At 37.6% G+C, this 72,089-nt stretch overlaps 1 protein-coding gene across 1 annotated transcript; it reads left to right on the top strand.

Annotated features, from left to right (window-relative positions):
* Positions 1-22,191: 22,191 nt before the first annotated feature.
* On the top strand, positions 22,192-26,168 carry LOC135157986 (uncharacterized). Its single transcript, XM_064115194.1, has one exon. The coding sequence runs from the start codon at positions 22,292-22,294 to the stop codon at positions 25,073-25,075; it is 2,784 nt and encodes a 927-aa protein (XP_063971264.1). The 5' UTR covers positions 22,192-22,291; the 3' UTR covers positions 25,076-26,168.
* Positions 26,169-72,089: the final 45,921 nt, after the last annotated feature.

Here is a 72,089-nt window from a genome sequence, read left to right on the forward strand (position 1 = left end):
GTGGTTCAAATATTTTGGTTTAATCAATACGTTATGCCCTAGGTCAGTATACATCTGCTGTGTTCAGATATTTAGTTTACATAACATCCTATGTTATGAAAAGACTCATCAAAATATAGGCCAAATGTTTGAAAATTATCACTTGATAAGCTTAGATGAGAGACTTAGTTTGATGGCAAAATGCATCCCAAGAGCACCAAATGCACTGGTATTGAAAATAACCCAAAAAAGCACATATTTAGGCCAACTTACGAACCATAGATATTTGAAGTTAGGATTCATATCAGTAAATTGGCAAAGAGTCATGACAGAGCAAAGAAAATGCCACCATGGTATAGTTTATGCTCGGTAAGCATGGTAAGTAATATTAATACATTCTTTGTAAAGAGTCATATGGAATATGAAAGAAGAGTAAAATACGTTACTCGGAGAGAAAGCGTTGACTTCTCACCAGTTGCTATCATAAAGCATAGACAATTGCCATCATGAAATATTTTTGTACTGTAACTTATAGTTTATACATTTGTAGATGGACTGCACACACGGCATAATGGTGAGTAAAATGCATAAGTGATTGAAGGCATATATTTCTCACCAGTTTCACGGAGTTTACTCTGTGTAATTGTTCCACGGAGCTGCGACTTTACCCTTGTCCCGTGTTTCTAGTTGAAGCTTTGTACCGATGAGGCGAACTTTGGTAGATTTACCCTTGTCTTTGCGCAGTGAATAAGCCAATTTCTCAAGTTGAAATCGCTTGGCCTTGAGATGTGGGGGGAGATCCGTGCGGATAGTGAAACCAGGGCGAGAATTTTTGTTGCGAACCTTGCTCTCGAAAGCTTGTAGGACTTCGTCGCGGTCAAACGTTGATCCAAACCTAGCAATTATCGGGTCCGGCGTTTGGCGTTCTTGGCTGCTTTGTGGGTAGGGCCTGCGTGGGAGTTAATGCGCGTTCACAAAATACATTGCATTCACCTTCTCTTGAGAGAATCCTAGCGTAGTAATGGCGACGCGAACATCATGCAAAGCATTATTTGATGTCTTGGGCGCTCCGGGCGTTGATTTGATTCCGTAGAACAGCAAGTTGAGTTTCCGCTCATGTATTTCAAGACTAGTAATTGCATCTGTTAGCTTGGTCTCCGACTCATGGGCGTTCTCCAAATGCGAAATTTGCGCCGACGTATCCTCTGCAAATTTTTGAAGATCCGTGGTAGTTTTTCGCACAGCTCCTATTTCTGCTCTCAAGTTAGAAATTCCGTCATTCATAACATTCAATTTGTCCGTTATTTTATTCAATGACCCGTCAAAGTCGTTACGTAGCTTATCAATGGACTCCTCTGCTGCATACTCACGACGGCCACTTTGTTCGTTGGTTTCATCGTCGGAAGAAGGCTTATTCCGCAAGGAATATGCCTTAGTATTGGTAGATTTGGTGTTATTATATACTTTGCTCATGATTCTGTTGTGAAAAAGCATTATTTGAAGAAGATGCAGACGGATTTTGTTGTGTATTTTCTAAGCTCCTAAAAATGTCGTGCTCCATGCTCAGTGCGCCCTCTCTCTCGCATTAGTCAATCAAGGTATTGTAGATGGTGATTGCTCTGGTGTTTCAAAATTGTGTAAGTAAGGTGATATAAAGGAATCAATGAACATTGTTATGATGAAGAATGAGGTTTCAAACCATTGGGACAAGGTAGCTGTCTTCAGTCAGTCAAACATTCATAATGAATGAATTTAATTTGGCAAAGATGAAAGAATTGTAACATGTGGAAATGGCAATCATTAAAACATACATTCGAATGAGAGCAGTTATGTAAATAAATGCCTTACAAAATAATACATTGCCAAAAGATCTTATTTGTAATATTGAAACCAATATTATCACAGATCAAGTTGGCCAAGTCGATTTACAAAATGATCTTGAAACAAAAGAGGATAGTTGCAGAGAAATTGACACAACTGTGAAATGCCCTCGTCGAAATTGTTTATAGACTCTGATACAGTATCAAGTCTTAATAATGATTTACTTATACCAAGTGGTTTGTTGGAAAGTAAAAGGTCATATGAGAATATAAGTATGCAAGTTGTAAGCAATGAAATATACATGTCAAACTGGAATTGTTCCAGAAATCATATTGAACGAAAATACCAACAATGCAATCTCGAATGAACCAAAAAAAAAACATATTGATCATTCTGATTTTAAAAAATCCATGGTAACTTTTTTTTCAGAAGCAAGCCTCAAAGATGCTGTTGTTGAAGCCACAAAAGAAAATACGTTGTATACTAGTTTCAAAGAATCAGACAAGGAAGTACAGTTCATAGCGAATCTTGGAATGTACGATAGACCAGACATTTTTTTACAAATCTTTACCACTTGAAGTAAATGACATGCAGAGCATTTGTAAACAAAAAAATAATAGTACCTATACATACAGACATTGTGATTCAAGACTGCGTGGAGAAAGGTATATGTAGTCTGCAGGCACAGACCCTGATTGAAACTTTGATCAACAAGTGTGTCTCCATGCGAAGACTAGCTCATGCAAAACCTGCTGTTACAATTTAGAGGGCCTTCAGTTCACAAGGCATGAGTAGGCTGCAATTCAGACCCGTTACTCGAGTGAATGGTTTGCACAGCAGACTAGGGTCTATGGGAGTTCCTTCATGTATAAAAAACAGGGATGGGAACTGCTTCTTTCGTGCAATTTCTTTTGTGATATCAGGTACTTAATCTAATCATGTACCTTTAAGATGTGCCACAGTGGGTCATTCATTGCAAACTAAAGATAGGTTTCGTAATACTTTGAGAAAAGGGTTTAAAACTGTCAATGAATATGTTTTAGAAAAAAAATAATGGAAGATAGAACATGGGCTACAAATACTGAAATTAGTGCGTTGGCAAATTTGATTGATACCGATATTTACTCTTACAATGATCAAGTACTATGTTGGCAGTTATACTCTGCAAAAAAACCTGGAAGTAACAATGTCAAAACAACTAATAAGAACATTTACATACTCTAAACAAACAATGTTCATTTAAATGTTGTTGAATTCGTTATTGCCGCTAATTAGGATTAATCAGAAAATAGTAAATACAAAAATGGTAAAAATATAACAGTCTCTTCACAAACAAAACAGATATTACAAGGAACGTTCAATCAAGGCCATTGCAGAATTGGTTATTCAGCTGGAAAACAATGTGTTGCTAATTCATTATCTGCCTTGTAGTATAACAAGATGAAAGCTGATGATTGGAACAGTAGTGATTTGGACAGGATTTTTATTAATGGTAATGAATTATATTGTTACATAAGACAGTATGTGTTACGTCAGGAAGAGTATTTATTGATGTCTGACTTGCCCAATCACTTGGATGCATACAAATAACTGTTTGAGATAGAATTTAACGAATCAATTCATGGGTTGTTGAAAGATGAGGAATAAACATTGTTAGATTCTGTTTCAATTCCATTGAAGCTTGCTCTGGAACAAGAACTTAGTAGAGATGTCGATGCACGTTTTATGACATTTTCTAGTAATACTTTCATTGTACTTTCTGGTTTTGTTTTTCATACGTGATTCACATTCAAGGAACACTTTAGCTTGGTCATTGTTAATGGTTGTAGTATTGTACTAAAAACTCCAAGTTGGCAAGGTGTATACAAGCATTGTATGAGGTTGGCAAGAACAATGGGATGCTCAAACAACTGAATATTAAATTAATTGAGTTTGTGCAAAAGCATTTTCAAGCAAGAATGAAACCTTGAATGACTGTCTTCAAATATATTTTACTTCTGATGACCAACTTTTATCATCAAACAACTGTGCAACTTCAGCTGAATGTGAAAGCTACAATGAAACATTGGATCAATGTATTTCTTCCAAACAATCAATTGATTATTATCATCCCCTTATAAGTCAAAATGAGGCAATCATATGTAATGAAGAGGCTGTGTCAGTTGAGATTGAACAACAAAAAATGTTCACAATCAAAAAACTAAAATAATACTTCTAAATATCACATCAATGATAGTGAATTTGGTCAAAACTTCCATGAAATGAAAGAAAGTAAAATACATAATGATAATTTTGTGACAATGATGAATTTTTGAAGAAAATTATCCTGGCAGTGACATTGATATTCTAGTGAAAGGTACTAGTGGAAGAAATTATGTGAAATCTGACTGAGATACGGGTCGGGAATATGATATTCTACTTTTCCTGAAAGTAACACGATACATGTAGATCAATGTCATTCATTCGAGAGATATTAAAATAAGAGTTAAACAATAATCATTCAGATACAGTGAAAGAGCACAACGGTTATCATTCAAAAAAATGATCAGAATCTCTTTCAAATTCAATTATCAAATATGAAAATCTTGAAATTATAAAAGATGATGATGTGAGCATAATTATGTTCTGATGGGTCAGGAGATGAAGGTGAATTTCGAGCAAATCTAGCTCCACGTGACAGGCCAGACAAATATTTGTGGTTTATAATTATATGTTTACGGGGTCAGGTAATTACCATGGTAACACTGATCTTTTACTTTTATGTAACTGAGCCCAGAATAGCTACAGTGTAAATGCCATCATGTAGGGTGACAATAATCAATTTATTGTTAAATGATATTTGCCTCTCACATCCCTGCGAATTGGCATATTTGACGAAACAAATCTCTATTTTCCGAGGCATCAACTTCTAAACCTCAGGAGCTCACTTCTATGACACTTTGTTTTAGTTTATACAGACCTAATATAATGGTGGTCAATACATTGAAATACATGCAGTGCATGAATTACAGTACATTGTACACCGAATACATCTAGCCCCGATATAATTTTTTTTTTCATTTGAAATCGATAAGATAATTTTTTTCGCAAATATCTATAGGCCCTAAATTAGAGGAATAAACACAATATAGCAACAAGAAGCTGCTTGCTACTGTTCAACTCGTACCATCTATACCAAAGAGCCACAAGACGATGAAACAGCTACTTTTTGGCTGTAAAAAGGGTTTAAAAAAATAAAATTTAAAGGGGAATCCAGCCTTAGTGATAAATGATGTGTCGGAAACCAGAAAAATAAAGAAAACAGAATGGTGAAAATTTTAAAGAAATTGGACAAGCGATAAGAAAGTTATGGCTGCTTTAAAACTGAGATCCCTTTAAAGACTTGTAGAGTTCAAATTGGCAACTTTCCCATAGGCCATGTACTTAATTATCAGGGATTTGTTGTTTTCTCATAAGTACCCATTTAAATTGTATATTGTTTTATGTCCTCAAGAAAGAAGAATAAAATTTGAAGTATAACTTTTGAAGAAAAAAATAGACATTTTAACAATGTTTTGTATCGGAGTACATGGAAGAGTAGCCCTTGTCTTACATCAATATGGCATCACATATGCGGTCAATTTGCAGTCTCATGGGTATAGTGATTACCAATTTTTATACCTTTTAACAATTCATAACTTTCTAATTGTTTGTCCAATGTTGTGCAAACGTTCATCCGATGTTGTCAAACGATCATCTATCAACTTTTCTGATTTTTCTTTTTCACTAAAAACAGGTTTTTATTTGGGTTTGATTCCCCTTTAAGTAAAATCACGTTTTAACTCTGCAAATAATGGTTTAAAAGTACTAATTTTCGGAAAGACATATTGCCTGCCGACGAAAACATGTGAATAGACACAAGTTATTATTTTCAAGTGATAAGTGATTTTTTACAACATACCAGTGATACCGCTAGTTCCACACATCACAGCATTTTTTCCTTCAAAACCTTGGATTTTAGATAATCGGCTTCGGAAACAAAGTTTCTGATTTTCGACATGTCTAAAACTTCTGCATATTAAGATTTTTTTTATATATCTGTATATAGGTCACCACATTTACCAATATGATGTTTCTTTGCCAGGAGTCCGAGCCAAAAGCATGGCTTGTCAGGTATAAGACTGTCAAGTTACGGATTTATTGTCATCATTTCAAATGCTGCATCTGAACAATTCCATCCATTTTTAATGTATAATCTGGAAATGCAAAATTACTAGTCGTATAAATAGTTGAAAACGTGATAGATATCCGACGAACTTGTGATTACTTGTGACCATAAAGATAATGTGTATACCTCTATCGTGATTCACATACTATAGATAGTTATTATTATTATTATTATTGTTGTTATTTATTCGGCATTTCAATATACATACATTCCAGTACAATACAAATTACATAAACAATAGGACATACGTGAAATAGTACAAAGGACCTGGAATAGAGATGAAGGGGCTGCCTTGGTTTGGAAAAGGTTTACTAAAATACCATGACCCACAGGTCTTCATTTCGACACCCCTTTACCTCCATCCAGGTCAGTATAAAAAGAAACATATGAATTAAAAGTATACAACTGGCAATAGTTAATTTGGCGAAACAAATGTACCATGGGTCCATCAGCAATTATCAATTCAATTGATTCATTGCAATATAAATAATAAAAGAAAATAAAAATATAATAATGCAGTAATTGGACTTGATTATGTACATATCCAAACAGTCTCGATTCTTAATTGACTATTTTATTATTGGAGGACACTCTGCAAGAGCTTCTCTACGATTATATAAAAAATAAGCTACAATGAAGAATTTGACAAATAACTGAATTAATTTGATTATGATCGATTGAACCTAATAATAAATACCAGATGACATCAGACATATTCAAAATTATTATCAGTTAATATTATGGACTAGTATAAATAACATTTCAATTATACAATTTATGAGTCAACAATATTTAGAATATCATATTTACAAATGTTCATTAATAAAATTCAGAGTAACGGCAACAGCAAGAACCGAATGTCATATCCAGTAATGATCAATAATTGTATAATAACTGCAATTATTGCATTATAGATAAATTCGACTTGTTAGCTTGTACCAGTACAGGAATATAATTTAAAGAACAGTTAAGATGTCATGACGAGAAAAGACGGAAGATGGCGCTGTAGAGCAGAAGAACGTGTTTTGCAACTAGTGAAAAAGACCGAGGAATTTTACCCAAATGAAAAGGATCTAAAAAAATCAAAACATCTATAAATATCTAGAACAGATTGGAGACGACCCAGGAGGCACAAGAGAAGTAAAAAACAAAGAAGGACAAGGCAATATGGAGATGGAAACAGAGACCGTTGTCGACCATGCCGACGGATCGCGTGCTGAAGGGGCTAAAGGACTAGCCACTGAGGAGCCGAGGCGCGGACCGGGGAGGATGGACATGTTGAGAAAAAACGTCGAACGAACGTGCATGACAGCAAGGTAGGTAACCCGAGTGATATGAAAGAAATGCTTCTTACGATCATCACTAAAGTAGATTGTACCAATAATAAAGTTGACAAGATGAATGTGAACTTAGATATGGCCCTTCAGAAAATTAATTAAAACAGAAAAGACATTAACAAACTGAAAGAAAAGGAACAACACTATGATTTTTAGCTGAAGGAAATGAAGGGCAGAGTTAGAGAGCTTGAGAAAGAGAATGCAAGAATGAAGGGTAAATTTGTTGATCTTGCAGCCAGAGAAATGAGATGCACTGCTGTATTCTTTGGCTTTCTTGAAGGCTGTGAGAAAAAACAAATGCGAGAAGCTGATTCAGGCCTTTGAAGAGTCTCATTTGGATCTACGAGGGCAGGACTTATGCATAGAGAGGGCACGCTGTTCTGGTCAGCGATCTAAAAGATTATGGTGGCATTCAAAAGGTATATCACAAGAAGCTCCGTACTCGCAAGTGCTCGAAAACTACTCAAAGACAAGCCATTCGTCTACGAGGGGAAGGGGAACCCCATATTCATTGATGAAATGCTGCCAAAGGAGATAAGAGACCAGCGAAAGAAGATGTCGCATACTCGACAGAAGCTGAAGAAAGAGCATGGTAAGGCCTACTTCAAGTATCCGGCTAGGCTGTTTTACAGGGACAAACAAACACAGAAGGAAGAAGAGTATAAGAAAGACTGAGAATGTATAGACACATTCAGCATTGAACAGAGTGAAAATTTAAACAACATTGGCGGAAAAGTGCAAGAAAAAAAAATTAAAATTATAAAATACTGAATCCTATTAAAATACAAATGATGATAAGCGTATAGGCTTATTAGATCATTTTGTTCACTACGCAAAGCGTCACTCCAAGTATGAAGCAAGTGGTTGGGAAAGCCGAAGTCATTCTGTTTTTTTGTTTGTCTTTATATTGTAATTGTTTGCGTTTTTTAGTGGGACCATCGTCTGATTTTTTTAAAACAATGGATTCAAAATTAATGGCGCATAATGTAAATTGATTAGGGGATTTTGTCAGGAAAGAAATTTAATTATAAAATGTTTCAGTTTAAAGCTCGTGGATAGTGTTGGTAAAGGATACAAAAATTCCAGTTGAATGAATCTTTTTTGTTGAATAACAATTGCTGATAATAAATCAATGTGAAATTGACAAAATTTCATCTTGGAAATATCAAACTTTTAAATAAACTCTGAGAAATAAAATCTATTTCCTCGGCTGAATTCACTGACAATTAGCTGAATTTATGCGCACCGATATAGCGCCCACTTTCGTCCACGACTGATTTTTCCCCCTGTTCGTCGATCGCTATTCCGTTCCACTTTTAGCAAACCGAAATATCCCTGCGAGCGTAGTCTGCTAATTCCGTATATGCTCGTCGGTCATTGTTATAGCATGACTTCCGTCGAGTTTCTCCCCCGGCGAGTTCTGCGAGGAGCGCAGGCGACCACAACGTTGCGTTAGATTGGTTAGAGAATAAAAAAAAAAACATGGGGACTGACTTACCCTTATGCTGTCCCTCTAACCTGTAGTTCACATGTTACTCTAGTTTTTGTTTTAGGTTCACGAAAGCGTACTGGAGATATGTTTTTGTCAAAATTTTGGCTACAAATTTCCACGTGCGACAAGATTAGTTCGGGTTGAACTATGGAGAGGATTGATTGAAATTACGGTATACAACTGCTGCATGCTGCATGCACTGCGCGATGCGATGGACAGTGGCCACGCTCGCTCAGCTCGGCCTCCTGACATTCCCATCATACACATTTTTTGCGTGTACAACGATTGTGTTCATGTCTTTCATGTCATATTTCAGCGCATGCATTGGGGAAGGGAAATTTGTAAATGGGGAAAAGGGATAAAAGAAAGAGAGGGAAAGATAAAGAAAAAGAGTAATGTTTTGATCCTGGGCAAGATTCGTATATCTAATTGCTACTGCAAATGCGAAGCGCGAGTATAATTTTTTAAACATATGTTTGGCCCATTAGCGTATACCTACGGGGGCCCGGGGCAGAGGCCAGAGGGGGGCAGACTGCCCCCCCTGACGAGTCACAACCCATGCAAGGAACGTATCCCCCCCCCCGCAAGTGGCCTGTTCCTGTGAACTTGAAGACCTTTTTTTTCTTCTTTCTTTTATGCTTGTCAATTTTTTTTCTGGTTCAAATTCCTTTATTTGTGTTTGAACTCCTTTTTTTTGCTTGTCAAATTTTTGGGCGGACGAATTTGCCCCCCCCCCCCCCCCTTGGCAAATCCTAGGTAAGCCACTGTTCTGGGGCCCGTTGCAGAAAGAGTTGCCATTAATCGCAACTAAAAAAAAAATCACGCGCAATTTGATTTTCGACCAATCAACAACGCGCATTTGGGACTTGCGCATGATTTTTAGAGTTGCGATTGATTGCAACTCTTTCTGCAACGGGCCCCTGGCCTGATAAACAAGGGACCTGCTTGTAGTTTCCATGAAGCCGATACATTCTTGTTGGCCTATTTCAACAATCGAATAATGTGAGCACGAAGTGCGAGCTGAGCTTTTGAAATTCCAACCAAGAAAATTGATATTCTAAGCAATTTTTGTAATCCTGAACTACTAAACACAAAAAAAATACGAGCGCGAAGCGAAATGGGGAAAATTTTGAGATTTAGAGCTAAAAACGGGACTGGACACTATTCATGTTTTGTAATTCGTGAAGATGGGTAATTATAATGCGAGTGCGAAGTGCGAGCAGAATATTGTTTATATTATAATCTCAATTAATATAAGCACTATTTCAATCACTAAAAATGAAAATTGGATGTGGATTGCATTTAATAAAATGATTCGAGCCTGTGAGCGCGAGCTGATATTTTTTAAAAATTATTTTGACCTAGGACGGGGATATTCTAAGGACATTTTGTCATCAAAATGAAAATGGTAATTATCTACCTATTAAAGCGCGAGATGAAACTTGTCGACATTCTATTCTGAAAAAAATACAATATAGTTATTAGCAATTCATGAAAATGTTCTTATCTTATTTGTTACTCTAGTAACTAATAAGCCCGATGAAAGCGATAAATTTGTTAATATCAAGTTCTGACAACTGGATATTGTAAGCATTGTATTTATGAATAGAAGACATTGGTTGATATAATCTTTAACAATTAATGCGAGCGCAAATCACGAACCGATTTTTTTTTTATTGTCTTTTGACAATCATGTGATAGGTTTTGACAATCAGACCTGAATATGAATATTTTTGAGAATTTAGTATACGAAGACTAGGGTACTTGACAAATAATGCGAGCGTGTAGCGGGAGCTGCATTGATACTTAGACCATAAAACGGACTATGGCTGCACATAATAAGAATCAATTTATAAATCAAACAATAATGACAGCTCGCCTTGTTTTATTCACTTGTCTTCTTCACCATTTTCTCCTCTCTTTTCCCTTTTCCTTTTTTTTTCCTTTTCTTTTTTTTTGCTCCGCCACTACGGGGACCCGGGAACTTCGCCCCCTGGATCCGCCTATGAGATAGCGATAAAGCTGAATTTAAAAAAAAGGAAGAGAAGGGATTAAGGAAAAGTGGAATTAGGCATATAAGAACACGTCCAGGTTGACGATCGAGGATTAAAAAAAAAAACGAACGGGAGGAAAAAATGTGATGCCGTACATGTATGTGCCACGAAGTCTAAATCAGCTTGCTAATTTTTAATGTAAAAACGATCGTAAAACCCTGCTGAATTTCGAAGAGGTTTCGCGGAGATACCATACAAGCATCAACATATCCTAGATAATGTTAAATTCTAGCCAAAGAATTTGGGGGCACGCCCCCCCCCCCCAATTTTCGCTTTCATCGCGGTGTATGTAAAATAACATGGGTGTCCAGTGTCGGTCTTTACGGGGTTGGAGGAGATTGGATAACTGACACAATTAAGTTTGGTCCCTGAAAGTTTTTTTTTGTTACATTTAGGCCTATTTTTACTTGTAATTTATTATTATTATTATCATTACTTTTTTTGAGGGGGTGGTCAGTAGCACTACCAGTCTAAAATTTCAAGGGGGGACAGAATTGCATAAAGGATAAAATTATTACTAGAAAAGCTGCAGGCGAGCAATTTTTTTATCACCCTTCAATACAAAAATCTAACTTTGTGATAGATTTTGACGTGATACATATCTCTTTATCAGTCTTTTCTCTTCAATGGGGAGGGGGTTCCAAGTCACCAGGAGGGGGGGGGGGGGGAGTGAGCTATGCTCACAAGGACGGCATAAGTTTATGCAAGCGCGACGAGCGAGTTTAGATGCTACCATTAGATTGCCATTATGATTCATTAAAAAGTATGATGATCAAAGGGAGATCGACACCCCCCCCCCCCCTTCCCCGAACCCTGAGCAATTCCTGGAGGGTATTGAAGGAGCAGGAGAAAGAAAATGGGGAAAGGGGGAGTAAGGCGTGTGCATGTGCGTAAATGGATCTCAATTTATTTGAAAGGGGGGAAAATGGGTTATTCATAGTTTGTTCTAGGTGCTGTTTTTTTTCGTACAGTAGTGTAATTTTAGTGTGAACAGATGTATATGGAAATTCATAAAATATGTTATTATGAAAAATGAAATTTAAATATATCGTGTTGTGTATGTTTTGTATATATTGTCGTTGTTATAACAGATTCTAACTCGTGCTCCTTTTTTCTATTCTGCGGTGCTATATTTTTATTCAGTACCATCGGCATTCTCGCCTCGCTTGCTTAATTTCATTCTCTTAAAAAAAGTTAGTGCAATATTGTTATTTTTCAGATTACTTTTCAACCTTCAGCTACCTTCAACCAATTACTTACTAAATTTGTGAACGCAAAGCGCGAGCTAATATTTTTGCAATATGAATTTAGAACTTTTCTTGTAATCATGAAGAGAATGTGTATCGCTGAATAAAAAGAAGATAATTAATATTCGAGTGGCGAGAATAATTTGTGCATATTGACTAGACTTGAAAATTAATATTTTAGGGCAGTTGATATCCTCTTGAACATGTTGAACATATTATTATCCCGCTCAACTCAATGCGAGCGCGAAGTGTAAGCAACGTTGTTAAACGTTTTCTTTTTTTTTACATTATGGCCTGATTTCCTTCTTTATTTTCTTATCATCCCCACCCCAGTTTTATTACACTTTTTTCCTTCTTTTATCATTTTCTTCCCTTACTCCTCTTTTCATTCCTCGTTCTTTTCTCTTTTACCTCCTTTTCCGCCGCCAACAGAGGTAGGGGGTTGCCAGCGGAGCAAAAAAAAAACTGAAGAAAAAGGTTGAAAGAAAGAAAATTGAAAAATAAGGGGGAAAATAGAGAAGAAAAAGAAATAAAAGGAGGAGGCGAAAGAATAAAATAAGATGAGTGGACGACTTTGAAAATAAAACAAAATATCAGCTTTTTATTAAGTGCGATCAATATCCACCTAGCAATTTTCCACCAAAGTACTTGAAACACAGAGCTTAGATGGACCCTTATTTTCATTTCAGATTTCCAAAAGTTTTCTGCTCGCGTTTGGCGCGCTCGCATTATTCATGTAGAAAGATTCCCAATTATTCATCCTTTTCATGATTTACAAAACATGAAAAATGTGTCCCGTTTTAGGCTAAATCTCGATTTTTTTTACGCTCACGCTTTTCTCACGCATCAATTGTTCAGTGATATACCCATCATGTTCACATTGACAAAAAGAGGTTAGATTTTCCCTTCTTTAGGTAGAAATGTAAAAAAAAATCAGCTCGCGCTCGCATGCACTATTTGATTGTTGAAATATGCAACGCATTCATGGCCAACTGCAAGTATAGTTCTTGACATGTGGTCCCTTTTCGATCAGATCAAAACGTATTATAATTTCTGTTCACGCTATACGCAGTAATATTAATCAGTTACATGACGTTCAGGCTCACAAACATTGCCCAGAATGTTCAAGTTTTAGGACAAAATACATTAAAAAAAAAAATTAGTTCGCACTTTGCGCACGAACTAAACATAAACAAATCAACTTCGAGAGGCCGATTAGGGAAAATTTTGGGCTGACAAAATTCGCCCCCCCCCCCCATCAGCGAAGGCTGCCCCTGTATCCAACATATTATTTCTGAATAGGCCACAAGAGCTATATAGTTCTTTACTTGTGTTTCTACTTAGACTCATTAGAAAGGTGCAAATTGAAAACTTGAAACTGAGCATGCATTAAATGCCATTTTGCCAGGGTATAGTTGAACATCTTCTTTTTTTTCTTAACAATCATGGTACAAGAACGATTTATCAGTAATGTTTATGGCAATGTTCGGTCAATATCAAATTGGAATGAAAATGTGTCAGGCAAGCACGCCAATTATAGTAGAAGATTCTTATACAAAATTAACGTTGTGAAAAAAGAAATAAAAAGTGGTGGAAATAGCAAACAGACGGGCCCATAATGGCCATTTTCGAACATTTAGCTCTCTTGTGCAAGACTCTCTTACCTTGGGTAAATGAAACAGAATACATGATAAATGAATGAATTAATTAATAGATTAAAAAATGCATTAAAGTAAATAAATAAAAAATGTAAGTCCATGAGCAAATTTCAAAATATTCCTGGGGTGCCCCCATCCTGGATCCCTCAATTATATACTGTATTTTTGACCTCTGCTCTTTCTCAATTAATAAGATATGTTGTAATTTATAAAATTATAAAGTCAGCTCAGATATTTTTTCATTACAAGAGATTCGTGCTATGTTTCGTTGACAAACAAAAATTACACGTTTAACTCTTTAAGAGCCATTGGCAGCTATTTGTGCCCTTAGGCCTCTAATGCCAGTGACACGTATACGTGCCCAAGTAACTTTTTTTTGTTTAACCAATTTTACAGCCAGAAAATCAACACCATGTTCTGTGTTTTTTATGTTGTTATACTGGCAAGGAATTCACAATTCATTTTATCATATAAAAAATAGTGGTTTACATAGACATTTTTTGAGTAAAATTGTATTTTTGCATCATTATTTTTAAGAGTTGATTTCGGATATTGCCGCGATCTGAATTAAGATTTCCCCTATAGACACGTGTGATATAACGGTTGTGTGTAGCAATACACGTACTTCTATGGGCAGAGCAAAGGCGAATGTGCGAGGGCATTCAGCTCGGAATTGACCAATGACAGAGCGGTACGATGTTCCTCACCCAACACTACTCGCCCATTCGCTATTGTCACATGAATATTCATGAGCTATCGATCGGGTCTTTTGCAGGCCGGTATGGTAGTATTCTTGTGTCAAGGCTTTTTTCTGCCTGCAAATGTGCACGATTTGTGGAAGATTTTTTTTTTTTTTGGGGGGGGGACGGGGGAAAGGTCTTATACTTTGTTTTTAGCGTTCTCAAAAAATTGTTCTCGCTATGAATATATGAGTAAAGAAGGCTGACATTTCCAATTCTCGTCTGCGAACTACAATCATCACACTCATTATTTATCTATTCGTTTATTATTGTTATTATTATTATTATTATTATTATGACTATTATCATAATCATTTTTATCATTATTGTTATTGTAATTATTTTATCATTATTCTTCTCCTTCGCCTTCTTCTTATTATTAAAGGGAATGTCTGGGCTGAAAGTATTTATAGTTTTATAAATAGAGCATAATTCACTGAGCAAAATACTGAAAAATTTCATCAAAATCGGATAACAAAATAACAAAGTTATTGAATTTTAAAGTTTAGCAATATTTTGTGAAATAGTCGTCATGAATATTCTTTAGGTGGGCTGATGATGTCACATCCTCATTTGTTCTTTTGTATTTTATTATATGAAATTAGGTTTATTCAATCTTTTTTCCTCCAAGCACTAGAATAATTGAATTGACAACTGATTTAATGCATTAATAGATATTAGACAAAAAACAGAAATCAGAAAAAAAAACAATCGAAATCGAAAATGGTGAACAGTAGCGAGCGGTGATGATTTTTTCTCTCCGCTCCAACAACGCTCGGGCGGTGTGACCAGGCCTTTATATATTGTACATCATGTTATCTGAACAAATTATTCTTTTTTTACTACGGATAGTGCTACGAGCTGGAGAGACCCTGGGTAGATGCCGGATTATTTTTATGTAGGGGGGGGGGGGGGCTAATTGTTTTCTTTTTACCTGGGTCACCCACAAAAAAGTAAAATGTAAAAAGAAATAAATATCGGAACCTTTGAAAGTATTGAATAGTCAAATCAAAAGACGTGCGTGAGCCCCGATTTCTAAGAACATCCTGTGCTAAAGAGCGCGGATTAGAGATTCCTCGTGAAAGAGAGTCTGGGCATCTATTGTTCATGACTTAGTGGCATGAACAAAAGCATGTAGTCGCAGAGAATGTTAACAGGTGGCTACATTGGTCAGACCGGTAATACAGAACAAATAGGCCTATTTTCTTTTTTTGAAAATTTGTATTGATTTTTTGTTTGTAACTGATTTGTATTTTCTCTTCTTTGATTCACGAAAAATAAACGGTTTTTTTTTCTTGCTTGTTTGTACTTTGCCAAGAACGCCCATATCATTTTGTGGGATTTTATACCCCAAACTGGTTAGTAGTGAATCTATCCGATCCCTCTTTATATTTTGATATATCATCTTTACATTTATATTTTGTCTTCTTCTGACTGGCAATAACTTTGTTTGTTACACTACGAATAAAAAAAAACACAGGGTCTTATTTTAAAGACTACACGAATGAAAATTTACGGTTGGCCACACTTTGAAGATATAAGGTTCTGATATATTACTGTGTGTGTTTGCGTGGGGATCACAGCTGTTCTGTGATTGGTCACTTGATCGAAGACGATGCCCTTTTTTGGAAAAGAACGCTTACAATTGTGTGTGTATTCTTCAGAGGAAGCAAATTAAATAGCCAAAATAGTATTTCATTCAAAAGAGCATTATTTTTTGTTATTTCTGTTCGTTCAATTTCATCAATATCTATGTCATTTAAAAGGGTAAACATTGAACTTTCATTTTATCTTCTTAATTTCTTGGTATCTCTACAATTCATCAGGTTACTTGCTCGTTGAAATGTTCATGAAATTATAATTTCTAGGTTTTACTTATTGAAAAAAAAAAGGAAAATATTACATGTTTTCTAATTTTTTAAAAATGCGAATAAGAAAGATAATAACACGATCATAAAGTCCATGAACCATGCATGATTTCATGTGTAGAAGGTTTCATTATACAATGTATGGGTAAAGAGTTATGACCGTTTTAAAATCGGTCTCTGCTTACGTTTCGGTCAATTTAGGATTCCCTCGAATACCCCTGGCAGTCAAGGGGTATTCGTACTGGCACATTAAGAGTTAATATAGGATATAGGATATTTTACAGGAAGGTCAACTACTTGCTCAGTATAATTTTGTCCACCCTCTGCGAAGGTGAGGTTGGGGGAGCGGTAAGCCATGTTCCTATTCACAAGAAAGTGTGTTATTTTTTTAATGAAGAAATAACATTATTTCAATGCACTATCAATTATGATGCCGATATCACAACATTTTTTTTTTGCTTTTCTCTCATAACAGTCCGATTGACAATATCCGGATATTTCTCCCTTTTATAATGAGGGGCGTGTACATGGCTTGTTTGTCAAGTTAGAAACGAAAAAAAAATGCAATTAAGTTTGTCAGACTAAAGAAATTCCCAACGACGCAATCCCATGCAGCCCCCATCCCTTCTCCATTTTTTTTCTTTCTTTGTACTAATTTCTTTCTTTCATTGCATTTTTTCTCTTCGCACCGTTCTCAATTTCACCTCCTTGTGCTTATGACTTGAAAATCAGTGCTTATATAATGACTTGTAAATCATTGTCCCTGTTTTTTTTTTGCACCTCGCCACTAGCGTATACCTAAGGGGGCAGACTGCCCCCTGATGAGTCACAACTGATCCAGGGGATATGCCCCCCCCCCTGACGAGTCACAACATTACTGATCCAGGGGACAGGTGCCCCCTCTGACGAGTCATAACTGATCCAGGGGACATGCCCCCCTTTTGAGAAGCAAAATTAATAATTTGGAATGTAAAAATGCAATGAAAACAGACGTGTGGATCCTCTTTTGAACTTAAAGACCTTATTTTTCTTTTTTTTTTGGCTTGTCAATTTTTTTGTGGTACGAAATCCTTTATTTGTGGTTGAAGACCTTTCCTTTTTTTGCTTGTCAATTCTTTTCGCGCACGAAATATCCTCCAAAAAATTTGCTCCCCTTTTGGAAAATCCTGGGTACGCCGCTGCACCTCGACCATAGTTCAATGTTTAAAGGTCAAGTCCACCCCAGAAAAGAATGTTAATTTGAATCAATAGAAATATCCAACAAGCATAATTTTGAAGATTTCAACAAAATCGGATGTAAAATATGAGAAAATTAAGACATTTCAAAATGTCGCATAGCGCACATTTTTCACAGAATAGTTATGCACAACTCAATCATATGAAAATGAGAGTTGATGATGTCCGATCGATCACTTTTTCTTTTATTTTTTTTATTGTTTGAATTATATTTCAATTTTTAGAGATTTCAAAATAATAAGGACCAATTACTTGACTGAACCATAGAAATATAATCCACAGCGATAATATATTAATGAAAATGTCACATACAATTAGGAGAAAATTAGAATATTTATTTATATTTGACAAAGAATACAATTAAGTGTGTGATGTCATCATGCAGTCATACAGACCAGGATGTGCATATAACTGGTCTGTGAAATTTGATCATAAAAAATGTCCCAACTTTCTTTTTTTACATCCGATTTTGATGAAATTTCCAGTGCTTGTTGGATTTTCCTTTTTAATCAAATAAACTTTTTGTTGGGATATGGACTGATCGTTCCATCGCTGTGCTTCCTAATTCATGTTTCATTTAGATACAAAACTAGAAGTTATATAGTAGCAGATCAAATGACTCAGCTTTCGCCATATTTTTCACGTGAAAATGACCCCCTGCCCCCTCCCCCCAAAAAAAAAAAATCATAAATTTATTTCAGTCTAAAATAGAGAAGGAAAAATCCTGCACATCGATCACTAAATAATAGAGACCTGAGACTTAGTGAGACAGCTCTGCATGACAGTAACACTTTGGCGTCCCACAAAACAAATTATGGCGTCAGTGTTTCCCCATTGCCAGTTTTCGAAAGAGAAAGGGGAAAGGTATTTGAAATATGGGGGAAAATGATGATCGCGGCCTTAGTATCGACGTTACATCCGACACGACTTCTATATATTGCACATTATTATTTTTGGTAGGTCTATTTATTAGTGATATAGTGGTTATTACCCCGAAATGGTCTTCATCCAATTATCGAAAAGTATACGATCGAACTGAATTATGTACAGAACTTTATCCAATAACTAATTACAAAAAAATGAAGTTCATTACTAATTCCATAGGATTGCCAGTTTTCCGCAACTTGACACTGACATGCTAGTTGTTATAGGTCCATGCATGGTTTAGTTAGAGCTCGATTGAATTATCTCAGGACACGTACTCATTTATACCTTGGTCACATTTGTTCTACGGCGGCCGTACGGCGAGTTTTAACATTTTTTTTGTACCAGCTACATATACGTGTATGTAGATGGTTTGAATAAAAATGAATAAAACGACTGTTTTCGTTCGACTCGCCGTAGGACAAATGTGACCAATGTATTATGAACCACTGGTCAGGAGCAATGGGTTGTAATTACATCGCCATGTACATGACCAGTGGACTGAACTCTTCATGACATTTTACTAGTATGCCTACACACACGAGTATATCGATATAGTAGGCCTATACAGTTCATGGTGTCATACAGTGCTGTTGACCTTACACCATATAGCTCTATGCTTACACACACTCCGGCCTCACATACACACAAGTAAATACTGAATACATAGAAAGGACAGTGCAACCAACGTGGATAATGTACTGTACTAGTCTATGAATTCAGACACAATTTACCAAAGACGGTTTACATAACATTTTAGTGAGAGTACAGTGCATTTCCAAAACATAAACAGGATGTATAATCTTGGAATTTCCTTTGTACATGTATGTAAGGGTTTCTTTCTGTTGGTTTCACTGCCCTTTTTTCTCTTGATTCATCAGAATTAATACAACTTGTTTCATCAATCTGAAACAACATATGAGCCGAGACTAAAACGCGGGAAGTCGGAGAATATGACCGAAAAAGAATGTTTTTTTTCCCCAACTGCTGTGCTGTACGTAGTGTTCACTCTGAAATCACTTTTCTAAATTGTTCCCGTGTTATATTGGAAGTTAGACTTAGACAATAGGGGATGTACTCGCAAGCCCCAGCCCCCGCCAGCCAAGGCAAGAGCAAGGAAGGTAGGAAAACAGAATGGTGTTGTGTGTTGTGCATGTGAGGAACGTACTAATCGATGATCCTAATGTCGATACGCGATCAAGGCTTTTTAGATAAAGTCTGCTCTGCCGTTCACCGAGTGACAAGGCAATGTAGCGGACTACATTATCGTTCTTGCGTAGCACACTCACGGCAGCGGTGGTGGTGTGTCTGCAGAGGGGTGGATAACTGGATTTGGGTGATAGAGGGGGTATGTTACAATTTTGAAATTACTTTGTCGGGATATCCGAGAAGGTAAAATTCACACATATAAGAGCATAATTTATCATGAAAAACACCTTTTCATTTCATATCATCCACATCACGACTGTTTTAGGACATACACATTCATATAATATACAAATTAATTAGAATGGTGACAGGCCAATTTCGAGGAATTACCAAAACTATCCACCCTCTTTAAACATGTTGTCAACATATTTACTTGTCCAGGAGACCACCCCCCCCCCCCCCCCCCCCCCGTAGAATACAAGTGTACCAGGTTGATGTCATATTTCGTATTAGGTATACTATACGCATTTTTATACAGGTGTCATAAATAGCCAATACAGTGCTCTAGCATTTATAAATGTAGTTGACAGATGCACAGGAAGTGTCTTTTATTAATAAGAATGTGTTGCTTTATGCACATCTGTTATTTGAAATTCTTTGAATTACTTTATAGAAGTTTTACAGTTAGTCCTAGTAACGGTAGGGTATATTAGGAGGTTAATTTAAGTAATTCAGGGAGAACCACCTAAGCTAGAATAGACTACATATGTTCGTATAGGCAGTCTAAGTTAAAACTGAGGGACTACGTCGGTGACGAGATAACGACCCCAGCTGCCACCGGTTCTCCACCGACATGATTCGACACAATTCATGTCATCATTGGGGGCTCGATCTCGTCCACTAATTCGTTGAAGCCACATCTTTGATCTGAGGGCTACTCATCGAGGGGCAACACAGTCTGCGGAGGCCGAGGCCGAGTGGAAGAGACATCGCTAGCTGCGAAGGCCAGGAACTACCGACCACCAGGGCCGAGTGGGGCATGTCAGGCCAGATGAGATGATGGGGGCTAGAATCAACGATTATCGTTAAGTTAAGTTGTATTTTGTTATGTATATTTTCATGTACAAATTATTGTAAAACCATCAAAAGAGAACATCAGAAAGATTGAAGAGATATGATTAAATCTTTTTAATAACTGTATTCATCAGTTCTACGTATTCTTTATTTGGTGTCAAGCAGCAGTAAGTAAATAATAAAAACAAAAGTCACTTCCCACTTGACAATTTCGAGGTCCCACCGAGACACTGCTGCTTGAAATTATTCAAAATTATTTAGGAAATAAATAAATCTGTGGTCATTTTTCCGAATGGATACTTTAATGATGGTCTATTGGTAGTAGCTCTAAAGTATTCCTCCCCAAGGTGTGCATTGAAGCCTTGGTAATCATACTAATCATACTTGCTACGCTTGAATTTACATTTGGATAGGGCAGTGAATTATTGTGGGAAATTTTCGCTAGGAAAATATATTTCATACCTTTTTTTTAGGCCGGGTAAACAGCATTTAGGGAAAGCAGACCCTGCTTTAATGCTATGGTATAGTGGGCTGTTGGTCGTTAGGATAAAGGATGTGTCAGGAAGAACTGTTTGTTCTTAATTCACGTAATTACTGTCTATTCTTACGGGTAACTCTTTGGCATGGTAGCAAGTATTGAATATAACAGACTGTGACTTTGTATGTGTGAAGTGGGCTTTGTTGTTCGCATGGTTGAATAATTGTATGCCCGTGGAGATTTCTAGTGCGGTGCTTGTACTAGGGTTCGGCATTTGGTTGCCAGGTTAAAGCTATTGTTGCTTTGTTTTCATTTTGCGGACGCCTTTCACAATTCAAGTCTGGTTGTTAGGATTAGGAATTTAGTCAATATGGCTAGTATAGAAAAAATGAAGGAGCTTTCTACTTTAGGTAGAGATATGGGACTTAGTGGTGGCGAATTAAGTAGTTTTGTCACAGAGTCAATGGAACGTGAGCGAGAACGAGAAAAGGAAACTCACGAATTGCGCTTGGCCCAAATTAAAATTGAACAGGCAAAATTAGAGGACCGCCATCTTGAGATCAGTGGGATTAAGTTGAAGGTAGGAAAGTTTGATGAATCAACTGACAGTTTTGATTCTTACATAACAAAGTTTGAATTGTTAATGGATAGTCAGAACATACCAAAACAAGTTAGGTGCTTGCATTTGATTTCGAATCTGACTGGAAAATCATTGGATGTAGTGAATAGAATGAATAGCGCTGATCGCACTGATTATGATAGGGTTAAGCGTGAGCTTATGGAATACTTCCATCTTATTGATGATGGTTATAGAAAGAAATTCAGGTCAGTAAGACCAAATAGGGAAGAGCGACCAAAACAGTTTGCTGTTGGGATAAAAGGGTACTTTGATAAATGGTTGGATTTGTCTGGTGTTAGTGATTACGATTCCCTGGTCGATTTGGTTGTTAGGGAGCAATTTTTGGATTGTTGTCCCAGAGAGGTAGTTGGATTCTTGAAGGAGAGGAATTGTGGGAAGTTGCATGAGATGGTTGAATGTGCTGAGATATATGTACATGCGCATGGATTGCATACTTTCATTGGTCATAGACATGATAAATGTAATCCTAAGAATCAGAACCAAAGACAGAATCAAAATCAGAAACAGAGATTAAGTCAAATCCAAAACCCTAAATCAGTATTAGGTACACAGGCAGATAGGAAACCCAGTTATGCTAGTTCAACGAAAAATAGCACAAAACCTAGCTATGGTAATAGCGGTACAAAGAATGGGTGTTATATGTGTGGTAGTCCGAATCATTTGAAACGGAATTGTCCAATGATGCCCATAGTTCATTCAGCTCAGGCTATGAGTGTGGAGGACACTGCACTGGATAGTGTTAGGTCAGAAAATTCGAGTGTACATTCGAATAAGAATGAAAATTTTATGTCGATAGGAACTTTGCGTTCAGACGATAGGGCTAGTGGTCAATCGAAATCCACTGGATTTGTTGAAAGTTCAGCTGGGTGTGTACTCATAGGCAATCCAAAGACTATAGTTCCGTCAGAAAGTGAGAGTGTTGAAACGCTTGGTATGGCATATGATGAGGTTGGTGCAATGATTGATGATATGCCAGTTGTATCGGGTAGGTTGTTACCCAAGAACAAGCCTGTTTCCGTGCTGAAGGATTCTGGGAGTAGTACAAGTGTTGTGAGGACGAGTTTGGTGTTAGACGATCAGTTCACGGGAGTGATTCAGTTAGTTAAGCTGATAGATGGTACTCTGAGGCGTTTTCCTAGGGCAAATATCATGTTGGATAGTCCTTATTTCATTGGAGAAATCAATGCTTTGTGTATGCCCAATTGTTTGTGTGACGTCATTATTGGCAATGATGTGAAGGGGGCACGTGAGCCCAAGGATCCTGACTTGCAATGGGTGCCTAGTATATTTCTTAAGGCGAATAGTTCCGATGTTGATGATCGGGTATCCGAAGCTGATGTGCAAAGTTCGGAAGTTGTGTCGAGTTCGGAAGATAATGTTCGGGTTTCCGAAGTGAGTGAGTCGGTTCCGAAAGTTGAGGTTTCGGATGATATGTCTTCATGTGTGGATGAGGCGATGGCTGTTGAAACTAGGGCACAAAAGAAAGCTCAATCTAAACCTAAACAAGATTTGAGAGTGAAAGACTCGGGAGTAAAAGTGAATTCGGAGGACTTTTTGCGAGAGCAAAAGGATGATTTGTCACTTAAGCCTTTGTGGAACAAGGTAAATGATATCGAGTCTAAATCAAGATTCTTTTTCATTTCAGAGAAGAATTGTCTTTATCGACAAGAAAGGGATATGAGAAATCCAAGTGTTGGTGTTGGTCCCAAGTTAGTGCTTGTTCCAAAGACACACAGGTCTGATATAATGCGAATTGCCCATGATTCATTGTTTGGTGGACATCTCGGCATTAACAATACATTGTCAAAGGTCAAAGCCCAGTTTTATTGGCCAAGTATGTATGAGGATGTTGCAAATTTCTGCCGATCATGTGACGTGTGTCAAAAGACTATTAGTAAGGGGAGAGTCCCCAAAGCGACTCTCGGTAAGTTGCCGATAGTTGGCGTCCCATTTCAGCGAATTGCGATAGATTTAATGGGTCCATTCCTTCGATCTGCAAGAGGACATACTCACATCTTGACGATAGTAGACTATGCGACTAGATATGTAGAAGCTATACCATTGAAATCAATATCGACTGTAGATGTTGCTGAGGCATTAGTCACTGTATATAGTAGGGTAGGTGTTCCTTGTGAAGTAATGTCAGACTTAGGTTCCCAATTTGTATCTGATTTGATGAGGAAGGTATCACAATTGTTATCAGTCAAACAAATAACAAGCTCTAGATACCATCCGATGTGTAATGGCCTTGTAGAGAGGTACAATGGAGTAATTAAGACAGCTTTGAGGCGTCTTTGTTCTGAGGAGCCACGTCAGTGGGACAGGTACTTACCTGCTTTGTTGTTTGCTCTGCGAGAAGCACCCAGTTCGAGCCTGGGGTTTTCTCCATTTGAATTACTCTATGGTAGACATGTGAGAGGTCCAATGGATATTTTGAGAGAATTATGGACGAATGAGAGTATTGACGCAGAGTTAGGTAACGAGTGTGAATACGTAATTGACTTGAGGAAGCGGTTGGTCGAGTCTTGGCAATCGGCGCAAGACACTTTGAAATCCTCTGCAAAGAGATACAAAGGTTATTATGATCGAAATGCGAAGAAAAGGAAGTTGAATGTTGGCGATGAGGTCTTGATACTTTTACCCACTGTTCATAACAAGTTACTAGTAGAATGGCAAGGACCATTTAAGGTTGTTGGTACCAAATTTGACTATGATTATGTTGTCGACGTCAATGGTTTGAAGAAGACGTATCATATCAATATTCTCAGGCGATATGTTCGGAGGGAAGAAGTGGTGGCTGCTAGCTGTTTTGATGTTGGTACTTTCAATGTTAAAGATGAAGAGGAGGGAGATATGATAGATGAGTGTATTGGAGATGCGCCTGATATGCCATGCTCATTACAAAAGGAGTTTGTGAGTCATGTTCATGTTAATGACAGACTAGATAAGGATTGTAAGGATGAGGTTAGAGAATTGTTGTGTGAATACCAGGATGTATTCATGGATGTTCCCAAGAAAACTTCAGTAGCTGAATGTAAAATTCATTTGACAAGTAATGAACCTGTTCGTTCTCCCCCTTATAGGGTACCCCAAGCTGTAGAGGGTGAAATAAGGAAGGAGGTTGAGTCGATGTTGAAGTTAGGGGTTATCGAGCCTTCGGATTCGCCTTAAGCGCATCCGATTGTAATGGTGAGGAAACCGGATGGTTCAAACCGGTTTTGCATAGATTTCCGGCGTCTTAATAAGATAACCGTATTTGATCCCGAACCGATGCCTAATCAGCAAAGTCTATTCGCTTCTCTTGCGAAAAGCAAATATTTCAGTAATATAGATCTCACTAAAGGGTATTGGCAGATTCCCATGAAAGAGTCGGATAAGGCTAAAACTATATTTCTCACCCCCATAGGTCAATATCAGTTTAAATACATGCCTTTCGGGTTAGTCACTGCGGGAGCACAGTTCACTAGGATGATGAGGATAGTTCTGAAGGACATTCCCAATGTAGTTAACTACATAGATGACGTATTAGTATACACAGAGACTTGGGAAGAGCATGTCCAAATAGTAGAGAAAGTCTTGTGTAGGTTAAGAGAAGCCAATCTGGCTGCACGTCCCTCTAAGTGTTTTATAGGGTATAGTTCAATAGACTTCCTAGGACACGAGTTAGGAGATGGGGCGATTCATACTAGTAGCAGGCTTACAAAGAAAGTGATTGAAACCCCAAGACCAGAAACTAAGAAACAAGTCCGTTCGTTTCTTGGTCTGACCGGATACTATAGGGATTATATTCCCGAGTATGCCGATTTAGCATTGCCTCTTACTAACCTAACACGTAAGGGTAGCCCAGGGAAGGTTAAGTGGGGTATGGAAGAGGAACAAGCTTTCCATAAGCTTAAGGATTGTCTAACAAAACCCCCTGTATTGAAACTCCCAGTCTTTGACAAGATGTTTATCTTAAAGGTAGACGCGTCAGACACAGGGTTAGGGGCGGTGCTCATGCAGGAAAGTGACGGGGAAGAATTCCCCATTGCTTATGGTAGTAAGAAATTATTGCCAAGGGAAACAAGGTACTCCACGATAGAAAATGAGTGCTTGGCCATTGTGTGGGCCATTCGTAAATTCGAATATTTATTGTATGGTAGGGAATTCGAAGTTCATACAGATCACAAACCTTTGCTTTACATCCAAAGTAATAAAATGGCAAATAAACGCATAATGAGATGGAGCTTATTACTCCAAGAGCATAGGTTTCGGCTAGTCTCTGTTAAGGGAAAGGAGAACCAAGCAGCTGATCTTATGAGCAGGCTTGTGTAAACAAAGTCATTGATTATGGCTTATGTTTGATATTAGTTCTAGAAATATGGTTCAGAATTTACTTAATTATATATACTCACGTAAATATATTTGCATACACTGTATGTTTATATACACTAAATAATATTTGAGAAAGGAAAATGAGAAATTCATTAATCATAACTAAATGTTTATATATATTCCTGTCATGTAAAAGAAGCCATAAGGCCATTTTTTTTATATATACAATGCTATGTTTGATGCATAAGTATTTTGCAGATGATTCATGATCTGTTTTCATTTATTCCAGGTATCCTTGGATCATCAAGTAAGTCACAATCGCAACTCAACTACAATTCGCGATTAGAAATTAGAATAGGGATTTACGTTAGTAGGGCTTACCTGTGAAATTAGTTAGAATAGGGAAAACTTATAGGTTATTTAGTTTAGGAGATAAGATTGTAAAACTATATACTTTATAATGTGTTATGACATTTGTATGTCATGACATAAAAAAAAACCAGAACTGTCTTGTTCGTAAGAATTATCGGTATTTCATAATATACATTTATGTGTTAGAATATGCTGTACAAGCGCTATTTAAAGGCGTTTTGATGAAGATATTGCAAATCAGTAACTTTGTGTTTAGGATATAAAGTTGTTACTATAATCGAAAAAAAAAAAATTCAGCAAGAACATAACGTTGAATTTAAATATATGTAACCATTTTTGAAGCAATTTATGTATACAAAAAATACTAATCTCTGAAAAACTGAATGGCATGCAATATTTATTTTACTTGAATGTAAAAAAAATATATATATACTGATTTTTGTAAAGAATACTTACTTCAGATACATAAAGCGATGTTTAAAGATTATGAAGTACTTTCATTTATTTGAAAAAATAATACTGTTAAAACTATGAAAGTGGTAAGAAACACTGCATTTTGTTTTGAACAAATCAAAGTAAGCTTTTCATAGAAAGGTTTTCACAGAAGAGATTGTAAATTTTAATGTATTTGGCAGAACTCAAATTGATATTTTGAAACTGAAAAGTAAACTTGATCCTTTACAAAACTAAAGAAAAGCCTAGATGATTTGATATGAAATGATTTTGTATATTACATTTGGCATATATATTATGTATGTATAAAACTCAATATTACTTGATATGATTACAAAAACAGTGTTTCGGAAAGAATGTTACGAAAATTTAGTCAATGTTTGATAGTAAATTTCTTTAATGGATATAATTCAGGTTCCCTTAATTTCATCTTAAGGTGGGGGATATTGTCAGGAAAGAAATTTAATTATAAAATGTTTCAGTTTAAACATGTGGTCAACATATTTACTTGTCCAGGAGACCACCCCCCCCCCCCCCTTTATAATACAAGTGTACCAGGTTGATGTCATATTTCGTATTAGGTATACTATACGCATTTTCATACAGGTGTCATAAATAGCCAATACAGTGCTCTAGCATTTATAAATGTAGTTGACAGATGCACAGGAAGTGTCTTTTATTAATAAGAATGTGTTGCTTTATGCACATCTGTTATTTGAAATTCTTTGAATTACTTTATAGAAGTTTTACAGTTAGTCCTAGTAACGGTAGGGTATATTAGGAGGTTAATTTAAGTAATTCAGGGAGAACCACCTAAGCTAGAATATACTACAGATGTTCGTATAGGCAGTCTAAGTTAAAACTGAGGGACTACGTCGGTGACGAGATAACGACCCCAGCTGCCACCGGTTCTCCACCGACATGATTCGACACAATTCATGTCATCATTGGGGGCTCGATCTCGTCCACTAATTCGTTGAAGCCACATCTTTGATCTGATGGCTACTCATCGAGGGGCAACACAGTCTGCGGAGGCCGAGGCCGAGTGGAAGAGACATCGCTAGCTGCGGAGGCCAGGAACTGGACCGACCACCAGGGCCGAGTGGGGCATGTCAGGCCAGATGAGATGATGGGGGCTAGAATCAACGATTATCGTTAAGTTAAGTTGTATTTTGTTATATCTATGTGTATTTTCATGTACAAATTATTGTAAAACCATCAAAAGAGAACATCAGAAAGATTGAAGAGATATGATTAAATCTTTTTAATAACTGTATTCATCAGTTCTACGTATTCTTTATTTGGTGTCAAGCAGCAGTAAGTAAATGATAAAAAAAAGTCACTTCCCACGTGACACGTTAGGGGATTTCAAGACTAGAAAGCGATACTTCATTTTTTTCTTCAAAATTAAAAAAGGACATAATTTTTCTACAAGAAACAAATTCCACAGAAAAGGATGAGATATGGTGGAGGACTCGAATTAGATCAGACATAATATTTAGCCACGGTACATCAATGAGCAGAGGAGTGTGGATGATTTTGAGGAGAACACCAGATATTAAACTTCTTGACTCGATTAAAGATAAAGTAGGACGCTTTTTATGCATCAAAGTTGAAGTACGTAAGGAAATATTTATCATTGTTAATGTATATGCACCAAATAATGAAAAGGAACATGTGGAATTTTTCAATGATCTTTATTTGAAACTACAAGAATTCAATGATGAAGGACGGAAATGCATAATAGGAGGAGACTTTAACTTTATATGGATAGAGAAGGTGGTAGTATGAGAACAGTGCGGAAACGTTCATGTACAACAATAGAAAAACTGAAAGAATGCTTTTTGTCTTATTGATATTTGGAGAACAAGAAACCAAACAACAAAGAGGTTTACAAGGAGGAGACATAATCCATATATTCAAGACTGGACTTTTGGTTGGTTACAGACGCTCTGCGGTCTGTTGTCGTAGAAAATTGATATGTACCCATGTGTCTTATCTGATCATGATTTTGTTACCTTACACCTCCATATTGAAAAACACAAAATCGGACCCTCATATTGGTAATTTAACAACAGCTTATTAAGGAATAGGGAATTTGTTACAGCTCTCAGTGACAGCCTCCCGTCTTGGGTTGATGAATGTGAACAAAAACATGATAAGAAAATGTTGTGGGATTAGCTGAAATACAAAATTTGAAAATTTACTATCCCATACTCAAAGAAGAAGAAAAGGTGAAATTGAAAAAATAAGACAAGAACTAGAGGAGGAATGGAAAAATATATGTGAAAGAAGTGAAATGGAAGGAAATGGCTTTGATGAAGATGTTGTAGATAGAAAGAAACACATTGAAGAGGAATTACATAAATTGTATGATTATTTTGCAGAAGGGGCAGTTTTGAGATCGAGATGCAATTGGTATAAGGAGGAAAAAACAACAAATATTTTCTATCATTGGAGAAAAGCCAGGCTGAAAATACATATATTTATATATTGGATACGAATGAAGGGACTTTTAGAAAACAACCAGACATTCAAAGATTTATCAAGGAATATTTCACTGACTTTTTAAAAAACAGAGATATAGTAGATGAAGAGATCTCTAACAATTATATTTGTCATAATAATCTGGAAAAGATAACAGAATCAGAAAAGGCTTCATGTGAAGGTTTAATCTCATGTAATGGAGCAAAAGAAGAATTTGTTAAAATGGCTAAAAATAAAACACTAGGAAATGATGGCCTAACAGTTTTACGAAATATTCTGGCCCCTGGTCTCAAAATATATGATAGACTCTTTCAATGCAGCTTACAAAGACCAGTATATGTCAGTTTCAAAAAGGCAAAGGGCGATAAATTTGATCCCAAAGCCCAATAAAGAAAGATGCTTATTGAGTAACTGGAGACCAATTACTTTGATAAATGTTGATGCAAAAATCCTTTCCAAATGTTTAGCCAAAATAATTTCTAAAGTAATAGGAAACCTGATTATCTGTCAACAGACGACATTTATAAAGGGTAGATACATTGGTGAAGGAATTCGATTAATATCAGACTTAATGTTTAATGCAGAAAATACCTCTTAACGTGCAAAGCGAGTTAATGAGAGGTTATCTCAGGTCAGACTAGCTGGACAACAACATATCCCGCCAGCGGTACGTAACAGGTGTTTTACAAGTAAGGGGCCTGGTCAGGCGAATTCCTTTGCCGTGGCGGAGATATGTTGCGATGCCAAATATGGTATTTGTTCGGACTTCACGAGGAGGTGTGGCCTAAAAAATGTTGCGTTGCGAATTTTGTATTTTCGGACATCGCAAGGAGGCGTGGCTAAAAAATGCTACGTCGCGTTAGCTGGCGAGGTAATTTCGGGAGGGGGCGAAATCCAAATTCTAATAAGTTAGCATTCTTCTTCGTAGAGTCGATTGAAGAGCATCTTTCATCTCAATTCACCTGTTTTGTGCAACATACTTCCTGTATTGTTTCCTGTTTTAAAAATTTCTTGTAACGGACTCTGTGTCAGTGACATATAGACGCTTTCGCTGTTTTGTTAACTTTTTGGTTATCGTTTTAACCCATTCATATATATTTTAAAGAACGCTTCGCAGTTGAAAATTTATTTTCCTTATCTGGAAACATATCTGCATATTTGTGTTATCCGTTTGTTGGACTTTTCAGTTGTTAGGAGTCACAGTTTGCCCTCAAGACTTTTCAATTTCATCGCCACCCCTGCATTATTCCATCATGCCTAAGGTTAAGCCAAGCAAAAAGTCAAATAAGAGGAAATCTACTCGTCGTTCGGTCCAGGATGCCGCCAGCCAGCCTTCTCCTGTCGACCACGCCGGCCAAGTTTTTGGTTCTACTCAAAGCCCATCTGCTGGAAGTTCGGCGTCGGCGACCAACGGTGATACGGGCCTCTTGTGACTTCTCCACAAGATCCGGTCATTCCCCAAATTCAATCTCAAGCCCCCCCCCCCCCCCTTCTGTCTATCCTGCCCCTGTGGTTGAGGAGCCTAATAGTAATACACCAGCCCTCGACCCTCCATTTCCTATGCAGCCAGATATGCTTAGCTGCGTGTGTGATGTTTTGGGCGGGAATGTGCCTTCTAGTGTTAAGGAGAAGATTTGGAAGGGTGAGTTTGTAGAGTTAGGAGGATTGCTAAAGAGGGAAATCTTAAGTGAGGAAAATTCCCAGTTGCAGGCTTTCAGCCTTTATGCAACCGGGTCGGCTTTAATGCTTCGCCCCCAAAGCAAGGCTCCAGTGATCGATAGCATGGAGCAATGGACCTCGGCTTTCCTTATTTTCGCGTCCATATACTTGGAGCGACACTGTATGCGTGCGCGCGAGCTCCTCAAGTATATGGATATCGTTCGCTCTATAGTGCGTTTTGGGGGGTTCAATTGGCGTGCCTATGACACTCAATTTCGGTTACGTCAGGCCCGACACCCACATCGTTCCTGGGCTGTCATAGACACCGAGCTATGGCTTACAGTAGCCTCGACGCCCGGTCGAGCAGCGTTTTCGTCTTTCGGGGGTAACCAGCCCTTTCGGCCATACGACCGGTCGTTTCGACGGGGTAGTGTCCCATCCACAGGATATTTTAATAGACAGGGGGCAATTCGGACCCCTGGCGCCGCGCCTGCCCCCTCCCGCTCCTCACCCGTCTGTTTCGCCTTTAACGCCGGGTCATGCCAGCGCTCCGCCTGCCGTTATGCTCACCGGTGCGGAAAATGCTCCTCAACAGCGCATGGCTCACACGCCTGCACCTCCGGTAAACAGAAGCCTGGCTCCAACCCCAATTAAACTTAGCAGCATGCTCCCATTTCTTCGCCGGTACCCTAATATACGGAATGCGACTTTTCTGATTTCTGGTTTAAGGTTTGGTTTTTCCTTGGGTTTCACAGGCGAGCGTCGCTCTGTGTCCTCGCGTAATCTGAAATCTGGTAGGGGGCATAAGGATATGCTGTTGGAGAAAGTTGGTAAGGAAGTTAGTTTAGGGAGAATGTCAGGTCCTTTCCAAGCCCCGCCTTTTGATAACTTTCGCTGCTCACCGGTAGGGCTCGTCCCCAAGCGAAGTCCGGGAGAATTCCGTCTAATTCAGCATCTATCTTCTTCTCGCGGGGCTTCGGTTAATGATCACATTGATTCCGATTTATGTTCCGTGAATTACACTTCATTTAAACAAGGCGGTTGATCTCGTTGCCCACTTGGGAGTTAATGCTCTCATGGGAAAAACCGATATCAAATCCGCTTTTCGTTTACTACCAGTAAATCCCTCCGATTTTGACCTTCTGGGGTTTTGCATCGATGGCGCGTATTACTTTGATAAATGCCTGCCAATGGGCTGTTCAATTTCATGTGCCCATTTTGAGCGTTTTAGCACTTTTCTCGAGTCATGTTGCCGCGAAATTGCGAATTCAGAGCAAATTCTGCATTATTTGGATGATTTCTTTTTCGTTGGCATAACACGACAGGAATGTCGTTCCTTGATGTATCATTTTAAGGCAATGTGCGAGGTGTTCGGCGTGCCGATAGCGGAGGAGAAGACGGAGGGGCCCGTTCCCATTATCACATTTTTAGGGCTTGAAATCGACGCGGCTGAGCAGAGAGTCCGGGTACCCAAGGAGAAAGTAGACATATTACAGGCAATGCTCATTGATTTTGTTAAGAAAGATAAACTCTCGTTGCGGCAGTTGCAGTCGCTAATTGGCAGCCTCAATTTTGTGTGTAAAGCCGTGGCTCCCGGAAAAGCTTTCCTAAGGAGACTTATCGATCTTACTAAAAAGGTTCGCACCCCCAACCATCGAATACGGCTTTCGCGCGGCGCGAAAGAGGACATGCAGGCCTGGCTTACGTTTCTGTCCGATTTCAATGGCACGGTTATGTTTTCACACTCAACATGGGTAACTAATGCTCATTTTCTGTTCTTTACTGACGCTGGGGTAGCATTGGCTTTGGTATATCCTTCCGGGATAAGCGGGCTCAAGGGAGATGGCCAGCTAAAATACTGGAGAATAATTATTCCATCGCCTTTCCAGAGCTTTTCCCAATAGTAGTGGGTATACGTATGTGGGGGGCTCTTCTAGCTAATTCTAAGGTCTTATTTTGGTCAGATAATCAAACAGTTGTTCATGTTGTTAATTCCTTAACTTCGAAATGTTCTAGTATAATGAAACTAGTTAGTTTGCCTGTAATTCTTTGTTTGGAACATAATATGTTCAAAGCACGTTACGTGCCAGGCTCTCGCAATGAAAAGGCTGATGCCCTCTCTCGTTTTCAGATGGACAGGTTTCGCAGGTTAGCACCAGGCGCAGATCTGGCTGGCAGCAAACTTCCCGCCCATCTTTGGAGCAGCCTCATATAGAGAGAGAGCATCTGTTGTTTTCTTCGCGGGCGCCCGGCACTCATCATACTTATAGGAACGCTTGGTCTGTGTTTAAGCAGTTTCGGCTGCAATATCATTATGATATAAGTATACATAGGTCCTGACGTTGAGCAGGTCGCTCAATTTTTTGCTTATCTCTCCTGGAATGGGTATGCGGGGGCAACAATAAGTACATATATTTCAGGCCTGGCTTTTACGATGCAAACATTGGGTTTGCCTGATGTGACTGACGCTTTTGTAATCCGGCGGCTGGTAGACGGGTGCAGGCGAAAAAATGCTCGCCGTGATACCCGGTATCCCATAACCCTGCCTATTCTCAAATCCATACTAAATTCATTGACTCACGTATGCGTTAATACGTATGATTTGGCATTGTTTCGGGCTGCCTTTCTAATCGCTTTCTTTTGTTTTCTTAGAGTACGGGAGTTCACGTCTCGCTCTAGACATGAACCCGTTCCTTTATTAGAGAAAGATGTTAGTTCATCCTAACATCTTTTACCACATAATATCACACATAGCAACCATCACACCCAGATGTCACTCTGACAAAATAACAACATATACACTATTTTGGGATATAGCCTGCCGAGCTACTAGCACGTAGATACGGCATTTATTTCACATAAATTATCAACACTTTCATTTTTCAAAGTATGAAAACAACTTCTAACAAATTCTGTCTGAGAATCATACATATATGTTTTTATACCTCTTAACATTAATCGTGTGAAGTCATAACTAATTAAACTGTTATGCCCTAACCCTAATTTTGCCCGGGTTTAAAAAAACAGAGATAAAACTGAATCAGCACTAAACTCTTAAAAAACCCTATGGCCACCGCAACTTAAACTTTGATGTAGCAACGTCTCCTACAAATTATCATTTTTTAATTCACTCTATAAAAAGAACTCCATATTAAAAAACGTGCTAGTGTGCGGTCCTTGGAAAGCTAGAATGACTTCCCCTATAACACCACACCCTTATCTCGCATTCCCTCTTTTCATATTCAAATGAAACACCTTCGACGCAACGGAATTGAATAATTCCGTCACGCATGCCGGAGAACAATTAGTGTTCACCACTTATTGCCGTATAAACAACATTTGCCAGCTATACGATGTAACGCTGGCAAATACATTTATTCAAGGGATGGGTAATCAAGCAAAATTGCGCATTTTGATTGAGAAATCTAAAACGGATCAAACTAGGCGTGGATGTTCGATTTTAATTCCACAGAATGTTGTTTCGTATTTATGCCCACTTCGCGTTGTAAATGATTACCTCGCTCTGCGGAGCTCGAGGGGCTCTGCCCTTTTCCGTCACTTTGACTCGTCCCCCCAACGAGGCACCAATTTGGCCAAATATTAAAACGTGCCATTAGTTTTAACGGGCTACCAGTTGCTCATTTCTCTTCACATTCTTTCCGTATTGGGGCGGCAACTTCTGCAGCCATGGCAGGTGTTCCCGATGTTTGCATTCAAAATATGGGTCGTTGGGCTTCCAACACCCACATATTGTATATTCGACCACCTCTCCCCCTTTAATTTAATGCATTTCGTCAGTAGGTTAATCGCCCTTCTGTTTTAATACAAGTTTGTGCACAATTTAAAGTAGACCTAATTGTTTCTTTGTTTTGTTATTTGGGATATACCCTTTGGTTAGCAGTAGCTATTTAAACTACACTCTCTCTCTCTCTCTCGCTCATTGTCATGGTGACATCGATGGTTATCTTATCCGTTAATAGCTCTATGGGCACAGGCAGACTTGCTCGCCCAACTGTTAGTAGATTGTGATTTTTGCTACATTAATCATGTTAATGGTATGTACCCCCTTTAGAATGTGCCATTGCTGCCGCTGTTTCTTTCCTTTTTTCTCTTCCATGTGCAGTTATTGGCGTCTCGCCGTGGGCTGTGTCAGCATTCCACGGAATCGTACGAGATGAAAAGGGACAATTCACGTTTCACTGATGCGTTCAGTCCCGCAGTAAATAGGGGCGGGGTCTCACAACTCGGCACGTGGTCGGGTTCGACAACTCGATACATCCGCGAACGGAAGGACCCTTGATTTCTTTTTCGCGGGGCGAATTCACAAGAGTAACACCTGTTATACCTCCGTCGAGCAATCGCTGGTTCTGACGTCGCGGAAGATTGGACTGTTTTATGAGCAGATGTTATGACCTGAATGCCTTACCAAGAACTCACACGTGGCTTCAGCAGATCCCAACTCCGTATTATAACTTTCACTATTTAGTTACTAAGCCCCACCCCCGCCTTCCTTTATCATAGAGCTATGGTCTCTTCACAAGTGGACTGAATGAGTATGAATCCCTCTAGATTATAAAACTGTGCGTCCCTGTTCGGTTAATGCACCACCCCCCCCACCTTTCCCCGCTTCTTCGCGGCGTGGACCTTGTAAATACAACATGGTTTGAGCTATTGCACATCATATTGTGTTGTGGCGGCGGGCTGACAATGAGTCATCCCGTTTGGCGGCATTCCATTTTTGCCACAATACATTACGATTCTTAACTTATTTTGGGCTTCCTGAGATAATAATTTTAATTTATTTAGACCAATTTCGTATATTGACATTCCGCTCCTCAGGTTATAATGTGAACGGGGCTTGGTTCGTCACCCGATTTGGATGAGGCCACCAGCGAATTCCATTTCGGAGCGAACATTAACGTCGCCTCGTTCACATTCTAGTTCAGGGCCGTTGGTGGGGCTTCTGAGCACAAGTTTCTGTTATAAAAGTTTCCCTGCATAAGCTCGTGTTGCAAACGGGAATCTTTGCTTCGTAGCTTTGCAGATGGAATTTTACGTTTCCCACATATTGGCCAACATGACAAACTGGTGCCTTTGTCATGGATGTGCATGGACTGTTTTAATTGACAATTGAGGAGATTGGTTTAATTTTTTGCATATGACACATCTCAGGAGGCCTTTACGTTTATATTTATTATGTTTTGATTGTTGAATAATTTATTTTGGCTTTATTTGAAAACATATCATTTTACATTTCGGTATACATCATTTGGAAGATGCTCTTCGGAAACAATTTTTTTTATTAAACTCCACGGAAACTGCATTTACTCTCCTCTCGTGTATTTTGTCTGGGTTGAGATAATGAAGACTGTCAAGGCATAATTATGGCGTTAGATCGTACCAAGGCATTCGACTCATTAAGCCACTCATTTATTTTTCAATGTTTGGAAGCTTATAACTTTGGGCCTTCGATTATCCAGTGGATAAAAACTGTCTATAATGTAATCAATAGCTCTGTTCTCGTAAATGGATTTACTACAGGCTATTTCAAAGTAAGTAGAGGAGTAAGACAAGGGGACCCTCTTGCGCCCTTATTATTAATTTTTGGATTAGAGGTTTATTTCGAACAATAAATTATGGATTTATCATTTTTATCATTATCATTTATTTGAATAGAGTTAAAAATAATGACAGTAAAAAGGGTTTTGAAGTTGAAGGAAAGGTAGTAAAAAAACTGCTTATGCAGATGACATTACATGTTTCTTTACTTTACTGCTTAAAATCAATTAATTTTATCTTGTTTATGGTCAAAATAAAGATCGACAATTTCCATTGAAAAAACAATAATAAACAAAAAGTAGAAAAACAAAGAAATACATAAGAAAATAAATGTGATGTTGAAATTTTTGAAAAATAAATTTGATCAAATACCTTTCTAGAGTATGTGAAACAAAAATTACTAATTTATTTTATTAATTAGAGCAAATTTATGATTTTACGCATACATTAGCGTAATTAATGAGCAATGAGATTTTTCGCAAAATTTGATATTACAGTTTTGTTGATATAGTCCAGGAAAAATAAGGTTTGACCGCTAACAAATTGCAATATATTTTTTTTCAACGCAATGCATTTCCATGAAGTCCCCAAAATGACATACTAAAAGTCCAGAAAAATCCATTCAGTGGAAGGATGACTAATTTGCATATATCCAAAATGGCGGCTACCGTAAGAATTTTTGATGATTATTGATAGTAGTACAAACATTGTTCTGATCATAGCACTTTAAACAATTATGATAAAAGCATGAAACTTTCACCAGTGTTATATCTTACCATAGGCTTCATTTTAAAATCAGGATGCAAGTCGAATTTTACCTCCACTGACCTCTAGAGGTCAATGACTTTAAGGTCAATGACCTCTAAATATCAGAAAATTGATGTTTTGCATCATTAGTACATTATAAATATGGTTATAATGAAAACAAAATGATTCAATATTGACTTTCAAGGTATCTTGATATTTTAGAAAGAATTTGGTGGGTTACAAGTCTTGACCTTTGACCCTGGAGAGCTGGAAAAGGTCAATGACCTTAACATTTTAGAATATTGACACGTAACATCTCTGATTTATGATGAACAGGCTTCTATAGTGTAAAAATTGCAATACAATTAATTTTAGCACGATGCATTTCCATGAAATCACCAAAATGACATACTAAAAGTCCAAAAAAATCCATGTAGTGGAAAGATGTCTAAATTGCATAAATCCAAAATGGCGGCTATCGTGATAATTTTTGATGATTATTAATAGTAGTACAAACATTGTTCTGATTATAGCACTTTAAAAAATTATTATAAAAGCATGAAACTTTCACCAGTGATATATCTTACCATAGCCTTCATTTTAAAATCAATATGCAAGTCAAATTTGACCTCCGCTTACCTCTAGAGGTCAATTAACTTAAGGTCAATGACCTCTAAATATCAGAAAATTAATGTTTTGCATCATTAGTACATGATAAATATGGTTATGATGAAAACAAATCGATTCAACAATGACTTTCAAGGTATCTTGATATTTTGAAAGAATTTGGTGGGTTTACAAGTCTTGACATTTGACCCTGGAGAGCTGGAAAAGGTCAACGACCTTAACATTTTAGAATATTGACACGTAGCATCTCTGATTTATGAACAGGCTTCTAGTTTAAAAATGCAATACAATTAATTTGAGCACGATGCATTTCCATGAAGTCACCAAAATTACATACTAAAAGTCCAGAAAAATCTATGTAGTGGAAAGACGTCTAATTTGCATAAATCCAAAATGGCGACCATCATGAAAACTGTTCATGATTATTAGTACAAGCACTGGTCTGATCATAGCACTTTTAAAAATTAGTATTGAAGCATTGAACTTTCATCAGTGTTATATCTTACCATATGCTTCATTTAAAAATTAGGATGCAAGTCCGACTTGACATCCGCTGATCTGTAGAGGTCAAATACCTTAATGTCAATGACCTCAAAATATAAAAAAATTGATGTTTTGCATCATTAGCTCATAATGAAAATAGTAATAATGAAAACAAAATTATTCAATATTGACTTCCGATGTATCCTGATATTTAGAGAGAATTTGATGGGTTATAAACTTTGACCTTTGAACACTGGAGAGATAGAAAAGGTCAATGACCTTAATATTTTGGAATATTGACGCCAAGCATCACTGTTTTATGATAAACAGGCCTCAAGGTGTAAAAATTGCAATATTATTTCTTTCAACACATTGCATCGCCTTGAAGCCTCCAAAATGACATCCCAAAAGTCCAGAAAAATCCAAGTGGTGGAAAGAGTCTAATTGGCATATAAAAACTGATCCAAAATGATTAATCGTAGTAGTACAAACACCAGTCTGATCATAACACTAAGAATATGATTAGAGCATTAAACTTTCATCACTGTTATATTTTATCATAGGTTTCATTTTAAACATCGGATGCAATTCAGATTTGACCTGTGCTGAACTCTAGAGGAAATTACCTAAAGGATTATTGATGTCGGAATATCATAAAAAGTTATGTTTTACATCATAATAATTTGTTTTATAAACATTGTTAGATTGTGAGAATAATTAATTTGTACTTGTAAGGTCCCTTGATACCTGAGAAAATTTGCAAGTATTAAGAGTTGTGACCTTTAACCCTGAAACCTTCAAAGGTCACTGTATTTAGAATATTAAACTTAACTAGTTTACTATCCAGTTTCTGCTGAATAGAACAACCCAGTACAAGCTACACCAAAGTGGATATCTTTCATGGGACCAGTCCAATGGAAACTTCACCTGGATATTGAAATTGAAGGAACAAAGAAAGGGAAAGGCAGCACACTTCGGTGACACCCTCTGAGTAAATGAAACATTTTGATCTGCCGCCCAGATGTTCATTTAATCGTCGTGTCTATATCTCTTAGGGAAAATGATAAGATGACAATATATCTTAGATCTCGTCATGTATACATCCTGTGTGAGAGATGATCAGATGGCAAGATCTTGGATCTCGCCATTTTTTACATGCTGTGGGAGAGATGATCAGATCTAAGATATTGTCATCATATCCTTTTCCCTAAGAGTTGTAGACATGACGAGATCCCAGATCTTGCCATCTGATCATATCTTCTTAAAGATGTAGACATGACGACATCACAGATCTTGTCATCTAATCATCTCTCCTACAGGATGTAGACAAGACGAGATCCAAGATATTGTCATCTGATCATTTCTCCCACAGGATGTAGACATGACGAGATCCGAGATTTCGTCATCTTATCTTTTTCCTTATGAGATGTAGACATGACGAGATGATTATATGAACATCTTAAGCTTCCATACTTAAGAATGGCTTGTCAGCCTGTTTACCAATGTGCTACACAGTCCCATCTCCCAGAAATTTTGAGGAAGGCTAGAGTAATTCCTCAAACCTGGGAAAGATCCAAATGTGCCTAAAAGCTACAGGCCAATCGCCCTATTCTGATATCTCTACAAGCTACTTGAGCATCTCATCCTAAACAAAAAGATGGTCCCATTATAGAACAACATATCATATTCCTAACCAGGCTGGCTTTTTACTTTGGAAATAATATACAGGCTAGGTTCTCAACCAGACTCAGTTCACTGAAGACTTCCGACTTAATACGGTAACTAACTAACGGGTGTAGAAAATTTTGTTGAATTAGCAGCTGCATCTGATACTGTGGTCTACGCGTACAACTATACAAATCATTGATGACATTCATCTGACCAAACTCATCAAACGTCTACTAGAAAACATACATCTCTTTATGGAGCTCAACAGGAAGACCAGTAGGTAAAGAATTCAAAAGAACTGACTCTCTCATGGTAGTGTTCTTGCTTGAGTCCAGTCTTCAAACCCAAAGACCATGGAGACCAAGGTTAGCTTGGTTCATCCCCACAATCCTCATGCTTTGAGGAAACTCAAAACAACCTATGGTTTGAATTCCATTCCAGCACTGCGACCATGCAATATATCTTGGTGTCAACCTCGATTAGTCACATTAAGAGTGAAGGGAGAAAGTGAGGATCCATGATAACCTTCTCCAGAACTGACAAACTCCTCCACCAATACTCTGCTGGGTCATTCTCAGAAAAATGCTACAATTGATGGGGGAAAAAATCGTAAAAATTAAGTCTACAGAATGGGTTGAAAAATAGATATTGTGAAAGTACCATGTATGAGAAAGTGGCAACAGAAAAGGGGCAAGTCGCTGTTGCGTCAATTTGAAGTACTGACCGGATTAACTCGAGCACTGTATATCAATGTTACGGAGGTTAATCGTTTGCATTGCTCACTTATGTTACTCAATTAAATCACTTTTGAAATGATTAAATAGAAATGCGCACCATTTAGATTCAGTGTGGTATCAACAATTTTATTTACTGAAGCCAAAATGTTTGCAAGATAGAAAAAATATTCAATATTGTTTTTCAGAAGCAGGATTTTACCAAATAACATTTAACTAAAAGTACCATAAAAAATATTGCAATCTTTCGTTCAGTTTATTGTTCATAATTTGAATGAGGCAACCTTAAAATAACTTTCATCTATAACCTGAGATCCTAAGCAATGCATGACCTATGCTGGGAATCCAAAGATAGTTTACCATTAAATCCTCTCGATGGCATTTAACCATGTCAACCTTCGTTACGGAAGTTAAAATCAAGTTACAAATTGCAATACTTATTTTGTTAGCTTAAGAACATCCATATTCTCTTGGCTTGCTTCGCGAACGAAGATTTATAAAGGCAGTCCACGTCGACTGCAGGCACGCATGTGACTCACAAGGCCGATACGTGATAGACAGGCCCGGCCACAGCGGCCGCAGTCAAAAGTCACGTTTGGTGTGGCTGCTGAGGCTTCGCGATTCTTTCTGCGGCGACGTTTCTCCCTCAGGTGATCTTTTCGGGATTCCTCGAAAGAAGAGGCAGCCTGATGGACTATATGTCGCCAGCTAGCACGGTCAGCAGCCAGAGTAGACCACTGGCAATGATCGATATGGCATGTACCGAGGGACTTCTTCAGGATGTCCTTGAAGCGTTTCTTTGGAGCCCCTCTGTCACGATTGCCAGTAGAAAGTTCGCCGTACAGGGCTATCTTGGGCAGGCGATGGTCTTCCATTCTTGAGATGTGTCCTGCCCAACGGAGCTGAGTCTTCAGCAGCAGCAGCTGAACATCCATATTAATGTATTGGTATAACATTTTTCATTTATTTATTGAAGATGAATGTGGAACGCATTGCTTAATTTTCCCATCCCCCCCCCCCCCATTTTTTTTTAATGTTAAAAACAGAACAGGAAAAGGACAACTGTCATTTTTGTTGTCGTTCTTGTTCACAGTTGGAATGAGAAAACCGAATAATCGGGCCACAAAATTGTAGTTCATCTTAAAAGTTTCTGGCCCTAAGTAATCATAAGCAAGATCCTAAGCAATGCATGACCAATTCTGGTAATCCCAGGATACTTTACCATCAAATCCTCAAGTGACATTTACCCTTATCAATCTTCGTTACGGAAGTTAAATTAAGTTACAAATTGTAGTATTTATTTGTTAGCTTAGGAAAATCCATATTTAGGTATTCGTATAACCTTTTTCAATAAATAAAGATAAGTGTGGAACGCATAGCTTAATTTGCTACCCCTCCCCCAAAAAAGAAAATGTGAAAAACATAACAGGAAACGGAAACTGTAATTTTATTGTCGTTCTTGTTCAAAGTTGGAATGAGAAAACTGAATAACCGGGCCACAGAATTGCAGTTCATCTATAATTTTCTGGCAATAAACAAAATATAGCAATCGCAGTCCCGTAACCAGGATGAGTTCTCTGGGTTACGAGGAATCCCGCCGCTTGCCAAAAGCCAAAATAAAGATAGAAAAAAAAGAAGAAAAAACATTAAAAAAAGGACATGGGGAAATGAATAATAAAAAAGTAAGGTGAATGAAACATAAGGCTAAAAATTCACAAATACATAAATTATTAACGGAATCTATATGATCTAATCGCGATTTATTTTTATTATTTTGTTTCATCGAGATACACAATTACGCATCCTGTTCGTGATTTAAAAAAAATGACGAATAGCCAAAATGTTTGATTATCGAAGTACGTATTTTATTTATAAATTCCAACAAACCGTGAGTGTTTAAAATACCCCTTTCCATGTTTTCATGTCAGTAGGCTTATATCGATTATTTCAACGCTTTTCATGCGCAGTAAAGGGGTCAACCAGGCTGAAAATATGATCTGAACAGATAATAATCAGACAAACAAAATACTGCAAAATCGAAAATCAAAATCGAACAAGGAATAACGAAGTTATGGCATTTTAAAGATTTGCATTATTTTAGTGACACAGTTTGGTCTATGCATATCTTCATGAATATTAAGAGTTGATTGATGGTGTACATACATGTACGTGTAATCCCCACTTGTTCTTATGTATTATATTGCATGAAATTATTTTTTATTCAATTTATATCCTCTTTATTTGAAAGTGTGCTTAAATGTCTGGTTTTCATATTGGAATGACACATATTTTCAGCTCGCGCTTCGCACACACTGCGCATTATTTCCTTAGCAAGACATCCATCCTTTTTATGATTACAAAAAGTTAGTAGAATGTCCCGTCTTGGGGACTAAACCTCAAAAAGCGCGCGTTTTACCTTTGCAATAATTGTTTATTGGATATATCTTGTTCTCAAATTAAAACGTCAAAAAATTATTGTTTTCAGATCCAAAAAAATCAGTCGTGTCAATAGAGATACCCATTATTGTAATTGGTACAAAGAGTGTTTAGAATGTCAAGCTTTCAGTCAGAATACGAAAAAAATCAGCTAGCACTTTGAACTCGCATTAATAGTTTATTCAGATAACATCCTGATCATTTTTACAAAAAATGCTAGAATTTCAAGTTTTCAGGTTAAACTATACACAAGTTTTAGCTCGCGCTTTGCGCTCACATTTTTGATCGATGATACATTAATCCTCCTCATGAGTCATTGCAAACAGTTTTTCTTTCTCTTTAAGCTTATTTTTTCTCCTTCCCATCCTCTACACCATTTCTGCCGACTTCAGCATTAGACAAAGCCATGTCACCTGTTCCGGAACTAGAATCGTACTGTCAATCTCAGCAAAGTACAGCAGAGAAGTGTATTAACTTCCGTAACAGTAATTGTTACGGAAGTTAATGCGCTTTATATAGCAAAGGAAGTTAGAAATTTTAAGTTCTAAAGAAGATGCCAATATTCAAAATTTGTAGTATGAATCATTTAAAATTCCAAAAGCATTAAATATCATATTTAATTATCGGGAAATTGTTTTCGCTGGCAATTTTCCCTCTTTTCAAAGTGATGTTGAAAATAAGGTGTGTAATAATAATTTGACAATGATGAATAGCTATGATTTTTATGGGTACCTAGGTGGAGGGTACCTTATATGATTTATATCTGTATGATCCAGAGTGATTAAGTAAAGCACAAATTTGTAGCATATTCAAGAAAAAAAGTTACGGAAGTTAATGCGTTACGGAAGTTAATGTCTTTATGCTTTATGGTCCAACGTGGTCCTTATTTAGCAGCCCTAACTTTGAAAATTGTATTTATCATGAAAGGTGTCTCTTATCCTATATAATACTGAATCCCTAACAGAACTGCCAAAGTGCATATTTTCTTAAGGTGCGTTACGGATGTTAAAGCTGTATAGTCATACATTTCATTTTTTAAGAATAGTCCTTTATTTCCGTGTAATACAGGAAACACATATGATTATTCCCTATCAATTATTTATTGATGAATATCACTCTACTTGCAGACACATTATCACATAATATCATTCAGTTTGAAAGGGAGAAAAAACTTGTGGCAGTCTTCGTTACGGAGGTTAAAATGAATTTGGGACAAAGTTAAAAGTGAAATTAATCACAAACGGATCATTAAGTACTAGGATAAGCGCAGTATGTCAGACGTTTAAACCAAGCTGCCCTCACCAGACATTAATGTAGGTAAGAAATACAGACTACTTAAGAAAGAGAATGATAGTAAAATCTAAAACTGACCCGAGACAGCGTCGATTCTAACAAAAAGCAAAAATAAAAGGCTTTTGTAAAAAAATTAGAGCTTTATTAGTCACTGGTTGCATATGCTTTGTGGAGCTAGTCTATTATTGTCCTTTTCTTGATAATATTTTTGTAGAAAATGTTCAGGGTTGTGAAGCTAGCGGCCATAAGATAGTCGAGACACGGTTTTTGTGAATTGTAACATTTTTTTGAGAATGACCCTGCTACAGAGTATGCATGTGCTGTCTTGGACACGTCTACCTCTAGACAACATTTGTGGGACTATCACAAACTATCTAAAGCCAAACAATTTGAAGAGTTTGTATGTCCTGTCAGGTATTGCAAATTTGATATACGCAGATCAGTAGCTATACAGCAGAGCTCTTAGCGAAGATATAGCGTCCATCAAATCTATGATGCCAAACTACAGTGTAGTTGAAAAAGCCTAAAATCTAGGAAACATATTTTTAATTTAGTCCAACCTCTGACAGAGTCACCATTATCCAAGTTATGGGAAGAGAAGTGCAGTGCTAACCAGCATCGTGGTAAGCTGCATCTCCCTTCTAAAGAGCAACTACACCAGGATACAATCTAGATAGGAAAACTTGCAAGTCTCTCGGGAAGTATACATAGATGATAATTGCAAAAATTTAATTGAGGCATTTCAGATATCATTTCAAAACCTCCCAATGCTCTAACCTCAGTCAGGAATGTACTATCCAAAAAAAGACCAGAGGACCGTTTCATAAAGAGTTACAACTGTTGTAACGTTGCCACTATGACAACCACCATGGTAACCTTGATTTTGATTGGCTGTTGAACCCTAATGCCATGGTAGTTGCCATAATAGCAAAGTTACTCTTTATGAAACGTGCCCCTAGAGATACAACTATACAGATGATATAGTTTTGTTATTTTTAACTGATCATTTGGGTAAAGTTTGCAAATCTCAACATTTGACTGCTGAGGAAATTGAAAGGTCAATTACCTCAAAACATCAATTTATCATATCAACCAGTGATGCCGAGTACCAATATTTTTACATTTTAAGGTCAAATTTCTTTAGAGATCCTAAAATTTCAAACATAAATTGATATAACATGATGCTAATCAAGAACTCCGGATGCAAAACATCAATATTTTTAAGTCATTGACCTCAAGGTCATTGTCCTCAAGAGGTCAGGAGGAGGTCAAATGAATTGCATTTTAATTGTTAAATGAAGCCTATGGTAAGATATAACGCTGGTGAAAGTTAAATGCTTTTATCATTATTTATTTAAGTGCTATGATCAGACCAGTTTTTGTACTATTATTTGTAAAAATGTAAAATCCTCACGATGGCCTCCATTTTGGATTTATACAAACTAGATGTCTTTCCACGACATGGATTTTTCTAGACTTTCGTATGTCATTTTGGAGACTTCATGGAAATGCATTGTGCTGAAATAAATTGTATTGCAATTTTTCACGAGAGGCCTGTTTATCATAACCACTGATGCTAAGTATCAATATTGTAACATGTTTAGGTTATTGACCTTCGCCAGTGTTCCAGGGTCAAATGTCAACATTTATAATACACACAATTCTTTCTAGAATATCAGGTTACCTTGAAAGTCAATATTGAAAAATAATTTTGTTCGCATTATTACTATATTTATCATGAGCTAATTATGCAAAACATACATTTTCTGATATTTTGAGGTCGTTGACCTTAAGGTCATTGACCTCTAGAGGTCAGCAGAGGCCAAATCTGACTTGCATCCTAATTTTAAGACGAAGCCTATGGTAAGATATAACACGGGTGAAAGGTAAATGTTTTAATCATAATTTTTTAAAGTGCTATGATCAGACAAGTGTTTGTACTACTATAAGTAACCATTACTGAAAATTCTTACGATGGCCACCATTTTGAATTTATGCAAATAAGACGTCTTTCACTACATGGATTTTAAAAACACTTCTAGTATGAAATTTGGGGGACTTCAAGGAAATGCATTGCGTTAAAAAAATTATGTTGCAATTTGTTTGTGGTTGACCCCCTAAATCAGTAATTTTTCCTGGACTATAAAGCTAACAATTTTTTCACAAATTTGAAATGAAATGTGGTTGCATTTATTTTGATACACACCGTACAACATGATATAGCCAGAGGGTGTGACATTGACATCCCCTGAGAGGGGTAGGCGTCAATGTGCCAGCCCTTTTTTTTGTAGCTGATAGAGAAAAGCCTAATATTAACTAAGTGGTTAAAAACGTAGATAAATCCATACAATTTTCAATTAACTGTACTGTATACCCTAAATACGTTATACATATAAGTCTTCAAAAATGCATACAAAACGCGACATTTATAAAATTTGAGTAGTCAACTTTGATACCTTATAAATTTGTTTAAAAAAATGACACCAATTTAGAATTGCATCCACATGATAATAGTATATCAATAAAGTTTTCTGGAACATTTCTAGGTAATTGCTCCATTTTTCTTAGATTTATGTAAAATCATGTATTTCCACAATTTTCTGTTTTTGAGAAAAAATGACAAAAATGCAGTTTTCTACTAAAAAATCTAAGCCAAATTATTTATTTATCCCCTATAAATAGTACCAAATTATAGGAAATTTATTTTTCTTTCATATGACACTAATTTTGTGGCAATTTAATGTTCATGTAAAAATCTATGTACGAAAATTCAAATTTTCTGATAATTCGGCGGCCATTTTGGATTCATGCAAATTAGACGTCTTTCCACTACTGTGATTTTTCTGGACTTTTAGTATGTCATTTTGGGGACTTCAGGGAAATGCATTGTGGTAAAAAAAATTATATTGCAATTTGTTTGCGGTTGACCCCCAAAATCAGTTATTTTTTCCTGGACTAATAATGCCATGGGTAACGCACGTACCAATTTTCGTCGCGATCGCGAGATCGACGGCCGAGATCATAAGGGGGGGGGGCTGAATCAGCCCCCCCCCCCCACCAGTCTTCTAATGCGTCGAAATAGCCCAGTCTATTGAGGATTAAACCGTAACCTAACGTTAGATCTAGGTTAGGCTATCCAGTGTAAACATAAAGCGTTAGGGCTACGAATGTTGAACTTGTAGCAGCTGCAACTTTAGTTCTAAGTTCCGAATAAATTTGTAGTGGCGGGTGCGGCGGGTTGGCTGGCCGTATACTCGCTATACGGGACCGGATTCTGCATGTCCCTACTGGTCGGTAAATTTCGGTCTGAAATATTGAGGAAGTGGTTGGGGAGGGCGCGGGGGAGGGGCAGGTGCTGCTTGCATTGGTGAATATTATAAATATTGGTAAATCATTGATGTTTAACTTGTCAGAGTTTAGGCTTTAGCCTTTGCAATGTTTTTTTTTTGCAGGAGTTTCTGCATTTTATTCATAAATCAATAAGAAATTAACATGTTCACATAATTGAATAAATACAATTTAAATGTGACAATTGAAGAGATACATTGTAAATAATACAGAAAAGACTGATAATTAAATCATACCTAAGCATGTGATATAGTTCGGTAAAATACAGGGGCCAGCTACTATAAGCACAAAGGTGCTTGAAGCAATAGCAGCCAGGAGAGGGGGCTACATGAAAACCATCATAAATCATATTTGATAAATTGGTCGTCACGAAATATAAGATTAAAAAAGATATATATATTGGTAGAAAAAAATGGTAAAAATAATTGCAAGTGTGTGCATGTGGGTGAGTGCAGGTGAATCAAATTAGGTATATTTAGAAATAAGATTTTTTTTCAACGAAGCTTTAAACGAATAGAGAGATGTACATTGTTAAATATCATGTGGCAATGCATTCCAAATATCTGGGCCATGGTGGCGTATCGTCTTATGAGCGAGTAATGTTCTTGGGTTGGTTAAGTGAAGATCTGTTGAATGTCATGTTGGATATTTGTGAATGTCTTTGTTGTAAACAAAAAAATTGCGAAATGGAATCGGGATAATATTTGATGAAAATTTAAACATAAATATGGCCGTTTGATAAATGTTAACATCTTCAATTTTCAATGTCTTTAAGTTGTGAAATATTGGATCAGTATGTTCAATGAAATGTGAATGAGTACACATGCGGAGTGCTTTCTTTTGGAGACGGAAAATCGTTTCTATTTTTACCTTACTACTATACCCCCATACTAAGTTGCTGTAAGATAAGTGGGATAAAACGAACGAATTATAAAGCATAAATAATGATTTTTTGGAGAGATGATATTTTAATCTAAACAAAATTCCTATTCATCTGGATGCCATCATGCAAATATTGTGAATGTGACTGTTCCAGGTTAAATTTGAGTCAATCCATACACCTAAAAATTTGGTTTCTTGTTTTTCAATGATAGGTATGTCATCTATGTATATATTAAGGAACATATGTTTAGTTTAAATTTGTTTAAAATACATAAAATTAGTTTTGCTTATATTTAGGGAGAGTTTATTAGCTTTAAGCCATTCTGATAATTTCTTTGATTCTAAATTAAGTGTCGGGACGAGTATATTTAAGTCTTTGTGGGAATAGAAGACATTTGTATCGTCTGCAAATAAAACGTATGTTAATTCTCGAGATGCATTTACAATATCATTCATATAAATAAAAAATAGCAAGGGACCTAAAATCGATCCTTGTGGTACTCCACATTTCATGGTTCAAATATTGGATGTTTTTTATTTGAAAGAAACATAATGGCGTCGATTACTTAAGTATTCTTTGAACCAAGTGAAAACCACCCCCCTGATTCCATATCTCTTTAATTTACAAAGTGAAATGCGGTGATCCATTGTTACGAATGCTTTCGATAGATCCATAAAAATCCCAACAGTGTGTTCTTTTTTTAGAGAGAGAATCAGATTTTTTGTCGAATAATTGTAAAATAGCATAGTCGGTTGAATGATTCTCTCTAAAACCATATTGATTTGGAATTAATATGTTATTATTGTTAAAAAAGGAATACAATCGCTTGTAAACTACTTTTTCAAGAATTTTAGAGATACTCGGTAATAAAGATATTGGTCGGTAATTGGAATTAAGACATGGGTCATCTTTCTTATATATTGGTATTATTTTTGCAATCTTAAGTGGATCGGGAACAATGCCATGATACAGAGAAAGGTTAAAAATATGCATGAGCGGTGAAGCTATAAATTGAATTATTTGTTTTAATAAATTGACACTTATTCCATCATGCCCTGAAGATTTAGTCGGTTTCAAAGACCTAACAATTTCTAAGATCTCATGAGTATTAGTCGGATTAAAAAATACAGAATTTTCCGGAAAGTCGTTTAAGTATTCAGAAAAGTCATTATCATTAGATACTATTTTTGAAGCTAAATTTGGACCGATATTATTGAAGAAGTTATTAAAGGCATTAGCAACATCACTTGGGTTTCGCAAGTGTTGACCATTTTCTACGAAATTAATGTTATCATAGCTTTCTTTTTTCTTACCTAATATCTCATTTACAGATTTCCATAATGAATTTTTATTATCTTTGTTATTTTCAATTTTATCAGAAAAGTAAGATTTGCGAGCTGGGCGGATAACTGAAGTTAATTTGTTGCGGAATTGTTTGTATTTATTTATGTTTTGAATTGTAGGCGATTTAATGGATATTTTATAGAGTCTATTCCGAGTAAATATGGATTTAATTATACCTTGTGTAACCCACGGTTGTTTGTTCTTCTTTTTGCTCGATTTAACTCTTAGTAATGGCACGTTTTTATCATAATAATAAAGAAGTTTATTTAAGAATATTACATAAGAGTCATTTGTATTTTGTTCTAGGTAAATATCATGCCAATCTTCTTCAGCCAAATCTACCTTCAGGGATTCTATATTACGTTGGGCTTCTTTTCGTCTGGTTATATTTTCTTTGTCCCTAGGTTGGTGAGGGCGTTTATCTTTTGAATACATTGAAAAAATAGGCAGATGGTCTGAAATATCATAGTATATTATTCCATTATCATTTTTATCAAGTGCATTAGAAAAAATATTATCAAGTATTGTATTTGATATGTTAGAAATTCTAGTTGGTTTATTAACGAGATGTTGTAATCCAACTGATGATAATAAATTAGTAAAATGTTGACCTATTGTAGTATAGGGAAAGGACAAATCAATGTTAAAGTCGCCCGTGATATAGATTTTTTTTGTTTTCTCGAGAAACTGATTCGAGACTCGATTCCAATTCATTTAAAAATATATCAGCATTATTGGTTGGGGGTCTATAGATTACACTGATTATTTTATTCTTATTTTTAGCGTTAGAAATTTCAATGAATAAGGATTCTATATTTTGAAGTTCAATATCATGTCTTACTTTGTAATTAAGATCTTTATGTACATAGAGAGCGACACCTCCTCCCTTACCAACTTTTCGATCTGTATGGAGGAAGTTGTAATTATCAATGTTGTAAATCGGAGGAGACATTGGATGCAACCATGTCTCTGTGAGACCAATAATAGGAAATGGAAATGTGTTTAATGTGAATTAAAATTCGCAAAAAGTATCAAAGTTTTTTTGTAAGCTTCTTATATTTAAATGCATTAAACTGAAGTAGTCGGGAATATCACTTTGAGCTAACTTATGAAAAGCCTTATTAAATTCACTGGCTGTATAATACTTACACTGGGGAGAAAAGGTTTAACCGTTTAATATATCTGCTCTATTGAAAGAGAATAAATAGGATTTTGTTTACAATCGTTGAAGAAGTAACCGAGGTGCATGGTGCATGTGAGTGCAAGTAAATGTGTATGCCAGAAGCATTGAAGAAAGTGTTATACATGTTCACTTACGTGTGACGATCTGACAGACTCGGGCTGGTGCTTACATCATTGTCATTAAAATAAATTATATGATGGATCTTTGAAAATATTGATATATCTTTGTCCAATGTTTGGTAAAATAAGTTTTAAAGATAATATGAAATTGTAATGACTTTTTAAACCTTTTAATACAATTAACGGTATGGCGATTTCATTACATCATAGTGCCTTAAATGATTAACGTGCTTTACATCATTCTATTCTTCACTAACAGCGGGCCTATCTTCTGCAAAGGCATATCTATATGTATATACAGTGAATAGGGGATAGTCTATCTATAGAGTCATAAACTCCAAAAAATACAATAATCAAGAGCAAAATGTGATTGTTCATGAATAAACAGGCGTCTTCAATTTGAATAGAAAGTTTCTTGCCTCTCAGAGTTAGAAAGGAAAAAAAAAATAGGAAATTGCCATCGAACTGTGAATGGGATTAGAATGCATATAGAAAAGCATTTACTTCTATGTCAGCAAGCCATGAATGATTGAGAATGTAATAGGGCAATACAGGCATTGCTGTGAATAAAAAAAAAAGTACGAGATAAAATATATACATAACAACGTCTCAATTGTTATACGAATAGTGATTTTAAAAAGTAGTTGAAAGAGCAAAAATATGCTCATTTACATGGGATTCCGATACACCTATACGTATACTTTATAACCGATTCAATTCTAATTGATCAATGAATGCAATATAACTACAAAAAAGGTATTTATGTCAGACCATAATTGAAACACTCCAAATGTTTGCTTTGGAATGATGAAAGATATACGAAATAATGCAATTATAGTGCATGGTAAACACAGAAGACAATATGTGATGTGTCGGAAACATGATTATATGGGATCCTCATTTATCTGTTTATGCTGGAATTTTTCTGTTTCAAACAATCAAACAAGGCATAAAGACCAAATAAGATGCCACAATTAAATCCGAAAAGGGAGAAGGTGTTGTTGTTAAAATACAATAGTGCACTTGGAATAATGTAGATATTTGCTTGCAATGCAACCTGTTCTATTAACACTCATTTACATGTAATTTAAATTACTTGCAAGTTTGACAAGAGTGTACAGACAAACCAAATAAATGATAATGACATTGTATACAAAATCAGTTCAGTGCAAGACTTTGAACTGTTTGAATCGAATAAGCGATGACCATTTGCATGGGCATTCCACTATATATATTCATTGTATTGAACTGTTTGGGAATGTGATTTTACTTGCAATTAGAAAGAAAAAAAATCAGTTCTCTGCAGGACATTGAACTGTTTGAATTGTATTTATAAGCGATGATCATTTGCATAGGCATTCCACTGTATTCAGTGCACTGAACTGTTTGAGGAGGTGATTTTAGTTGCAATGAAAATAAAAATCGTGTTAATTCGACAGAATTGAAGTTGGATGGTCATAAACAATGATACAAAGTGAGATCACTTTCATTGGAGAAAATATACAAGAAGTTGTAATATTTTAGATATGTTTTAGTATATTTTTGGCAAAAAGAAGCTGCTGAAAACTGCTTATCTAATAAAAGAGAGCCAATGGAGTAAATTATAAAGTCAAAAAGGGGGCCTAAGCCTAATTGCAGAAACATCTCTGTGCTAGGGGCCACGGGGCCAGGGCAGTCCAACTGGCAATTAACAAAGTTCGTTCTCTCCCCAGATCTGAAGTTCTCAAACCAAAAAGTGACAAGGAGACCACCGACAGAATACCGCTTGTGACCACCTTCCATCCCAATCTACCCCCTCTCCGCAAAATCCTGTTTGATAACCACCACATTTTACACACTTCTGATCGTCTCCAACATGCCGTTCCCGATACTCCCCTTCTAGCATACCGACGCCCACCGAATCTCAGGGACCTCATTGTTCGTGCTGAAGTGCCCTCCCTCACTAACCATTCTTCTCCCATACAGCATGGCACCTTCAAATGCACCAGCAACAGGTGCATCATATGTGAAATACACCTTCACGAGGGCGATACTTTCACCAGCAACTCTACCAGCCTGTCTCACCAAATCAAGGGCAACATCACATGCACTACCACTAATGTTGTATATCTCATCACTTGCAGAGTTTGTAGGGTACAATACATAGGGGAAACCAAGACCACACTCAAGAAACGATTCTACGGGCACAGATCCACCGTCAACACAGCAAAGCTGGACACTCCAGTTGGCCGCCATTTTAACCTTCCCAACCACTCCATCACTGACATGATGCTACAGGGCATCGAATCTTTAGGTACCCGTCCTGACTCAGTCCGTACTAGCAGGGAGAAGCTCTGGATGAGACGACTTCGCACCACCCAACCTCATGGCCTGAACATCCAAGAGGGGAACGACTGATTTTTCTTTCCTATCCACTTTCAATTTATATATACATATAATTTTTCCCCTCAGCTCTTTTGAATAGTTACATTATAGTTTCTTACTCTACTTTCCTCCCATATCTCATACAAGCTCAGCTCCAATTTTTCCTTCCTTATTCAGGCGATATAATAATTATTATTATATATATATATATATATATATATTTGTTTTTTCTCCACTCACCTCTTTTAGATTCACCACATTTGCTTATTTACATGTATACTATGGTTTCTTCATAATACACCCCCTCTCTTCTATATTTGCTTTTACCTTTTTAGGCAATTTTCTTCCTCTTTTTCACATATACAGATTTTTTTTCTTTCCTTCTATATAGTCTTATGTTTTTTCCCGTCACACCTAGCGGATTACCATATCAGTTACACCATATGTGTATATATTTATATATTTTTTCATATACATTTCTTTTTTGGATATATTTATATACATATCACTTATAGATACATATTTACACTTACCTTCTTCTCTTAGTTTGTTTAATGCTTTATCATATATACTTATATGTCTTTTGCACATTATCAGTTGTTCCCCATTCTTTTTCTTCTTTTCCCCCCACACTCTTATGCACCAGTTTATTAAGCCTTTCTTTGTAACCTGTTTGACCCACCTCTCACTAATTCTCTAGTTATTCATCCCTCTATCACTGTTTTGTTCCAGATCCTGTTTGATGTTGCCTGCCTCATTATCTTAATCCCTCTTGGCCTTACTTACACTAACTTCCCTTTGTGTCTGCCTACTCCTTTTCTTTCATCCCCTTCACTAACCTGATTGGTCTTCTCTACTCACTAATGCCCCTTTTGTCTCCTTGTTTCTAGTGTTGCTGTAGCTTGTTTGTGGTCTATATTATGGTTGTTCCACTTTATATGTTTGTCATTTTGCCTCCGACGAAGATTCTGCTAGGATCGAAAGCTTAGGCCCCCTTTTTGACTTTATAATTTAGTATATTTTTGGAAGCAACTCTTAAGAGAATTATAAAGGACATTTTTTCTTCCATACAAATATAATTATAGTTATTTTGCGTCCATTAGCATGTTTATAGCATGAAAAAAAAATGACATATGCAAGTATATCCTGGCAAAAAAAAGAAGAAATAACTGGCAAGATTGAAGAAGAAAGGGTAAAATTATTGTTTTTTCGCATAGATTCAATCATGCAGTGTATCTCATGTAAGCGTATAATGTTAGCAACATTATTTTCCTCATTATAGAAACACAGAGGTGGATATGTTTGGCAAAGAAAACTTCAGAACAATATTTGGGAGTAATATCTCAAAACAAGTACACACTAGTCATATCAGCATATCGTAAATTATGACAGTGAAGAAACAAGCATTTATGGAAAAGCAATACCATAATTTTTTTTGTGTGCATTCGATAACAGAGAAATTTATTCAGTTTTTTTTTCTGAAAAGAATATAAGAGAATCTCAGGTTCTCAACATGTCAATCGTGTATATCACCGATTATAGCAGTGATATTTCATATAAGCCTGTAACCTGCAAATTACAAGTAAAAAATAATCGAAACGTTTACATAGTTATTACGAATATTTAAAGTCACGATGTGTTTTCATAAATACAGCTTATCTTTCCCCTTAACAGTACGCTAGTGTATTCAGTATTCTAATGGAAATACCATTATTCTGTTTTATACTTCTTTTGAAAACAAAATTAAAAAAGGTAAAAATTATCACAAGACATGTTCACCTTGAATTGCCGAGTATACAGAGCGATTCTAAACAAGGTGTAAAAAGCAGCGCTTTTGAATGATCATGTTGTTTAAGAAAAACTGTATTAATGTAAACAAGCATGTCTAGCAAAAAGATGTTATCCTGGCCAAACTGAATTAAGATCACTCAATAGCTGATACGTACATTTCAATTACACACTCATAAAGGTTTCGTGTGAAACAGGTTTGACGATTTTCCGTGAAAAAAAAATTATTTGCGTCCAAAAATTGTTAATATCGAAACTCAAATCATGATTGTATGTTTTCACCGATCAGTAAGAGTGGAATAATAAGCATGATTAATTTTTTTTAATGGGAATTAGATAAATAAAGGACTAATCCCTGATAATAACAATCTAGAAAATCACACAGTCTATACGACTTTAAATATCCAAAGCATGTTTATATTAAACTTGTTGCAAATTGTGAAAGCAACTCTTTCAATATTTTTGTATTATCATCGAAGTAAAAAAAGGTCGTACATATTTATGATATCTTATAACAGCTTTCATTTTCTCTCAGTAATAATACGCATCGTATTCGGGTGTCTGGAAAACGAAGACCGAAGACCGAAGACCGGGGACTCATATCACACTCGTGTGAAAGCGTTTGTAGTTCACGCCCAGTGTGTACAAAGCAGTGCAAAGTGTGTACAAAACACGTGCGCGGGTTAGAATGGACTTTGGACCTTGCCCCGACACATGTTCTCCCATTGACAATGCACGGGTCCCCGGTCTTCGATCTTCGTTTTCCAAACCCGTTGTTGGGTGTCTGGAAAACGAAGACCGAAGACCGGGGATCGCATTCGTTTAGCTAAGATACCACTTATAAATGTCATTATGAAGGCCTCTATTATTCAGCTCAAATTCAAGAATATTCTGATCTAGAATACATTAATGTCACTAATTGGCTGATAATGAAGTCATGTTAATTGCTTGTGTCAATAAATAGTATAGTTAGACCAGTTGAAGCGGGATAGGTCTCCCATTTTACACCACTATTCCACTGAGACAAGTAACAAACTCGAGTAATCAATCAGACCAGTTTCAAATTTCCAGTTAAAGGTTAACTCTAGACCATGCAGTAATTTCAGACCAATTTAATTCTTAACTGGTCCAGTAAAGTGAACTCGACCAGTTAGACCAGTATACCGTTTTTCCATTTTCCAGAATTACATTCTGTGAACTGATTTTTCCTTCTTAATTGGCTGACATTAATTTGCAATTTTACTACCATTGACATAACGCATGTCCCCGGTCTTCGGTCTTCGTTTTCCAAACCTGTTGTTGGGTGTCTGGAAAACGAAGACCGAAGACCGGGGATCGCGCCAATTCGTCTAGCTAAGATAGGCCTATAATATTCAGCACCAGTTTAAGAATATTCTGATCTTGGATACGTCATCAGCTATGATTGGCTGCGGATAAGTTATGGTTATTTGTGTGAATTTCGTTATCAGCTAGGGCATGATATTAAGGATAACGTACATATTTCACCCACGGAATTCAGCCATTGCAATTCTGAAAACTGTCATAAAACTGAAAACTTGCATACAATACACCTCATACTGCGCAATCACGTACAAGCAGACTCAACTCAACTGGCGTTTGCAACTATTTTACTACCATTAACAATACGCATGTCCCCGGTCTTCGGTCTTCGTTTTCCAAACCTGTTGTTGGGTGTCTGGAAAACGAAGACAGAAGACCGGGGATTGCGTATTCGTCTAGCTAAGATAGGCCTATAATATTCAGCACCAGTTCAAGAATATTCTGATCTTGGATACGTCATCAGCTATGATTGGCTGCGGATAAGTTATGGTTATTTGTGTGAATATCGTTATCAGCTAGGGCATGATATTAAGGATAACGTACATATTTCACCCACGGAATTCAGCCATTGCTATTCTGAAAACTGTCATAAAACTGAAAACTTGCATACAATACACCTCATACTGCGCAATCACGTACAAGCAGGATCAACTGGCGTTTGCAACTATTGTATACTACCATTGACATTACGCTTGTCCCCGGTCTTCGGTCTTCGTTTTCCAAACCTGTTGTTGGGTGTCTGGAAAACGAAGACAGAAGACCGGGGATTGAGTATTCGTCTAGCTAAGATAGGCCTATAATATTCAGCACCAGTTCAAGAATATTCTGATCTTGGATACGTCATCAGCTATGATTGGCTGCGGATAAGTTATGGTTATTTGTGTGAATATCGTTATCAGCTAGGGCATGATATTAAGGATAACGTACATATTTCACCCACGGAATTCAGCCATTGCAATTCTGAAAACTGTCATAAAACTGAAAACTTGCGTACAATACACCTCATACTGCGCAATCACGTACAAGCAGACTCAACTCATCTGGCGTTTGCAACTATTTTACTACCATTGACATTATTACGCATGTCCCCGGTCTTCGGTCTTCGTTTTCCAAACCTGTTGTTGGGTGTCTGGAAAACGAAGACAGAAGACCGGGGATTGCGTATTCGTCTAGCTAAGATGGGCCTATGATGTTCAGCTCCAGTTTAAGAATATTCTGATCTTGGATACGTCATCAGCTATGATTGGCTGCGGATAAGTTATGGTTATCTGTGTGAATATCGTTATGAGCTAGGGCATGATATTAAGGATAACGTACATATTTCACCCACGGAATTCAGCCATTGCAATTCTGAAAACTGTCATAAAACTGAAAACTTGCATACAATACACCTCATACTGCGCAATCACGTACAAGCAGAGTCAACTCAACTGGCGTTTGCAACTATTTTATACCGTTACCATTGACATTACGCATGTCCCCGGTCTTCGGTCTTCGTTTTCCAAACCTGTTGTTGGGTGTCTGGAAAACGAAGACAGAAGACCGGGGATTGCGTATTCGTCTAGCTAAGATAGGCCTATAATATTCAGCTCCAGTTTAAGAATATTCTGATCTTGGATACGTCATCAGCTATGATTGGCTGCGGATAAGTTATGGTTATTTGTGTGAATATCGTTATCAGCTAGGGCATGATATTAAGGATAACGTACATATTTCACCCACGGAATTCAGCCATTGCAATTCTGAAAACTGTCATAAAACTAAAAACTTGCATACAATACACTTCATACTGCGCAATCACGTACAAGCAGACTCAACTCAACTGGCGTTTGCAACTATTTTATACTACCATTGACATTACGCATGTCCCCGGTCTTCGGTCTTCGTTTTCCAAACCTGTTGTTGGGTGTCTGGAAAACGAAGACAGAAGACCGGGGATTGCGTATTCGTCTAGCTAAGATAGGCCTATAATATTCAGCACCAGTTCAAGAATATTCTGATCTTGGATACGTCATCAGCTATGATTGGCTGCGGATAAGTTATGGTTATTTGTGTGAATATCGTTATCAGCTAGGGCATGATATTAAGGATAACGTACATATTTCACCCACGGAATTCAGCCATTGCAATTCTGAAAACTGTCATAAAACTGAAAACTTGCATACAATACACCTCATACTGCGCAATCACGTACAAGCAGGATCAACTGGCGTTTGCAACTATTGTATACTACCATTGACATTACGCTTGTCCCCGGTCTTCGGTCTTCGTTTTCCAAACCTGTTGTTGGGTGTCTGGAAAACGAAGACAGAAGACCGGGGATTGAGTATTCGTCTAGCTAAGATAGGCCTATAATATTCAGCACCAGTTCAAGAATATTCTGATCTTGGATACGTCATCAGCTATGATTGGCTGCGGATAAGTTATGGTTATTTGTGTGAATATCGTTATCAGCTAGGGCATGATATTAAGGATAACGTACATATTTCACCCACGGAATTCAGCCATTGCAATTCTGAAAACTGTCATAAAACTGAAAACTTGCATACAATACACCTCATACTGCGCAATCACGTACAAGCAGAGTCAACTCAACTGGCGTTTGCAACTATTTTATACCGTTACCATTGACATTACGCATGTCCCCGGTCTTCGGTCTTCGTTTTCCAAACCTGTTGTTGGGTGTCTGGAAAACGAAGACAGAAGACCGGGGATTGCGTATTCGTCTAGCTAAGATAGGCCTATAATATTCAGCTCCAGTTTAAGAATATTCTGATCTTGGATACGTCATCAGCTATGATTGGCTGCGGATAAGTTATGGTTATTTGTGTGAATATCGTTATCAGCTAGGGCATGATATTAAGGATAACGTACATATTTCACCCACGGAATTCAGCCATTGCAATTCTGAAAACTGTCATAAAACTGAAAACTTGCATACAATACACCTCATACTGCGCAATCACGTACAAGCAGAGTCAACTCAACTGGCGTTTGCAACTATTTTATACCGTTACCATTGACATTACGCATGTCCCCGGTCTTCGGTCTTCGTTTTCCAAACCTGTTGTTGGGTGTCTGGAAAACGAAGACAGAAGACCGGGGATTGCGTATTCGTCTAGCTAAGATAGGCCTATAATATTCAGCTCCAGTTTAAGAATATTCTGATCTTGGATACGTCATCAGCTATGATTGGCTGCGGATAAGTTATGGTTATTTGTGTGAATATCGTTATCAGCTAGGGCATGATATTAAGGATAACGTACATATTTCACCCACGGAATTCAGCCATTGCAATTCTGAAAACTGTCATAAAACTGAAAACTTGCATACAATACACCTCATACTGCGCAATCACGTACAAGCAGACTCAACTCAACTGGTGTTTGCAACTATTTTACTACCATTGACATTACGCATGTCCCCGGTCTTCGGTCTTCGTTTTCCAAACCTGTTGTTGGGTGTCTGGAAAACGAAGACAGAAGACCGGGGATTGCGTATTCGTCTAGCTAAGATAGGCCTATAATATTCAGCTCCAGTTTAAGAATTTTCTGATCTTGGATACGTCATCAGCTATGATTGGCTGCGGATAAGTTATGGTTATTTGTGTGAATATCGTTATCAGCTAGGGCATGATATTAAGGATAACGTACATATTTCACCCACGGAATTCAGCCATTGCAATTCTGAAAACTGTCATAAAACTGAAAACTTGCATACAATACACCTCATACTGCGCAATCACGTACAAGCAGGATCAACTGGCGTTTGCAACTATTGTATACTACCATTGACATTACGCTTGTCCCCGGTCTTCGGTCTTCGTTTTCCAAACCTGTTGTTGGGTGTCTGGAAAACGAAGACAGAAGACCGGGGATTGCGTATTCGTCTAGCTAAGATAGGCCTATAATATTCAGCTCCAGTTTAAGAATATTCTGATCTTGGATACGTCATCAGCTATGATTGGCTGCGGATAAGTTATGGTTATTTGTGTGAATATCGTTATCAGCTAGGGCATGATATTAAGGATAACGTACATATTTCACCCACGGAATTCAGCCATTGCAATTCTGAAAACTGTCATAAAACTAAAAATTTGCATACAATACACTTCATACTGCGCAATCACGTACAAGCAGACTCAACTCAACTGGCGTTTGCAACTATTTTATACTACCATTGACATTACGCATGTCCCCGGTCTTCGGTCTTCGTTTTCCAAACCTGTTGTTGGGTGTCTGGAAAACGAAGACAGAAGACCGGGGATTGCGTATTCGTCTAGCTAAGATAGGCCTATAATATTCAGCACCAGTTCAAGAATATTCTGATCTTGGATACGTCATCAGCTATGATTGGCTGCGGATAAGTTATGGTTATTTGTGTGAATATCGTTATCAGCTAGGGCATGATATTAAGGATAACGTACATATTTCACCCACGGAATTCAGCCATTGCAATTCTGAAAACTGTCATAAAACTGAAAACTTGCATACAATACACCTCATACTGCGCAATCACGTACAAGCAGGATCAACTGGCGTTTGCAACTATTGTATACTACCATTGACATTACGCTTGTCCCCGGTCTTCGGTCTTCGTTTTCCAAACCTGTTGTTGGGTGTCTGGAAAACGAAGACAGAAGACCGGGGATTGAGTATTCGTCTAGCTAAGATAGGCCTATAATATTCAGCACCAGTTCAAGAATATTCTGATCTTGGATACGTCATCAGCTATGATTGGCTGCGGATAAGTTATGGTTATTTGTGTGAATATCGTTATCAGCTAGGGCATGATATTAAGGATAACGTACATATTTCACCCACGGAATTCAGCCATTGCAATTCTGAAAACTGTCATAAAACTGAAAACTTGCATACAATACACCTCATACTGCGCAATCACGTACAAGCAGAGTCAACTCAACTGGCGTTTGCAACTATTTTATACCGTTACCATTGACATTACGCATGTCCCCGGTCTTCGGTCTTCGTTTTCCAAACCTGTTGTTGGGTGTCTGGAAAACGAAGACAGAAGACCGGGGATTGCGTATTCGTCTAGCTAAGATAGGCCTATAATATTCAGCTCCAGTTTAAGAATATTCTGATCTTGGATACGTCATCAGCTATGATTGGCTGCGGATAAGTTATGGTTATTTGTGTGAATATCGTTATCAGCTAGGGCATGATATTAAGGATAACGTACATATTTCACCCACGGAATTCAGCCATTGCAATTCTGAAAACTGTCATAAAACTGAAAACTTGCATACAATACACCTCATACTGCGCAATCACGTACAAGCAGAGTCAACTCAACTGGCGTTTGCAACTATTTTATACCGTTACCATTGACATTACGCATGTCCCCGGTCTTCGGTCTTCGTTTTCCAAACCTGTTGTTGGGTGTCTGGAAAACGAAGACAGAAGACCGGGGATTGCGTATTCGTCTAGCTAAGATAGGCCTATAATATTCAGCTCCAGTTTAAGAATATTCTGATCTTGGATACGTCATCAGCTATGATTGGCTGCGGATAAGTTATGGTTATTTGTGTGAATATCGTTATCAGCTAGGGCATGATATTAAGGATAACGTACATATTTCACCCACGGAATTCAGCCATTGCAATTCTGAAAACTGTCATAAAACTGAAAACTTGCATACAATACACCTCATACTGCGCAATCACGTACAAGCAGACTCAACTCAACTGGTGTTTGCAACTATTTTACTACCATTGACATTACGCATGTCCCCGGTCTTCGGTCTTCGTTTTCCAAACCTGTTGTTGGGTGTCTGGAAAACGAAGACAGAAGACCGGGGATTGCGTATTCGTCTAGCTAAGATAGGCCTATAATATTCAGCTCCAGTTTAAGAATTTTCTGATCTTGGATACGTCATCAGCTATGATTGGCTGCGGATAAGTTATGGTTATTTGTGTGAATATCGTTATCAGCTAGGGCATGATATTAAGGATAACGTACATATTTCACCCACGGAATTCAGCCATTGCAATTCTGAAAACTGTCATAAAACTGAAAACTTGCATACAATACACCTCATACTGCGCAATCACGTACAAGCAGGATCAACTGGCGTTTGCAACTATTGTATACTACCATTGACATTACGCTTGTCCCCGGTCTTCGGTCTTCGTTTTCCAAACCTGTTGTTGGGTGTCTGGAAAACGAAGACAGAAGACCGGGGATTGCGTATTCGTCTAGCTAAGATAGGCCTATAATATTCAGCTCCAGTTTAAGAATATTCTGATCTTGGATACGTCATCAGCTATGATTGGCTGCGGATAAGTTATGGTTATTTGTGTGAATATCGTTATCAGCTAGGGCATGATATTAAGGATAACGTACATATTTCACCCACGGAATTCAGCCATTGCAATTCTGAAAACTGTCATAAAACTAAAAATTTGCATACAATACACTTCATACTGCGCAATCACGTACAAGCAGACTCAACTCAACTGGCGTTTGCAACTATTTTATACTACCATTGACATTACGCATGTCCCCGGTCTTCGGTCTTCGTTTTCCAAACCTGTTGTTGGGTGTCTGGAAAACGAAGACAGAAGACCGGGGATTGCGTATTCGTCTAGCTAAGATAGGCCTATAATATTCAGCACCAGTTCAAGAATATTCTGATCTTGGATACGTCATCAGCTATGATTGGCTGCGGATAAGTTATGGTTATTTTTGTGAATATCGTTATCAGCTAGGGCATGATATTAAGGATAACGTACATATTTCACCCACGGAATTCAGCCATTGCAATTCTCAAAACTGTCATAAAACTGAAAACTTGCATACAATACACCTCATACTGCGCAATCACGTACAAGCAGGATCAACTGGCGTTTGCAACTATTGTATACTTCCATTGACATTACGCTTGTCCCCGGTCTTCGGTCTTCGTTTTCCAAACCTGTTGTTGGGTGTCTGGAAAACGAAGACAGAAGACCGGGGATTGAGTATTCGTCTAGCTAAGATAGGCCTATAATATTCAGCACCAGTTCAAGAATATTCTGATCTTGGATACGTCATCAGCTATGATTGGCTGCGGATAAGTTATGGTTATTTGTGTGAATATCGTTATCAGCTAGGGCATGATATTAAGGATAACGTACATATTTCACCCACGGAATTCAGCCATTGCAATTCTGAAAACTGTCATAAAACTGAAAACTATCATACAATACACCTCATACTGCGCAATCACGTACAAGCAGGATCAACTGGCGTTTGCAACTATTGTATACTACCATTGACATTACGCTTGTCCCCGGTCTTCGGTCTTCGTTTTCCAAACCTGTTGTTGGGTGTCTGGAAAACGAAGACAGAAGACCGGGGATTGAGTATTCGTCTAGCTAAGATAGGCCTATAATATTCAGCACCAGTTCAAGAATATTCTGATCTTGGATACGTCATCAGCTATGATTGGCTGCGGATAAGTTATGGTTATTTGTGTGAATATCGTTATCAGCTAGGGCATGATATTAAGGATAACGTACATATTTCACCCACGGAATTCAGCCATTGCAATTCTGAAAACTGTCATAAAACTGAAAACTTGCATACAATACACCTCATACTGCGCAATCACGTACAAGCAGAGTCAACTCAACTGGCGTTTGCAACTATTTTATACCGTTACCATTGACATTACGCATGTCCCCGGTCTTCGGTCTTCGTTTTCCAAACCTGTTGTTGGGTGTCTGGAAAACGAAGACAGAAGACCGGGGATTGCGTATTCGTCTAGCTAAGATAGGCCTATAATATTCAGCTCCAGTTTAAGAATATTCTGATCTTGGATACGTCATCAGCTATGATTGGCTGCGGATAAGTTATGGTTATTTGTGTGAATATCGTTATCAGCTAGGGCATGATATTAAGGATAACGTACATATTTCACCCACGGAATTCAGCCATTGCAATTCTCAAAACTGTCATAAAACTGAAAACTTGCATACAATACACCTCATACTGCGCAATCACGTACAAGCAGGATCAACTGGCGTTTGCAACTATTGTATACTACCATTGACATTACGCTTGTCCCCGGTCTTCGGTCTTCGTTTTCCAAACCTGTTGTTGGGTGTCTGGAAAACGAAGACAGAAGACCGGGGATTGAGTATTCGTCTAGCTAAGATAGGCCTATAATATTCAGCACCAGTTCAAGAATATTCTGATCTTGGATACGTCATCAGCTATGATTGGCTGCGGATAAGTTATGGTTATTTGTGTGAATATCGTTATCAGCTAGGGCATGATATTAAGGATAACGTACATATTTCACCCACGGAATTCAGCCATTGCAATTCTGAAAACTGTCATAAAACTGAAAACTTGCATACAATACACCTCATACTGCGCAATCACGTACAAGCAGGATCAACTGGCGTTTGCAAAAATTGTATACTACCATTGACATTACGCTTGTCCCCGGTTTTCGGTCTTCGTTTTCCAAACCTGTTGTTGGGTGTCTGGAAAACGAAGACAGAAGACCGGGGATTGAGTATTCGTCTAGCTAAGATAGGCCTATAATATTCAGCACCAGTTCAAGAATATTCTGATCTTGGATACGTCATCAGCTATGATTGGCTGCGGATAAGTTATGGTTATTTGTGTGAATATCGTTATCAGCTAGGGCATGATATTAAGGATAACGTACATATTTCACCCACGGAATTCAGCCATTGCAATTCTGAAAACTGTCATAAAACTGAAAACTTGCATACAATACACCTCATACTGCGCAATCACGTACAAGCAGAGTCAACTCAACTGGCGTTTGCAACTATTTTCTACCGTTACCATTGACATTACGCATGTCCCCGGTCTTCGGTCTTCGTTTTCCAAACCTGTTGTTGGGTGTCTGGAAAACGAAGACAGAAGACCGGGGATTGCGTATTCGTCTAGCTAAGATAGGCCTATAATATTCAGCTCCAGTTTAAGAATATTCTGATCTTGGATACGTCATCAGCTATGATTGGCTGCGGATAAGTTATGGTTATTTGTGTGAATATCGTTATCAGCTAGGGCATGATATTAAGGATAACGTACATATTTCACCCACGGAATTCAGCCATTGCAATTCTGAAAACTGTCATAAAACTGAAAACTTGCATACAATACACCTCATACTGCGCAATCACGTACAAGCAGACTCAACTCAACTGGTGTTTGCAACTATTTTACTACCATTGACATTACGCATGTCCCCGGTCTTCGGTCTTCGTTTTCCAAACCTGTTGTTGGGTGTCTGGAAAACGAAGACAGAAGACCGGGGATTGCGTATTCGTCTAGCTAAGATAGGCCTATAATATTCAGCTCCAGTTTAAGAATTTTCTGATCTTGGATACGTCATCAGCTATGATTGGCTGCGGATAAGTTATGGTTATTTGTGTGAATATCGTTATCAGCTAGGGCATGATATTAAGGATAACGTACATATTTCACCCACGGAATTCAGCCATTGCAATTCTGAAAACTGTCATAAAACTGAAAACTTGCATACATTACACTTCATACTGCGCAATCACGTACAAGCAGACTCAACTCAACTGGTGTTTGCAACTATTTTACTACCATTGACATTACGCATGTCCCCGGTCTTCGGTCTTCGTTTTCCAAACCTGTTGTTGGGTGTCTGGAAAACGAAGACAGAAGACCGGGGATTGCGTATTCGTCGAGCTAAGATAGGCCTATAATATTCAGCTCCAGTTTAAGAATTTTCTGATCTTGGATACGTCATCAGCTATGATTGGCTGCGGATAAGTTATGGTTATTTGTGTGAATATCGTTATCAGCTAGGGCATGATATTAAGGATAACGTATATATTTCACCCACGGAATTCAGCCATTGCAATTCTGAAAACTGTCATAAAACTGAAAACTTGCATACAATACACTTCATACTGCGCAATCACGTACAAGCAGACTTAACTCAACTGGCGTTTGCAACTATTTTATACTACCATTGACATTACGCATGTCCCCGGTCTTCGGTCTTCGTTTTCCAAACCTGTTGTTGGGTGTCTGGAAAACAAAGACAGAAGACCGGGGATTGCGTATTCGTCTAGCTAAGATAGGCCTATAATATTCAGCTCCAGTTTAAGAATATTCTGATCTTGGATACGTCATCAGCTATGATTGGCTGCGGATAAGTTATGGTTATCTGTGTGAATATCGTTATGAGCTAGGGCATGATTTTAAGGATAACGTACATATTTCACCCACGGAATTCAGCCATTGCAATTCTGAAAACTGTCATAAAACTGAAAACTTTCATACAATACACCTCATACTGCGCAATCACGTACAAGCAGAGTCAACTCAACTGGCGTTTGCAACTATTTTATACCGTTACCATTGACATTACGCATGTCCCCGGTCTTCGGTCTTCGTTTTCCAAACCTGTTGTTGGGTGTCTGGAAAACGAAGACAGAAAACCGGGGATTGCGTATTCGTCTAGCTAAGATAGGCCTATAATATTCAGCTCCAGTTTAAGAATATTCTGATCTTGGATACGTCATCAGCTATGATTGGCTGCGGATAAGTTATGGTTATTTGTGTGAATATCGTTATCAGCTAGGGCATGATATTAAGGATAACGTACATATTTCACCCACGGAATTCAGCCATTGCAATTCTGAAAACTGTCATAAAACTGAAAACTTGCATACAATACACCTCATACTGCGCAATCACGTACAAGCAGGATCAACTGGCGTTTGCAACTATTGTATACTACCATTGACATTACGCTTGTCCCCGGTCTTCGGTCTTCGTTTTCCAAACCTGTTGTTGGGTGTCTGGAAAACGAAGACAGAAGACCGGGTATTGAGTATTCGTCTAGCTAAGATAGGCCTATAATATTCAGCACCAGTTCAAGAATATTCTGATCTTGGATACGTCATCAGCTATGATTGGCTGCGGATAAGTTATGGTTATTTGTGTGAATATCGTTATCAGCTAGGGCATGATATTAAGGATAACGTACATATTTCACCCACGGAATTCAGCCATTGCAATTCTGAAAACTGTCATAAAACTGAAAACTTGCATACAATACACCTCATACTGCGCAATCACGTACAAGCAGGATCAACTGGCGTTTGCAACTATTGTATACTACCATTGACATTACGCTTGTCCCCGGTCTTCGGTCTTCGTTTTCCAAACCTGTTGTTGGGTGTCTGGAAAACGAAGACAGAAGACCGGGGATTGAGTATTCGTCTAGCTAAGATAGGCCTATAATATTCAGCACCAGTTCAAGAATATTCTGATCTTGGATACGTCATCAGCTATGATTGGCTGCGGATAAGTTATGGTTATTTGTGTGAATATCGTTATCAGCTAGGGCATGATATTAAGGATAACGTACATATTTCACCCACGGAATTCAGCCATTGCAATTCTGAAAACTGTCATAAAACTGAAAACTTGCATACAATACACCTCATACTGCGCAATCACGTACAAGCAGAGTCAACTCAACTGGCGTTTGCAACTATTTTATACCGTTACCATTGACATTACGCATGTCCCCGGTCTTCGGTCTTCGTTTTCCAAACCTGTTGTTGGGTGTCTGGAAAACGAAGACAGAAGACCGGGGATTGCGTATTCGTCTAGCTAAGATAGGCCTATAATATTCAGCTCCAGTTTAAGAATATTCTGATCTTGGATACGTCATCAGCTATGATTGGCTGCGGATAAGTTATGGTTATTTGTGTGAATATCGTTATCAGCTAGGGCATGATATTAAGGATAACGTACATATTTCACCCACGGAATTCAGCCATTGCAATTCTGAAAACTGTCATAAAACTGAAAACTTGCATACAATACACCTCATACTGCGCAATCACGTACAAGCAGAGTCAACTCAACTGGCGTTTGCAACTATTTTATACCGTTACCATTGACATTACGCATGTCCCCGGTCTTCGGTCTTCGTTTTCCAAACCTGTTGTTGGGTGTCTGGAAAACGAAGACAGAAGACCGGGGATTGCGTATTCGTCTAGCTAAGATAGGCCTATAATATTCAGCTCCAGTTTAAGAATATTCTGATCTTGGATACGTCATCAGCTATGATTGGCTGCGGATAAGTTATGGTTATTTGTGTGAATATCGTTATCAGCTAGGGCATGATATTAAGGATAACGTACATATTTCACCCACGGAATTCAGCCATTGCAATTCTCAAAACTGTCATAAAACTGAAAACTTGCATACAATACACCTCATACTGCGCAATCACGTACAAGCAGGATCAACTGGCGTTTGCAACTATTGTATACTACCATTGACATTACGCTTGTCCCCGGTCTTCGGTCTTCGTTTTCCAAACCTGTTGTTGGGTGTCTGGAAAACGAAGACAGAAGACCGGGGATTGAGTATTCGTCTAGCTAAGATAGGCCTATAATATTCAGCACCAGTTCAAGAATATTCTGATCTTGGATACGTCATCAGCTATGATTGGCTGCGGATAAGTTATGGTTATTTGTGTGAATATCGTTATCAGCTAGGGCATGATATTAAGGATAACGTACATATTTCACCCACGGAATTCAGCCATTGCAATTCTGAAAACTGTCATAAAACTGAAAACTTGCATACAATACACCTCATACTGCGCAATCACGTACAAGCAGGATCAACTGGCGTTTGCAAAAATTGTATACTACCATTGACATTACGCTTGTCCCCGGTTTTCGGTCTTCGTTTTCCAAACCTGTTGTTGGGTGTCTGGAAAACGAAGACAGAAGACCGGGGATTGAGTATTCGTCTAGCTAAGATAGGCCTATAATATTCAGCACCAGTTCAAGAATATTCTGATCTTGGATACGTAATCAGCTATGATTGGCTGCGGATAAGTTATGGTTATTTGTGTGAATATCGTTATCAGCTAGGGCATGATATTAAGGATAACGTACATATTTCACCCACGGAATTCAGCCATTGCAATTCTGAAAACTGTCATAAAACTGAAAACTTGCATACAATACACCTCATACTGCGCAATCACGTACAAGCAGAGTCAACTCAACTGGCGTTTGCAACTATTTTATACCGTTACCATTGACATTACGCATGTCCCCGGTCTTCGGTCTTCGTTTTCCAAACCTGTTGTTGGGTGTCTGGAAAACGAAGACAGAAGACCGGGGATTGCGTATTCGTCTAGCTAAGATAGGCCTATAATATTCAGCTCCAGTTTAAGAATATTCTGATCTTGGATACGTCATCAGCTATGATTGGCTGCGGATAAGTTATGGTTATTTGTGTGAATATCGTTATCAGCTAGGGCATGATATTAAGGATAACGTACATATTTCACCCACGGAATTCAGCCATTGCAATTCTGAAAACTGTCATAAAACTGAAAACTTGAATACAATACACCTCATACTGCGCAATCACGTACAAGCAGACTCAACTCAACTGGTGTTTGCAACTATTTTACTACCATTGACATTACGCATGTCCCCGGTCTTCGGTCTTCGTTTTCCAAACCTGTTGTTGGGTGTCTGGAAAACGAAGACAGAAGACCGGGGATTGCGTATTCGTCTAGCTAAGATAGGCCTATAATATTCAGCTCCAGTTTAAGAATTTTCTGATCTTGGATACGTCATCAGCTATGATTGGCTGCGGATAAGTTATGGTTATTTGTGTGAATATCGTTATCAGCTAGGGCATGATATTAAGGATAACGTACATATTTCACCCACGGAATTCAGCCATTGCAATTCTGAAAACTGTCATAAAACTGAAAACTTGCATACATTACACTTCATACTGCGCAATCACGTACAAGCAGACTCAACTCAACTGGTGTTTGCAACTATTTTACTACCATTGACATTACGCATGTCCCCGGTCTTCGGTCTTCGTTTTCCAAACCTGTTGTTGGGTGTCTGGAAAACGAAGACAGAAGACCGGGGATTGCGTATTCGTCGAGCTAAGATAGGCCTATAATATTCAGCTCCAGTTTAAGAATTTTCTGATCTTGGATACGTCATCAGCTATGATTGGCTGCGGATAAGTTATGGTTATTTGTGTGAATATCGTTATCAGCTAGGGCATGATATTAAGGATAACGTATATATTTCACCCACGGAATTCAGCCATTGCAATTCTGAAAACTGTCATAAAACTGAAAACTTGCATACAATACACTTCATACTGCGCAATCACGTACAAGCAGACTCAACTCAACTGGCGTTTGCAACTATTTTATACTACCATTGACATTACGCATGTCCCCGGTCTTCGGTCTTCGTTTTCCAAACCTGTTGTTGGGTGTCTGGAAAACAAAGACAGAAGACCGGGGATTGCGTATTCGTCTAGCTAAGATAGGCCTATAATATTCAGCTCCAGTTTAAGAATATTCTGATCTTGGATACGTCATCAGCTATGATTGGCTGCGGATAAGTTATGGTTATCTGTGTGAATATCGTTATGAGCTAGGGCATGATTTTAAGGATAACGTACATATTTCACCCACGGAATTCAGCCATTGCAATTCTGAAAACTGTCATAAAACTGAAAACTTTCATACAATACACCTCATACTGCGCAATCACGTACAAGCAGAGTCAACTCAACTGGCGTTTGCAACTATTTTATACCGTTACCATTGACATTACGCATGTCCCCGGTCTTCGGTCTTCGTTTTCCAAACCTGTTGTTGGGTGTCTGGAAAACGAAGACAGAAGACCGGGGATTGCGTATTCGTCTAGCTAAGATAGGCCTATAATATTCAGCTCCAGTTTAAGAATATTCTGATCTTGGATACGTCATCAGCTATGATTGGCTGCGGATAAGTTATGGTTATTTGTGTGAATATCGTTATCAGCTAGGGCATGATATTAAGGATAACGTACATATTTCACCCACGGAATTCAGCCATTGCAATTCTCAAAACTGTCATAAAACTGAAAACTTGCATACAATACACCTCATACTGCGCA

The sequence above is a fragment of the Lytechinus pictus genome, unplaced genomic scaffold (genome assembly GCF_037042905.1).
Source record: "Lytechinus pictus isolate F3 Inbred unplaced genomic scaffold, Lp3.0 scaffold_22, whole genome shotgun sequence".
NCBI classification, from domain to species: Eukaryota; Metazoa; Echinodermata; class Echinoidea; order Temnopleuroida; family Toxopneustidae; genus Lytechinus; species Lytechinus pictus.

Coding starts and splice junctions, on each gene's coding strand:
- LOC135157986 (XM_064115194.1), top strand. CDS start 22,292: ATGGTTGAATGTGCTGAGATATATGTACATGCGCATGGATTGCATACT.